Source organism: Pongo abelii, chromosome 12 (assembly GCF_028885655.2).
Source record: "Pongo abelii isolate AG06213 chromosome 12, NHGRI_mPonAbe1-v2.0_pri, whole genome shotgun sequence".
Lineage (NCBI taxonomy): Eukaryota > Metazoa > Chordata > Mammalia > Primates > Hominidae > Pongo > Pongo abelii.
The window spans coordinates 102516185-102588273 of NC_071997.2; the positions used below are offsets into that span (position 1 = coordinate 102516185).

Consider the following 72089-nt stretch of genomic DNA (forward strand, 5'->3'; position numbering starts at 1 on the left):
TGAACTTTATTCTAAGAGCAAGGGGAGGGATGCAATGAGATTTGCCTTATGAAAAAGACCCCTCTGGCTGTCGCATGGAAAATGGAGTGGAGCGAGAATGGGTGTGTTGAGGCCGATTAGAGCAGTGATTCGTAATCTAAGCAGCAAATTAGAATTACCTGGGGAGCTGGTAATAAGGGTGATTGGAGCCCGCTCCCAGAGACTCTGCTTTACTTGGTTTGGGATAAACCTTGGGTATTGGTAACTTTTTAAAGTTCTGCAGGCATTTTTTTTTTTTTTTTTTTTTTTTTTTTGAGACGGCGTCTTACTCTGTCGCCCAGGTTGGAGTGCAGTGGCGCGATCTCGACTCACAGCAAGCTCCGCCTCCCAGGTTCACGCCATTCTCCTGCCTCAGCCTCCTGAGTAGCTGGGACTACAGGCACCCGCCACCACGCCCGGCTAATTTTTTTTTTTTTGTATTTTTAGTAGAGATGGGGGTTTCACCGTGTTAGCCAGGATGGTCTCGATCTCCTGACCTCGTGATCCACTTGCCTCGGCCTCCCAAAGTACTGGGATTACAGGTGTGAGCCACCTCGCCCGGCCATCTGCAGGCATCTTAAATGTATACCCAGGGTTGAAAAGCCTTCAGTTAGAAGGACATTGCTTTAAAGAAAAAGAAGGAAAAAAAGGAGAAGGGGTAGGAGAAAAAGGAGGAGGAGAAGAAAAAGAAGAAAAAAGGAGGAGAAAGAGAAAGAGGAGAAGAAGAAGAATAATGGTGATGTTGCTCTACTACAGGTCATAGAGGATGGTAGCTTGGCCTAGAGAAGTGGTGTTGCAGAAGAAAGCAAATGCTGGATACTTTTAGAAGCAGAATGGATAGTAGTAACCATGAACTGCCAGATTTTGGTTTTGGGCAATTCTCTGAGAAATAAAACAATGGAGAAATACCAGTTGTGAGGTGCATGACATAAATTCAAGTTTGGACATATTGGATCTAAGGTACTTATGAGTCGTCTAAGTGGATAGCAGGCAGTTGAATATATAGATCTGGAACTCAAGCCTGGCACAGTGGCTCTCACTCCTGTAATCCCAGCATTTTGGGAGGCTGAGGCGGGTGGATCACCTGAGGTCAGGAGTTCGAGACCAGCCTGACCAACATGGTGAAACCTTGTCTCTACTAAAAATAGAAAAATGTGCTGGGCATGGTGGCATGCACCTGTAATCCCAGTAATACGGAGGCTGAGGCAGGAGAATCGCTTGAACCCAGGAGGAGGAGGTTGCAGTGAGCTGAGATTGCGCCACTACCCTCCAGCCTAGGTGACACAGCGAGACTCTGTCTCAAAAAAAGAAAAAAAAATCTAGAGCTCAAAGATGTCTGGATCAGGGGCATAAATTTGAGAGTTAAAGATGCAGATGCAGAGATATTATTTGAGGTGTGAATGGGAATGCCTAGCAAAAGGAAACTCTACATAGGATTGGATGGAAGGGGTGGGAGGGTAGAAGAGGGCCTAGGACCTAGTCTGAGATACCCTAGCATTGGAGGTTGGGTAGAGGAGAGGAGTTGGCAACAGGGTCTATAAAGGAGAGGCCGGGAGAGTCTTGAAGCCCAGAGCAGTTAACGTTTCAAATGGTCCTGAACGTCAAACGACCTGAGGTGTGAAACATGTTTATTTGATTAGCAGCCTCTAGGACATTGATGACTTTGGAGACAGGTGTTTTGGTGGAGTGGTTAGGGCAAAAGCCAGACTGGAGTGGATGCAAAGGGAGGAAATGCAGAGGACACAGCAAGAGTTTGGTTACAGAGGAAGTCAGAGTGGGTAGCAGTTGCAGGAGGGGATTCTGGGATCAAGGAAATGTTTGTTAAGATGGGAGAGAACTGAGTAACTTGAAAGGTTGTTGGAAAGGAGAGGAAGGGGTTGAAGATACAGAAGAAAGGAGGGATCCTTGAAAATGTAAAGAGATGGAATAGGATCCAGTTGCTGGAGGAGGAACTGGGATCAGCTTTAAGGACTAGTCCTCCACTGCAACAGGAGGGAGAGATGAGTGGTTGAACGTAAACATGGATAACTTTGTCCCTTTCGAGCTGAGAGGTTAAGGGACTTCCCATCTGATAACTTTCATAGTCTTGGTGATGTCGTCTCCTGGGATTGAGGGGAGAGTGCTGGGGAGGAGTCTCTGAGGGTGGGTAGTCAGAGGGCTGGAAATTTGAAGAGAGTTGGTGTGATCTGCTGTATTTGTTGGGAAGAGATGAAGAGTTGGGTGGCCAGAGAAGCACAATAGAATGTGAAGCTGGATGACAGCCCTGGAGGAAATGCTGGTCAAGAATTTAGAGTGGTGCTGAACTCTGGAGTGGTTTTCTGGCACTTAGTGAGGTTGTATTGTATTAATTATTTATTGCTGTAGAGTAGGTTATCCCAAAACTTGTTAAAATTACAAATGTTTATTATCTCAGTTTTGGGTCAGGAATTTGGGCACAGCTTAGCTGGGTGCCTTTGCTTCTAAATCTGTCACAAGGTTGCAGTCAGAGTGCCAGCCAGGGCTGGGGTCTCATCTGAAGGCTCAGCCAGGGGAAGGTCCACTTCCAAGCTCACCCATGTTGTTGTTGGTAGGATTCAGTTTCCCACAGGCTTTTGGGCTGAGGTCTCAGCTCCTCTCCAACTTTTGACCTGAGGTCCCCTTGGGTTCCTTGCCTCATTGGCCTCTCTATAGAGCAGCTCACAACATGGGAGCTGGCTTTTCTCAGAGCAAAGAAGGATGAGGGAGGGTGTGCAAGATGGAAGCCATGATTTCTTTTCAATCTAATCTCAGAATTGATATCCCATGGTTTTCGCCTTACTTACGTGGCAGAAGCAAATCACCAGGAACAGTGACTCTCCAGTGGAGGGGATTATACAAGTACATGAATACCAAGAGGTGGTAATCACCAGGGGCTGTCTCAGATTGCCTGCCACCCTGTGTGGAAAGTGAGCTGAGGTTGTGGTCAGGTTGTGAAGAACCATGTGTGCCAAACGGAGAGATCTGAGTTTCATCCCATCGACTCTTTGGAGTCATGTGTGATTTTTAAGGCATGAGGTGGGTAGAAACTTCACTCTGTGAGACTGTTTGGTGCTGTAAGAGGAAGCAACCCACAGGAACACAGCAATGATGTACCCTGGCCAGGCATGTGGAATGCACGTCCCAAACATCCACAGAGCTTATTCTCTCACACCCTTCAGGTCTTTGCTAAAATACAATCTTCTCCATGGGACCTCCTCTGACCACCTGATCCAAAATTGCACTTCCCAGCCCCACCCAGCATTCCCTATCCTCTGCTTTATTTCTCTATTACCTATCCTTATCAGGCCCATTATAAATTTTGTCACTTATTTCTTTATTTTTTATTATTGCTCTCTCCCTCCTAGAATGTAAGCTCCACGAAGGCAGGGATTTTGGATTGCTCTGTGCACGTCTGTATCCCAGCGCCTGAGCATTTAGTAGGTACTCTATGAAGATTTGCTGAATGAATTATTTAATAAGTAAAGTATATCTTGTTTCTCCAAATGCCATCTCCTTGCGGGAGTGAATATAAAAGGACTGCACCCCATGAAGTCTGTGGGTGCAGAGAAGCATGAGGAGGTGGTGAGCAGGGTGCTCTGAAGGGATGAAAATACAAGAAAGATTCTGAATCTAGAGGGAGACCTTTAGAAAGGAAATCTTTCCTCATCTGATCCTGATGGGTTGCAGAATTAGCTAATGCTTTGGGAATGACTACAAATAGGACTTTCTAATAAAATAAGGAAAACTACAGATGTGGCAAACTCGATGAGACAGCATGAGTGGTGTAAGTGTTACTACTGCAGGCTGATCGGGGAGGGGTTCACCGAGGCCTCTCCAGGGCACCCCAATGGGCAGACACCTAGCTTTTTTACGACTAAACTGAACTTCCCCCAGCCTCCTTCTCTTAGACATACACAGCATGCTGTCAAGGGAGGAATCTGTGGCCCCAGATGATTTTGCCCACTGTGCCAGGAGTAGCAGTCCAGCCTGATAAGGATGCAGGTGGGGCTGGGCCTAGGGTAAGGCAAGCCAGGCACCTGGCTCATAGCATTTAAGGAGGCATTCACTCTGGGGATCATGACAGTGCAGGCTCAGTACTTGCAGGAACCTAAAAATGAAAGCCTCCTTAAATCTGTGCCCTGGGCACCTCATTCTTCATAGGATGCTCATTTTCAGGGCAGAAACCATTATGACTTTTGGGGGCCCTAGGCGCTTTTGCCTTTGTAGATTCCTTCCTCTATCTAAAATATACCTATACGTACACACACAAAATTATATTTTAGAACTGCATTGATATAGAGACAAATAATTCAAGCTGGATTTGATTTCTTTTTTCTGATTATAAAATACATTAAAACATTTTCACGGGCTCTAAAACTATCATGAGTCCTGGCATTGCTACTGCAGCTGGTAGACAAATTCACCATGGCAAGGGGTCACCCAAACCTGAGGGGAGTCCTCCTGTCGTTTGCACCCTAAGGTGTTTCACTTGCCTCACCCTAGTCCCAACCCTGGGCACAGGAATCTCTAAGTTAGCAAACTTCATTGAGGGAATTCATTTCCTGCACTTTTCTGAGCTTCAATGTCTTTATGTTTAAAACAGTTATAATAAAGTAGGAGTTGTTTATCACACTATAAATAAGAAAATATAATAAAATTGGGCCAGGCATGGTGGCTCATGCCTGTAATCCCAGCACTTTGGGAGGCCAAGGCGGGCGGATCACAAGTCAGGAGATCGAGACCATCCTGGCTAACACGGTGAAACCCCATCTCTACTAAATATACAAAAAATTAGCCGGGCATGGTGGCGGGTGCCTGTAGTCCCAGCTACTCAGGAGGCTGAGGCTGGAGAATGGCATGAACCGGGAGGCGGAGCTTGCAGTGAGCCAAGATCGCACCACTGCACTCCAGCCTGGGCGACAGAGCGAGACTCCGTCTCAAAAAAATTAAAAATAATAATAATAATAATAAAATTACCACAAGATCCAGCAATTCCACTCGTAGATATCTACTCAAAAGAATGAAAAGTAGAAACTCAGACAGATACCAGACACCAATGTGCACAGCAGCACTATTCACCACAGCCAAAAGGTGGAAATGACCCATATGTCCATTGACAGATGAATAGACAAACACAATGTAGTCTCTGCATACAATGGAATATTATTCAGCCATAGGGAGGAATGAAATTCTGGTATGTGCCACAACATGAATAAGCCCAAACACTTTACGCTAAATGAAATGAACCGTACTCGAAAGTCCAAATATTGTATGATTTCACATATGTGAGTTACCTACGTTAGGCAAATTCAGAGAGACAGAAAGTAATTGAGCTTCTGTTTGGAACGATGCAAAAGTTCTGAAAATGGATAGGGATGACGGTTGCACAAGTTGTGAATGTACTTAATGTCACCAAATTTTACACTTAAAAATAGTTAAAATGGTAAATTGTATGTATATTTTCCACAATAAAAAAAGAGAATGCCTTATCAGCATAAGTACTTTACATAGGGTAAAAAGGCACACAGATGTAAGAAATCTTTATTGTCCCCATTGACAATTACCATATTGCTGTGGTGAACGAGTCTTCCAAAGTTCACAGACAGATTGGCAGGCATAAAACTGCTGTGTAAACACAGCCTTCTCCAGCCCAGACCTGTTGCTCACCACCCACTATGGCCCGCAGATTTGATGACCAAGTTGATGAATGGACGATAGCCAAGATTCTTGAAGCTCTGGGTGGCACAGGGCGTACACTTCCTGGAAACCTGTCATTCCTTGCTGTCTGACGGCATTCCCTTTGGGGGCCCAGAGATTATGGTTTTGGCCACGACATCTAAGATAGTCCTGGTGTTGGTAGCTATAGGAGTGACCCACGAGAGGCCAAGTTACCCACCAGGCCCTGACAGTGTGCTTTGTACTGATGTTGGCCTGATCCAATTTCCTGGTTTGGAAAGAATGTTCTGATCACTGAATAAACTGAAAGGGGAGCTTCATTTTGACCTGGGACAGGGACCTGTAGGTCTGTGTCTGAGCTACTTCTTTTTCCTCTGAGCAAATCCTACTTTCAAAGACGAAGTCTTAAAAAACACACAGAAGAGGTCACGTGGTAGGGGGATCCCTGGGACCAAAGGACCCTTTACAAACAAGTTCACTCCAGGGTTTCCTCAGTAACAAGTCTGTCTAGTGCTAGCTGGGTTTTGGGGATGCCCTGCCTCTCACGGGAGCCTGTGGACTCCTTGGAATTTGTAAGCCTATGTTGATATTTGCGGAGAGAAAATCCATAGTTTCCATCAGATTCTCAAAGGGATGTGAGACCCCCAAACTGCTTTAAAATCACTGTTCCTGTGAATTTAAGATGTGATCGTTCCCAGTTTTCAGGGGACATATAGATTGGCCAAACCAGATACTGGACTGCACACATCTGGTGGCAGACAAGGTGCAGTGTTTCCGTGGGGCAGGGGTCGGGGGTTACCGCTGAACCCTCCTACCTCTTCTCCTAAATGAAGTGATTCATTTTTGAACAAACTATGACCATGAAGCTGTTATTTCACATCTGTGCAAAAATGGTGGCCCCAAGTGACAGCAAAATCTCCTTGTTGACCATGACTCCTCCTCACTCAGCCAGACTTTGGTATGTGTGTGTAAATGACACACCCAAGTCAACAATTCAGAACAGAGTCTGAAACAATTGCTTCTAAAAGAAAGACCCTTGAGGCCTTGCTGATCCCTTTAACAGCTCCTTGTGGTCTACTGTAAGCCCCCAAACAGAGTCTTGGTTGATCTGCAGAGTCTTTTGGCCAGGCTGGCAAGCAACAGGCAGATGGCAGCTAGCCGGTCCCTGCAAGGGAGGGTACGTGATGAGGAGAAGGGTCATAATGAGTGGGTAATTTAAAGGCTCTGAAGAATGACTCAGACATTCCAATGGGGCTTTATTTTTTCCTTTTGTTGATGTGTGAAATGTAATTGTAGTCATTTTTTCCAGTGAGTTGATAAACAGTGATTATCCATGCAGCTTGTGAGCTGGGGTCATCGTGAACCAGTTCACATTTCAACATTTTTCTCTTCCTCACCCCCAACACCTGGGTTAACTGCTCCAAGCCTGAGGTTGGAGGTTTCTTGATCCCAGGAATTCTAGCAAAGGTGCAGGATGCAAAAGGTCAGAGAAGGCTGTCTGGGAAGGGTGGCCATAGGGAGAACTGGAAACCTGTGAGCTCTGGCTTGACCCTTTGCCTTACCCGACAGTCCTTTGTTACCTAGGATGAAGGTTAGGGCAGAGAAGTGATTTGTTTGGCATCAGAAAGATGGTCATCCAGAAAGGGAGAGAAGGCAGTATCTGGTGAGCACCTTCTCACCACATATTGGGCCAGGTGCTGTGCTAATGAATGCTTTCCACAAGCATCATTTCATGTCATGCTCAAAACAGCAGAGAAGGGGTAAACCTGAATACATACTCATACCTGATCTTTGCAATAATTCTCCTAATGAGTTATTGCCTCCTCCCCATTTACAGATGAGGAAACTGAAGCACAAAGAATTAAGTCACATGGTCAGATAGTGGGTGGTGGGTGAATTGGGATTTCAACCCAGGTCTGTCTATTTCCAAAATCTGTTCTCTCACTACCACACAAGGCTGCCTCTCATCAGAGAGCTGACCTCGCTGGTCCTACTGGCCCTGTAAGGACAGCGATCTTGTATGCCTGGCTGTGCCAATGTAGTAGAGCCACAGGTAGTTCCTCGGCACCAGCTGCAGTGATGCAGGCTGCCACAAAGAACCTGCTCTACCCATCACCTGGACACTGGTTAACAGACCTGCAAGGGAATGACGACAGGCAAAACCGGCTTGGGAGCTGTGTGTCATTGATGTCTCTGTCCTCCTCTAGGTGAGGGGACAGGAGTGCAGCTCTTTAGATTGGCATCACAATTGTATTCGAGTTCTCCAGAGAAACAGAACGAATGAGGCAATTTTATACACACACACACACACACACACACACACACACATACACACACAAGCAGATTACTATAAAAATTGGCTCATGTGGTTATGGAAGCCCAAAAGTCCCACAGTCTGCCATCTACAAGCTAGGGAAACAGGCGTAATTCAGTGGTGTATTTCAGCTCAAGCCTGAAGGCCTAAAACCCAGGAGGCTGAAGGTGTAGAGTCCAGGTCTGAGTCTGAAAGCCTGAGAACCAGGAGTACCAGTATCCAAGGGCTGGGGAAGCTTGATGTCTCAGCTCAGGCAGAGAGAGAGAATTCATCCTTCCTCCACCTTTTTGTTCCGTTTGGGCCCTCAGTGGATAGGATGATGTGATCTCCACTGGGGAAGGCATCAGTCCACCAATTCACCAATCCAAATGCTGATCTCTTCCAGAAATACCCGTGCAAACACACCCAGAAATAGCATTTTATTAACTACCTGGGCATTCCTTAGCCCAGTCGAGTTGACGCACAAAACTAACCATCACAGCAATGCCAGAGCACAGCCTTCACTCTGCAGGGAAATTCTCTGTGGTGGCATTCAGCAATAGCAACCCAAAGACTACTGTGGGGACTCCCAGGACAGGATCCTATAGTCCAAATCTCACTGCTGGCATTGGATAAAGGACAAAGAAGTAAGCCAGGACTGGGGTGGTTCCATTGAGGCCGTTTAAGGGTGTCCTAGCTGCACTGCTCTCTCAAATCCACTTAGTGAGAGCCGCTGACACAGTCTGGGTGTATGGCGATGAGGCCAGCCGAGGGTGGGACAGTAACAGTGGTGAGAGATAGAAGGGCTTTGGGGAAGGAAGTCTTGGTGAAGATTGGACTGGGCGGGGCAAGGAATTAGGGAAAGCAGAAATGAAAAAGAGACCTGAGGTAGAGATTAGAAAAATGGAAGGATCTTTTTCAGTGTATACTAAAAACTAGGTGAGGTTTGGACCTCCAAGCTAAAATATGAATCAGATTCACAAGCTTAATAATCACAAATTTAAAGAGAGAGTCAGGTGAAGAGGAGCAGGTAACTTAGAAGAGCCTTGGAGCCTTGCAGCAAGAACTGCCACTAACACCAGGGGCCCTGAGCTACTGTTTCTCATCATTGAACAGGGGCTGTAACTCCTCAAAGCAGTTGATGACAACATTTCGCATGTAGAAGGCACATGATACATCATCATACCCTTTCTGGTAAGGGTGGGTAAATCTATAATTATTCAGGTGATGTGGAAACTGTACATTTAAAAGACAAACTGAAAAATAAATCATTGCAAAGTCTATTTATATGAAGAAGAATTGGGGTGCAGGAAGAAAGGGACAGGAGGCCTCTGTAGCTTTGCTCTCAAAGTGTGGTTTGTGAAGCAGAGGCATTGGCGTCCCAGCACCTTTTTAGGAGTGCAGACTCTCAGGCTCCACCCAGAATCAGAATCTGCATTTTTTTTTTTTTTTTTTTGAGACGGAGTCTCGCTCTGTCGCCCAGGCTGGAGTGCAGTGGTGCAATCTCGGCTCACTGCAAGCTCCACCTCCTGGGTTCACGCCATTCTCCTGCCTCAGTCTCCTGAGTAGCTGGGACTACAGGCGCCTGCCACCATGCCCAGCTAATTTTTTTGTTGTTGTTGTTGGAATTTTAGTAGAGACAGGGTTTCATCATGTTAGCCAGGATGGTCTCGTTCTCCTGACCTGGTGATCTGCCCGCCTCGGCCTCCCAAAGTGCTGGGATTACAGGCATGAGCCACCGCACCCGGCCAGAATCTGCATTTTAACCAGAGCCCTGTAAAAGTCACATGCATTGCAGTTTGAGAAGGGTTTCTGCTTTACAAACTTGGTAGAGAAGAGCAAAATCACCCAAAGAGTTTTAAAAATATGGATGCCTGTGTCTCACTCCCAGGGATTACACTGGTCTGGGCTGAGGCTTGGGCACTGAGATTTTTCTAAAGTTCCCCAGTGATTTGAATGCACAGTGAGGATTGGGAACCACTCCTGTGTAGCTGTCTCAGGCCTAAGGGGCATCTGGCAGGGGGAGAAGCAGAAGAAATGGAGAATGGCAAAAACCTCCCAGCCAGGGCAAGTCAGCCCTGGTTTTTGTTCCAAGGGCACCTTGAAGATAAAAGGAAGGAGGTTGTCCTGGGATTCTGAGTTCTAATCTCAAATTTGCCTCCCCCAACTTGCTGTGTGTCCCTGAGCCCAGTTAATGCTAGTCAAATAAGGAACAAGTCAACGAACTGTCCTCTGAACCCTCAGTGTCCTCACTTAAACGTGAGGCTATTTATTTCCTCCAGCCCAAACATCCTGTTTCCCCTGCCTTTTCTGCCCCAATTCTGCTTCGTGATCCTGCTGAAGTGGAATCATTCGCAGCTTCCGTGGGATGCGCTCGTAAGAGACATGGGGGCCTGCTTTCATTCACATGAAATTCAGACTCAGCTATGTGATGAGGACAGAACAGTGGTCACCCTTTGGAGGAGTGGCTGACAGTGAGGGATACTAGGGAGCCTTCTAGGGTGTGATAGCCTTCTGTATCTTGACCTGGGTAGCGGTTTTATGGGTGTACAAATGTAAGCTGAGCTAGTCCCCTACAATTGAGCACTTTGTGTAATTTATACTTCAATTATCAACAAAGAATGAGTAGTGCTCAACAGGCCCCCAGGAGAAAGCCAGGTCCTCAGAGTGTTACCGGGGGTCCTTGCTCCCAGAGCTCCTAAGATGGTGGCGAGCCGCTTCCAAGATGGTGGCGAGCCTCATGTTCTCTGACCTGGGGTTCTTGGCCTCATGGATTCCAAGGAATGGAATCTTGAGCCATGTGGTGAGTGTTGTAGCTCTATTAGAAGCCGTGGGTCACGGAAGAAAACCATGGGACCCAGTGACTAGTGTTCAGCTCGATTAGGACAAACCTGGGCACTTAGCCGTGCGGGGACACTGGCAAGCCTTTAGCCCTATCGGGAGCGGCAGTGGGCGCCTCGCTGGATCAGGAGCATAGTGGACACCCTGCTAGATCCAGAGGGATGGAAGTCAGCGGCAGGTCTGCAATGGCGGCAAACAGTAGTGGTGGATGACGTTCAGCTCGAGCTGTTAACAAACACGGACCAGAAGAGTGTGCAGTTGCAAGATTTAATAGAATGAAAACAGAGCTCCCATACAAGGGGAGGAGACCCAAAGAGGGTAGCCATTGCCAGCTCGAATGCCTGTGTTTACATCACGATCATTGTCCTTCCTGCTGTGCTCTCAGGCGATAGATGATTGGCTATTTCTTTACCTCCTGTTTTTGCCTAATTAGCATTTTAATGAGCTCTCTTTACTACCTGATTGGTCGGATGTGAGCTAAGTTGCAAGCCCTGTGTTTAAAGGTGGATGTGGTCACATTCCCAGCTAGGCTTAGGGATTCTAAGTCAGCCTAGGAAATCCAGCTAGTCCTGTCTCTCAAGAGTACTGGGAGACAGGAGCTGGGGACATTGGTAAGCTTGGGAGCTAAAGCAGAAATTGGGTAGAAGGTAAGACAGTGACAGCCAGAGAGAGACAGATGGGAACAGAAATAGAAACTCAGATAGAGAAGGTGCTATGGGACTAACTTGACCCAAATTCCAGGCAGTTGAATTAGTCCTAGGTGAAAAGGGTGGGGTTTGGACCAACTGTACTGGTTTGCCCTGGGACTTTCCCCCTTCTTAGCACTCAAATTTCTGTGTCCGGTGAAACCTCTAGGCCAAGGTAAATGGGGACAGTTCATCCCCCTGCTCACAGGCCTGGGGCTGTGGGTGGCATTTGGATTGCTGGGGAGGGAATGGAGCAGGCCCAGGGGGAAGCCACTCCCACCCAGGGCCGCCAAGCTGTTCCGGGGCAGCCCATGTCGGTGTAGGTGGATGGGCTCTCTCCTTTCTGGCCAGGGGTGGGCTGTGAATCCACCAAGGGTCTGAAACCAGGCAGTGGCCCCTTGTTTCTCCACCCTCCAGATCCTACTCAGCCCTCCCAGGCTTTCCCCGCCATGCCATCTGCCCATACAGTCTCTGCCTTCACAGCACCCGTTAGGCTAGTGTGCAATGTTTCTTTGCTTCTGGTTATTTCTATCTGGCTTTGAGCCCTTTAGGGGTAAGAGTGAATTTTCCTTGGGTTTGCACACTACTGTAGTTCTACTCAGGGCTGGAGCACCATCTCCTCGGGCAATTTAATCTTAATCTTTTTTGGGCTGAGGATCTTTTTGGCAGCTTGAAGAAGTTTTAATTCCCTTCTCAGAATAATGCTTTAAATGCGTAACATAAAATACAGAGAGTTGCAAAGAAAATAAAGTATGCTGAGTTACAGCCATCAAAAAAAATTTTAGAAACACATTTGTAAAAAAAAAAAAGAAAAAGTCAGAAATATCCTTCTTTATTAAAGCTTTACCTAAAGAGATCCAGCAGCAGCTATAATTTTGAGGTAGCCATGACTACAAATGATATTTCATGATACCTGCAACAAGTGTACTGTGAAAATGAAAATACTTGTGATTTTTTATTTGTGACAAATTGCAGGTGCTGCTGACACCACTGCGGTTTGTTGCCTGCATTCCTACAAACAGGAAATGCTGAATTTCACTTAGTAATTAACTAAAATATAGATGTATTTTTTTGTCCCATCCAATGTCACATGCACCCCTACATTCTAGGAACCTCAGGTTAAGAAATGCTGTGTAGGTGAATGGAAGATAAGAACTGTGCTTTGTAAACTGTCGAGTGGAAAGTCCTTGTGAATATTGTTCGTCCTTGAGGGACGTGGGTGCTCTTAGGATAGGTAAGGGAGGTTGAGAACCAAGCTGAAACTAGATGATTAAGCAGCAAACTGTGAGGTCAGAAGCAAACAGGGGACCCTAGTTCCTATGTGTCAGAGCTGGCTGCTAATCCTCAACACGCTTTGTTGTAGTCAAGTAAATGATAGAGTTGGATATTTGTCCCCGCCCAAATCCCATGTTGAAATGTAATCGCCAGTGTTGGAGGCGGGGCCTAATGGGAGGTCACAGGGGTGGATCCCTAATGGCTTGGTGCTGTCCTCGCCATAGTGACTGAGTTCCTGCAAGATCAGGTTGTTTAAGTGTGTGGCACCTCTCCCATTCCCTTGCTTTCTCTTGCTTCTCTTTCACCACGTGACGTGCAAGCTTCTGCTTTGCCTTCTGCCATGAGTGAAAGCTCCCTGAGGCCTCCACAGAAGCCAAGCAGATGCCAGCACCATGCCTGTACAGCCTGCAGAACTGTGAGCCAATTAAAATTTCGTTGCTTTATAAATTATCCAGTCTCAGGTATTTCTTTACAGCAATGCAAGAACGGCCTAATATGGTAACATCTGATGTAGCTCTGCCTTCCACACCATTCACTGGTGTGTGGGAGCATGTACCAGCTGGCAGTGCTGGGGAAACATGGGAAGCCTGTCTCTGGTCTGGAGAGAAAGATTTGGAGAACAGCGGGAAGTGCTTTTGGGTCAGCACAGGGCCTGGTGTCATAGCCTACCGTAGCCAAAGGAGAGGCTTGTAAGGCTGCTAGGGCTTTCTGCACAGCCCCTGCCTGGGACAATCCTTTGGGTAAGAACTGCTGGGGCCTTCTTTTAAGATGAGAGTCCCCCTGGGAGGGTGGTGCATTCAGACCTGAAGGTCTTGGCATGAGTGATTTTCTAAATACCACCTTGTGCGAGAGATCGGGGAGGAAAAACTCTGCAGGCAAGTGGCCCATTGCTGGCGCCAGCCCAATTGACCTTGGGCAGGAAAAGTGCCCTCTAATTAGCAATCAGGAAATCAAGGCACAGCAGGGCGCCAGGCAGCATGACCCCAGCTGTAGCCTGGTGACACTGCAGCCCTCTAGACGGCACGCCCTTGCCCCTGCACAGCAGGGCTGGGACCCTGTGGGTTATTTTTTACCTGATGTCACTATTGTTGGTTGTCTGCTAGCTGCTGCAGTGGGTGCCAGCAGTAACAAACATACAGTGAGGGTTTCCTGTGTAGCTTCCGCCTCCTTCCCCATGCACAGTTCCCTCCCTCCTCCAGGGCTCGGCAGCGATTTGAAGGCTACCCAGAGCCTAATCCTGGCCTTGGAGGAGACCAAGGACATAGTGGCCTTCCCAGGCTTGTCCCCTACACACTGACCACACAGTCTCCACCCTTGGGTGTGCCAGCCCCATTTCCTCTGCAGAGAGGTGTATTAAGCTACTTTTTCTAGTTGCCTCTCTCCCACTGCCACGACTCTACTAAGTAAAAGTACTGCTTTCTAGAAAGCCAGATTCCCCAGATCAGTGGCTCTCAAACTGTTTTGACTGTGACCCACAGAAAGAAAAATATTTTTTTTCATGACCAAGTACACACATTCATCCACATGTAGGGATGAAACAAAAAAATTCAGGGAATAACATTTATTCTTCCTATATCTGCTGTACTCTGATTTTTCCTTTTCTATTGTCATCTTTTCTATTTGTTTTCTTTCTTTTTTAAAAAATTCTGGTTGCAGCCCACAAATAGATTACTTTCACAACCCCATAATGAGTCATGATTTAGCTTGAAAAATACTGTGCCAGATAACTTTCCAGAATGATTTCTCTTTTCCAAATGGAAGAAGGGCACTAGAGTTTATTGAGTCCCTGTGAATTAGGCACTGTCCTGGTTTTGAGTGATATCCATCTTATTGAAAAGGAGACTGAGGCTCAGGCAGGCTGAGCCCATGTTCTTCTAGCATAGAAGTGGAGGATCAGGGATTCTAGAGCTGTGCTGCTACAGGCTTGCATTGGCTCCCATCTCATCCCAGTCCCACAAAATCAGCCATGGTGGGAGCATTTACACCATGGAAATTGGCAAACACTACGAATCAGGGCCTTTTTTTTTTTTTTTTAAATCTCAGAGGGCTGGTTGTTACACATTTACCAGCACACCATTTGTTCTAATTCTACTATTTTCCAAAGTCAGTATATTTTGAAGTCCTCTGACCTCAGCTTCCTCATCTGTAAAGTAAGATTAAAAATGTCCACTTTGTAGTAAAAAGTTATACTCATTGGGCCCATTCTGGTAAGTATGGGGGAACAGTGACTGGAAGGAAACCGAAATGCAAATAACTGATATGTTACCATGATGGGATTTGAAAGATGAAGTCCCTAAATTTCATCATCTTTTATAATTTCCATCATTGCTAAATGTACTTTGTGCTAAATATACTTTTCATTATATACATGAAAACCCACACTTTGCAAGAAGTGTGATGAGAATTAGAAGAAATGGAGGTAAACCAGTGCTCTGTAATTGGCAGCCGCCAATAATAGAAAAGTGTGAATTCACAGTTTTCTGACTGAAAACGGCAAAGGAAATATGGCAAATGAATTGCATGTCAAAGTAGGACCTTCTATCCGGGTAAACAGAGAGAAGGGAGTAGTCTAATGAATATTCTGATTCCAAGACTATACTGATGATCATATCACACACAAATCACTAATTTTTGAAATTCTAGAATAAGGGATCTATAGCCTCAAATTTATCTAGTCCTAGGTCAGTCATGGCTCCCTCCATCTGAGAGATACCTCTAGCTAGTGGCACCAAGAGAAGACTGATCCTTAGGAGGCTGTGGGCTCCAACTGCTGGATGGTGGCCTCAGCCTGACTGCAACCCCTTCCATTCATTCCCTCATCCCTGTTCTCTGAGGCCATGTGGGAAAAGTCTATCATCATCATTATCACAGTTATGATGATAAAGGCTGCATTCGCTTCCTATTGTAGCTGTTAGCAAATTACCACAAACCTAGTGGTTTACAACAAATTTATTATCTTACAGTTCTGGAGGTCAGAAGTCCAAAATAGCTGTCACTAGGATAAAATCAAAGTGTTGGCAGGGCTCCATTCCTCTGGAGGCTCTAGGGAGAATCATGGCCTTGCCTTTTGCCATTTCTAGAGGTGCCTGCATTCCTTGACTGGCAGCCTCTTTCTCTGTCTTCAAAGCCAACAGCATTTCATCTTCACATCTCTCTGACTCACTCTCCTGCCCCCCTCTTTCATTACGGGGACCTTTGTGATTAGATTGGGCTCAAATATAATCCAGGATCTCCCCAAGCCAAGGTCAGCTGATTGGCAACCTTCATTCCCCTTTGCCATGTAACATTACATATTCACAGTTCCTCAGATGAGGACATGGACATCTGTGGGGGTGGAAGACATTATTCTGTCTACCACAATGGCTAACATTTCTTTTTTTTTTTTTTTTTTGAGACGGAGTCTTGCTCTGTTGCCCAGGCTGGAGTGCAGTGTCATGATATTGGCTCACTGCAAGCTCCGCCTCCTGGTTTCACGCCATTCTCCTGCCTCAGCCTCCCGAGTAGCTGGGACTACAGGCACCCGCCACTGCGCCTGGCTAGTTTTTTGTATTTTTAGTAGAGATGGGGTTTCACCATGTTAGCCAGGATGGTCTCGATCTTCTGACCTCGTGATCTGCCCACCTCCGCCTCCCAAAGTGCTGGGATTACAGGTATGAGCCACCACGCCCGGCTAACATTTCTTTTTCTTTTCTTTTTCCTTTTTTTTTTTTTGAGATGGAGTTTTATTCTTATTGCCCAGGCTGGAGTGCAATGACACGATCTTGGCTCACCGCAACCTCCGCCTCCTGGGTTCAAGTGATTCTCCTGCCTCAGCCTCCCGAGTAGCTGGGATTACAGGCATGCACCACCACACCTGGCTAATTTTGTATTTTTAGTAGAGATGGGGTTTCTCCATGTTGGTCAGGCTGGTCTGAAACTCCTGACCTCAGGTGATCCGCCCGGCTGGGCCTCTCAAAGTGCTGGGATTAAAAACTTGAGTCATCGCAGCCAGCCTCACAATGGTTAATATTTCTTGAGCACTTATTATGTGTCTAGCAAAGTTCCAAGCATATTATTTGTAATATGCATTTAGGTGTTGCCACAACCCTATGAGTTAGGTACTCCGTTTACAAATGAGGAGAGTGAGGCATAGAGAAGAAAAGTAACTTGCTCAAGGTCACACAACTAGTAAGAGGAAGGGCTGAGCTACAGATCCAGGGGTCTGATCTCGGAGCCAATGCTCTTAGCGACAATCACCCTTCAGTAATTTAAGGACAGATGTACAGTCTGAATTCTACCTGATCTAATCCTCCTCTGATGATCCAGAAGCCCTTTCCGGATGTGACAGTGCCTCAGGTCCCTCAACATCGATTGCCATAGGCCACCAGTTGGGCAACTTTAAATGGGCTGACCAATGGATTTCAGGGGCTGGGATGCCTGGTGAGCCTGTGTCCTTCCCTGAAGGCTTCTCACAATGGGCACCAGTGATTCTGAAACTCACCTTCATGAGGACCCATGAGGCACTGCTCTGTGGTGTTTGCTCTCAGCTTTCTCTTTTTCTCTACTCCAGACATACTAGCTTCATAGACATTCCTCAAAAAGATGGAGACAATCTCTACCCCAGGGCCTTTGCACTTGCTGTCTCCTCACCTAGAATCTCTTCCCAGTCTAGTCAAAACTCAACTGTCATTCAAAGAGATTTCTGCCCAAGGATCCTCTCTTTAAAGAGGAGTCAGGCAGAGCTATAGACCCTCCCTGATGAGAGACCTCCCTCTCTTCCCTCTCCAATCTTTGGTGGGCAGAGGCATTACAGTTCCCTTCTCCTTGCCTTTCCCCTCTCAAGGTGATGAAGAAAAGGAGGCAGACAGAAGGAGTTGAATTTTGTCTTCACTTTGAAGCTACCTTTGTATCTGGTGTCCACAAAGGACCCAAAGCAAAAAGCAGGAGAGAGAAGGCAGAGTTAGTTCCTTAGCAACTAGGCCCTCAAAAGAGAGACAGAAAATATCCTGACTTGTGGAACACCTACTGGGTGCTCAATCTGCACACTCCTATGCAGGAGTTATTAGTCTTATCTCCATTTTACAGACAAGAACACTGGGGATCCTAGACATTAAGAAAATGGCCCCACAGCACCTATGGAGGGGCTGCACAGGACTTGAATGCAAGTCAGCCCGAATAACACAGCAAAGTCAGCCAGGTACCACCCAATCCTTCTCCTTCAGGGAAGAGGAGGCAACTTGGGGTGAAGCAGGAGGGTATTGAAGCAACTGGCTAACCATGAAAAAGAATGACGAAACTTTTTCCAAACAAATAATTATTTTGTTTAAAAGTCACATGGAGACAGTGGGAGACAGAAGTGAAGACTCATCTTTCATCACCAGGGGCTATTTTCCCTGTGCATATCCAATTGTTCCAGTACCACTTGTTGACAAGACTTCCCTTCCTCCACTGAGCTGCCTTGGCGCCTTTGTCAAAAATCTGTCAACCACACATCTGTGAGTCTATTTCTGGACTCTATTCTGTTCCACTGATCTATTTGTCAATCTTGATGCCAACACCACACTGTTTTGATGACTGTAGCTTTGTATTAAGTTTTTGAAACTGAGAACTGAGAGTCCTCCAACTTTATTTTCCTTTTTCAAAGTTGTTTTGGCTAGTCTGGGTTCTTTCCATTTCCATATGAGTTTCAAAATTAGATCATCAATGTCTACAAAACAGCTAGCTGAGGTTTTGATTGTGTTGAGTCTATAGATCAATTTGGAGAGAACTGACATTTTAACATTGAGTCTTCAGATCCATGAACATGGTAGAGCTTTCATTTACGTAGGGATTCTTTGATTTCTCTCAGCAGTGTTTTGCAGTTTTCATTGTTTTGGAAGTTTTGCATATCTTGCATCAGAGTTACTCCTAAATAGTTTATATTTTTTGATGCTAATGTAAATTACATTTTAAATGTCAATGTTCTGTTATTTATTATTTTTTTTTGAGTTCTGGGATACATGTGCAGAATGTGCAGGTCTGTTACATAGGTATACATGTGCCATGGTGGTTTGCTGCACCTGTCAACCCGCCATCTAGGTTTTAAGCCCTGCATGCATTAGGTATTTGTCCTAATGCTCTCCTTCCCCTTGCCTCCCACCCCCCGACAGGCCCCAGTGTGTGATGTTCCCCTCCCTGTGTCCATATGTTCTTTGTTAAACTTCCACTTACAAGTGAGAACATGCAGTGTTTTTTTTTTTTTGTCGTTATTTGTTACCAACACATAGAAATGCAGTCAATTTTTGAATATTGAGCTTTGATCTGCAACCATGTTAAACTCATTTATTAGTTCTAGTAGCTTTTTTGTGTAGATTTCATAGGATTTCCTATACAGATGATGTCATCTGCAAATAAAGACAGTTTTCTGCAGGGATGTGTTCAAGGAGGCTGCATTCTAATAAATTCCATCTTCAGGCTGCTGGAGAAAAATAAAGGGGCAATCCATATGAAGAGGGTAAAGTCCTGCCAGTTATCCTTGGGGGAGCAGATCCATAGATCTAGTTGTTTCACTAAGGCTAGTGTTAAAATGGGTCATTATTCTGTAAATCCTGGCAGACACCTTCAGCACAAACCACTGGATTCTCTACACTTACCAAGGTTAAGGAACCCGGAAGAGGGCTGGGTGAAGGCAAAAATGGCCTTGGGTTAGAAAAATGCCCCCAAATCCCTTCTACAAACCACTATTCTCTCACTCTGACCTCCACAAAGCCTCCTTCCTGGTCTCTAGGCTTTTCATCTTGCCCCCTTCAATCCCATCTCCATTGAGCCAGGTTGTATTAAAATGTGAAGCAGACTGTGCTAGGTCCTGCCCTTAGAATAAAATCCAAACTCCTAGCCAGGACTGAGAAGCCCTCTTGCATGCTTTCCTCTTCCACCACCCCACCCCACCTGCCAAGCCCTTGCCAAGCTGTTCTCCCTGTTGGAATCATTTTCCAATGCCCCCAAATCCCCTCTGCTCCCTGCCACCTAGTACCTGGCTAACTTCTCCTTGTCACTGCTTCCAAAGACCTTCCTGACCCTCCCAACTGATGTTCACTCTCAGGGCATCCCAGTTTGATCCTGCCTTGCACTCACCATATTCGTCATTTAATTTTTCACTACGGCAGTTCCATGAGAACCAGGGCCATTGCCATTTGTGACCTTGACCTCTTACCAATGCCTGCCAAGCAGTAGGTGCTCAGTAAATGCTTTGCATGATAGCCTGAGCTTGCCACATGCCCACCCACTCACCCTCCAGCCTCCGTGAATGACCTTCCGATATGTCTTGGGTTTTTCTTCCTTTAGAAGGGTAGTTCACACCTTGGCTGTGGGTTAAATCTCCCCAGTGAATTCTCCCTGGACAAGCCATCAGGTGAGCTACATAAGTAGCCTCTCTTGGGACTCCCCCAACTCAGCGTCCTGCAGGACTTCATCTTGCTCCTGAGCTCACTCCATTCCAATGGAACAGGAAGGGAAAAAGGAAACCAGACCAGAGTGGAAAGCATTTTCAAACTTTATTTACAACTGTCACAGTGACAAAAAGTAGTTTGGAAAAAAAAAAATGCTAGTTTCTCCCTGAGCCTCAAAAAAGAACAGATAGAAGTTACAGGAGGTTCATCTCACAACAGGCATTTTTACTGAAATACTAGGAATTTTTTCAATACAATCAGTTAGAAATACACACAAATTACTTGGAAAAAAAAAAAAAAAAAAGAGGAGGCCAGATAGGAGCTCAGCCACTTGTCCAAGAGCAGCTGGGTCCCCCCAGTAGGCTCCACCGCTGAAGGTCCTGACATTAGCTGTCAGCCCCTGGCCTGCTCAGACTGCAAACGGTCATACAAAGTGGTCTAGGGACCAGCAAAAATAATAAACCACCCCCATAAAAAGACACATACACAAAGTAGATTTGTTACGCAGTTTACAAGCACGTTCCCATCACACAGCAAGACCGGGACAGGTGATTCAGGGTAGCAGATAAGGGAAAACACCAAAACACAGGAATTGAAAAGGCAAGACCCCCGTCCACAAGGGGAGGCGAGGGAATGAGAGTATGGATGAACCACTCTCTGCAGCCGAAACAGAACGAAGCGGGGAGCAAGAGAGAGGAAAGCCCCTCTCGGTGCAGGCTGCCGGCCTCTCCCACTTCTGCGAGGAGTTGGAAGAAGTTATTGCCATTGATGTGTGTCACACAGGCAGACAACAGAGGGAGGAAGCAAGGGGTGCCGGCGACCATCGGCTTCCCAGAACGGAATCCCGCGGACTGCTGTGTCCACAGCGCACCCTCGTCCTCCTGCCCCGGCATCCCCAGAGCCACAATGACCTTGAGGTATTAAATACAGCTATATACACACGTCCAGAACCGAGGGTCAACCTGGACTGACTGGAGACCTGAGGGGACATGCTGTGTGCCTTGGTTGGCCGAGTTTAGCTCAAGGAAGGCTCTGAGTCCACCTCTTGGCCACACGGTACTGCTCTTGGGTGGACTGAAGCATTTGTCCTGCAACCTGCTGCTTCAGATGGCTCTTAGCTACAATAAGAAATGCTAAGTCCAAAGGCCAACTTTCTCATACAACTGGTGCCCTTGCAGGAAGCAGCGGGAGGTGGGGAGGGATGAGGACCACTGTTGAGTAAGGACAGCGGAGGTCCCTTGCCATGCCTCCCTTCTGCCCTTGTCCGGGAACAACATGGGGAGAAGCCAGGGATCTCATGGCTTCCTTTAGTCTCAAACTCGATCCCAAGGTTGCCACGACAGCCTTGTCCCCACCATGCAAGTCACCTCTCCAACAAGACACAGAAAAAGCCACGTTTGCTCTCCACTCGGCTCCCACAAGAAAAATAGACCAAGAGCCTCCATGGGCTTGAGTACTGCGGCTGGGCAGACTGGCGGGAATCCACAGCTGAGCTGAGGACCCATGTACCCATGGCTGCTGTGGCTGGGGCAGGGAAGGTGGTGGTGAGGAGGAGGAAGGGCCAGCCTGGAAGACCACGCCCACTCCATCTCGGGAGCAAGTCTTGGAAGGGCAGCAGTTAAGGGAGAGACCTTCATGCCAAGTGTCCACCCTGGGGCTTCCAACAAGGGCAGGAAGTGCTCTCACTACTCCTAAAAAGTGCTGGGAAGCAAAATGGATATATCAGGGAGAAAAGCTGAAAAGCACTGCCTCTTAAAAACCGATCATGTTGGCTATGTGAGCTTAGCACAGCTGAGAGCAGAGAGGCCATGGAGAAGAATGGGGTGACCTTTCCTTTCCTGCACATCACCTCCAGCTGGCTTTGCAGGCAGCCAGTTGCTCCTGCTCTCCTTTACTCTCCTCCCTGTCATAGACCAACACGCCTGAAATGAAAGCAAAGGGTGGGGTGGGTGAAACTGAAGAGAGATGAAGACTTTGTTTTCTGATGTCCCAGCAGCCAGAGTGAATGTCTGCTGAGTGCATCCTGGCTGCAGTTCTCTGCTCAATGTTTTCTTAAAAACATGTATTTTTTCTTTTGCCTCATGTTTGTTTTCTTACCCCAAATGTTCCTTGCTTGCTTTGCACATCCCCCACCTCCCACCCACCAAGACCCATTGGAATCCCACCACTGCCTCTGCTAGGCTGCCTGAGTTCAGATAATGATCTCAGAAACAGCACTCGCTCCCCCCACCCCCTAACCCCCTGGTTCTAAGCAGCTTCCTTCCTCAGAGGGCCTTGCAAATTGTCAGAGGGCTTCACTGCTCGGCAAATTTCAAAAAAAAAAAAAAAAAGACAAGAAAAGAAAACCAACTCGGTGATCTGCAGGTGCAAAACAGAAGCCTCGTTTGACATTTTCAGAACAATTGCGGCTCACTCTCTTCTTCCGTCATGATGGGAAAAACACAGTTCAGGAACAGATGCTGGCTGGTATGACCCATGGGAGTCCACAGGGACTCTACTGCTCTTTATTTTCTTTCGCTGTCTCTTCGCAGTTATCTTGCTCATCCTCCTGGACCAGGAACTCCTCAGGGGGCCACCGGAGCTCCCCGCTCTCCACCTCTCCTTCTGTGGGTTCCACCACTATGGAGGGCAGACGGTCCTTCAGTTTGCAGCAGCGGTCAAAATCTGACGGGTCTGGGAAGATCTGAAAGAAAAGCAGAGCAGGTGCCTGGTCACGTAGATATTTGAAAAGAGAAATTCCATTCCTTCTTTGCACATCCGTGTGGCACACTGGGTGCATGCCATAGGCCAGGGACTGTGCTTTGCACTCGGGAGGCTGTGGAGTATATAAGGTATGAGCCACGGGAGAATATTCTGGGGGCAACATAGGAAACTGTCCCTCAGTCAGACTTCCATTCTAATCCTGAAGCTGAAAGTTTGGGGGCAGTGCCACTGAGTTTAAAGGTTGATATGACTCTGTTTGGACTCTGTATTTTATTTTCAGACAAAATAATCCCAAATCATGTTATCCACAGTAAGTCTGGTCTCTCTCTGCAGGAAGTATTTTACACCAGCAGTACAAAGAATACAACAGGTGCCACAGCATTAAGTACCTCCCAGAATAATTATTGGCACTAAGTGAGCAGGTTACCAGGTGCTATACATATATCACTTCCAACCCACACAGTCATGCTGAAAAATAGGTGTTGCTAATGCTAGCTTAAAGAATCTCAGGCTTGGGAGAGTAGGTGGTCCAAGACCAGACAGCCTAGAAATGAGTGAGGGAGGGGATGAGATTGAAAACTGGGCCTGGGCTGGGCATGGTGGCTCACACCTGTAATCCCAGCACTTTGGGAGGCTGAGGCGGGTGGATCACAAGGTCAGGAGATGGAGACCATCCTGGCTAACATGGTGAAACCCCTCATACGGTGAACTACTAAAAATACAAAAAAAAAAATTAGCCGGGCGTGGTGGTGGGTGCCTGTATACCCAGCTACTCGGGAGGCTGAGGCAGGAAAATGGTGTGAACCCGGGAGGCGGAGCTTGCAGTGAGCCGAGATTGCGCCACTGGACTCCAGTCTGGGCGACAGAGCGAGACTCCATCTCGAAAACAAAAAAAAAACAAAAACTGGGTCTGTTCGATTCCCCTGCCCCAACACCAGCCTGTCCCTCAAGCAGATGGGTCCTGATCCCATTGCAACTGTAAAGTCAAAGCCAAATCCTGATGAACGGCATGGTCCCCAGTCACAGGCGGGCTGGGAACAAAATCCAAGGATCCTTTCTTTTTCACCTGTGAACAATTCCTGGCTTCTTGCCAGCTCTACACCTGAAGGAGTCTACTTCTTTTTCCAGAGTCCCGTCAACCAGGCTTTGTTTTTTAATGCCTACTCTCTGTCCTGCCCAGAGCTGGCAGAAACTCCAAACCCAGCTATAAAATCAGGGCCAAATCTGGCTCTGCGGATTCCCTTGCACACACTGCCCTGTGACTACAGCTGACCCAATTCTTGGCCCAGCAGTTTAAATACTTAATCCGCTGGGCTGCTGGTCCCTGCCATTCACAGCCCTCAGTGACACACTCCAGAGCTAGAGAGAGGAGGCTCTGTCTGGGATGCTGGGCTCCCAGAATCAGGCACTTGGCACCTTCACGGCCATCTCTTCCCACCTCTCCATTTGGTAGATGAGCAAACCAAGGCCCCAGAGGGATCAGGAGACCTGCCTAAGGTCACACAGCTTGTTCATGGCACAAGAAAGGAAAGCAAAACTTTGAGTGGGTGGGGACACATTTGAAGAGATCTGGGGGGCTGCCTCCTCCTGTCTGCACCTCCATCCAGATGGGGACAGGCCCATGGCAGCAGACAGGAGTCATCCATTACCAGGACATAGAATAAAGGCCCTTTTACAAACTCAGGCCTTCCCAACTTCTGTGGTGCTCTGAGGATACCCGGTCTTACTGCAACCCAACCCCATGCAGTGCTGCCCCAGCCAAGTCACACTCTCACCACATCACAGGCCACGTGGGGCTTCCAGGAATCACAGGCCTCAGTGAAGCTTTCCCAATCCCTGCAAACGAGTGATTATTAACCATTTATCCAATAAGACCTATTGCTGGGGATTAAGCCTTAAGCCAGCTGCACAAGCAGGCATCATTAAAGACTTAACGAGGCTCACAAAAGGTATCATAATGGCAGCCAGGAGGAAAACAAGTCCAGGGAGGGGATGGGCCAGTGTGGGTCACGGAGGAAGGGGGACACGGACCCCGACTCTGGGGCTTTGTCTTCCTGACCAGGCCGGCCCAGAAGTTCTGCCCTCGGACGGTGCTGTGCCCGGACGTGCATGTGCCGATCGAGGAGCTGCCACGCGGGCTTTTTGGGTGCTTCCTCATTTCTTGGGTGGAGCCAGAGCCCCCCATGGGCTGTGAGGACACAAGGCGCCCTCCAAGCATGAGCTCTGAGAGTGGGTGAGAGGGACCCTGATGGAGGGAAGCCCACTACAGGTCACGAAGCTCTTTCAGACATCACCTCATTCAGGGCTCACTGCCACTCTAGGAATAGTAAGACCCGGGACTCTGCGGGTCACATGGCAGAGCCAGGATTCAAACCTACATCTGCTGTTTTCAGTGCCTGAGCCTTCTGGAAAATGGATTAGGCTGCTGTTGGGTTTCCACCCCATTTCACAGATGGAAAACTGAGCAGGGAGGGAGAGTAAGACTCCGGGCCTTCACTGCCCAGGCAGCTGTGAGGGCCCCAGCCCAGGAGGTGAGCTTCCCAGTACTGATGCTTGTTCTAAACCTTCAGGATCCAAGACAGCACCACAAGCTGTCAAGAGGAGAGGGGGACCTGCCCTGTGAAGAGCCTGGCCCTGCCTCCACCCTCTGACCTCACTGCCAGGATTGTGCCTACCTGTGCCAGGGCCACATTGCCAGAGCTGGGAGAGTGAAAACCCAATTCTAACTATGACGGCCTAAGCCAAGGAAAAGCAAAAGGCATGACAAGCAGGGCAGGGCCAGCAAAAGGAGGTGGGGGGAGGGGGAGGAGGAGGAGGAAGAGAGGAGGAAGATGAAGAGGAGGAGGAGGAGAGGGGTGGGAAGCATTGGATTTCATTTCAAGCTGGAAACAGGTCTTTCATTAAAATAAGGAAAAAAATCTAATGATGATGATGATGGATGAAATTTTTACTGAGCAGAATCTCAAACCTCACAATAATTCTAGTTACCACCCCCCAACTTAGCCACGGTTTTGCTTTTCTTGGTTTCAGTTACCCAGAGTCAACTGCAATCCCAAGATAGGTAGGTACAGTACAATAAGATATTGTGAGAGAGAGACAGACAGAGACCACATTCACAAGGCTTTTGTTGCAGTATGGTGTTATAATTGTTCTATTTTATTGTTAGCTGTCATTGTTAATCTCACATTGAGTCTAATTTATAAATTAACCTTTATCACAGGTATGGATGAATAGGATAAAACATAGCATATGTGGGTTTGGTATTATCTGTGGTTTCAGGCAACCACTGTGTGTCCTGGAACGTATCCCCCAGAGATAACGGGGACTACTGTAACCCTATTTTGTGGATAAGAAACCTGAAGCACAGAGATGGTATGTGACTTGCTCAAAGCCACGCACCTGGGAAGCAGCCGAACTGGGATCCAAACTCAGACCTGTAGGACTTCAAATGAAGCGTTCACTTGATAACATGGGTTAAGTCACACAACCCAGGCGCTCACTATGTCCTTGACCACCATTGTATAACTCTGGTCAAGTCCTCTCAACCCCAAACACCTCCTTTTGGGGTTGTTTTTCTCCTTTTGAGTTTCTCCTTTTGAGACATGAGGTGACCTTGTCTCACTAGATGGGTACAAGTTCTTGGCAAATATAAAGATGATAAAATACTTTGAGGACATAAGCGAAATTGAAACTATAATGTCCTCTTTGGAGCAGTTTCAAAAGAACTACAGTAAGCATCCAATCTCCAAGCAAGAGGCAGTCATATGAACACAGTAATTAAAATAATTCCAAACAGCACCATTCATACCGAGAGCTCCACAATTAAGTCTTTTAAGACCTTGGAAGAGGTCTGAGAATTGAACTTCTGATACTGCTTAGCTGCCAGAGGACTTTGCTCCCTGAATTGCTCGAAGCAAGCACTGTTTAAAAAAATTTTTTTTTTTTTACAAAGCCTATTAATTGTATTTTTAAAAATTACTATAATAATCTAACCCTTCCATCAGAGATCTTATTTTATTATCAGATTATACCTATTTGGGCCTCAAAATTGTAGCTCTCTCCAAACACAAAAAGTACCCAGAACCAACAGCTTCTGGTTTCCTTACAGACAGACAGAAAGCCTTGCAAAGTGCTGATGAGTAATTTGCCAGCACAATCTTATCTCTGACAGCTGCTTCAGAGGCTGACCCCAAGGAGGTCAACATTTTTCCACTAAGTCATGCTTTTTAATCATCTAGGCAGCAGAAAAATGAGAGGTTGCAACTGCAATTTGACGGGTGGGGAAGGCAGTGGAAAAAAGGACTTCAGTCAGACTTGCCAAGCACATGACAGGTAGGGGTTGAGGCGGCAGGCCAGCCCGCCATGCTGCCTGCCTGCAAGGAACTGGCAGGGAGTAAAGAACTGCCCCTGTTCCCAAAAGAAACTGCTTCTGGTTAAACCTCTTACCCCAAAGTGCTCCTTCTCTCTGTACTACAGAAAGGCAAAAACAAACACAAATCATTTTCCCTTCTCTCTGCGGCTCTCAGAGGCATTTCTCACCCTCAGCCCAGGGTAGGGCAGGTCTAGAAGCATCCACCCCCAGCTGTGATTCTCCCAGCCCTACACCTTCCTCCCTCTGCCAGCCCTGGACTCCACATCCAGCAGCCACATTGGGCTGCCAAAGCTGATGGCTGAAATGAATCGAATGGACACCCAGTGTATTATAGTCCATTCTCATGCTGCTATGAAGAAATCCCCGAGACTGGGTAATTTATGAAGGAAAGAGGTTTTTTTTTTTTTTTTTTTTTTTTTTTGAGACAGAGTCTCGCTCTGTCACCCAGGCTGGAGTGCAGTGGCACAATCTCCGCTCACTGCAAGCTCCGCCTCTTGGGTTCACGCCATTCTCCTGCCTCACCCTCCCGAGTAGCTTCGACTACAGGCGCCCACCACCACGCCTGGCTAATTTTTTGTATTTTTAGTAGAGACGAGGTTTCACCATGTTAGCCAGGATGGTCTCAATCTCCTGACCTCATGATCCGCCCGCCTTGGCCTCCCAAAGTGCTGGGATTACAGGGGTGAGCTACCGCGCCTGGCCTAAAGGAAAGAGGTTTAATTGCCTCACAGTTCCACATGGCTAGGAAGGCCTCAGGAAACTTACAATCATGGTGGAAGGGGAAGCAAACACATCCTTCTTCACAAGGTGGCAGGAGAGAGAAGTGTCGAGCAAAGGGAGAAAAGCCCCTTATAAAACCATCAGATCTCATGAGATGTCACTTACTATCATGATGAGAACGGCATGAGGGTAACTGCCCCCATGATTCAATTACCTCCTACCAGGTCTCTCCCATGAGACAAGGGGATTATGGGAACTACAATTCAAGATGAGATCTGGGTGGGGACACGGCCAAGCCATATCACCAAGTTCCATCCTCTGCAAATGGAATGAAGCCTTGATGTTCACACACACCATGAACCTCCCAGGTCTTGCATGCTCCACTGTGTAGAAAAGTAAGCACCATTGTTCATCTCAGAAGCTCACCCTCAGGCCCAGGATTCTCTGCTCCAACAGCCTCTGCTGTTGGTCGGCCAAACAAACGCCCTGGGCTTCCCTGGAACATCTTGCTGCCTTCATCATCCTCATACTAAATCATCTATTCAACAAAGCAGCCACTCACCACACAGGGCCATTTAAAGTTACATTAAATTGATGTTTATATTATATCACATATAAATTTCTGTTAATAAAAATAAAATAAAAATGTTAGCCACCTTTCTTATCTTTTATTAGTTTTTTTTTTTTTTTTTTCTTGAGATAGGGTCTTGTTTTGTCACCCAGACTGGAGCGCAATGGCACAATCTCGGCTCACTGTAGCCTCAACCTTTCAGAATCAAGCGATCCTCCCACCTCAGCCTCCCAAAGTGCTGGGATTAGAGGCATGAGCCACCATGCCTGGCCATGGTGACAGTGAATATTACAGAGGACACCTTCAGAGGCATCTTTGCCTGGTGGCCTCCAGTCCCAACAGGCCCTGGCATTTTGGGAACTCAAATGAATTCACTTGAAAGGTCAAGGGAGCTTCAAGACTTTGTAGCAGGAAGAGATGGTCTGTAAGATACTGGAATTTCTGGCTGTATAGATCAGTGCTGTCCAAAAGAATGTTCTGTGTATGGAAATGTTCTCTATCTGCACTGTCCAATACAGTAGCCACTTGCCAAGTGTGACTATGGAGCACTTGAAAGGTGGCTAAAATTGGCCAGGCACGGGTGGCTCATGCCTCTAATCCTAGCACTTTGTGGGGCCGAGGTGGGAGGATCGCCTGAGCCTGGAAGGTTAAGGCTGCAATGAGCAGAGATTGTGCCACTGCACTCCAGCCTGTGTGACAAAACAAGACCCTATCTCAAAAAAAAAAAAAAAAAAAAAAAAATTCTACTGACAATAAAAAATAAGAATGGTGGCTAAAATGTTATTTTTTATTTAATTTTTATTAATAGAAATGTATATGTGATATAATATAAATATCAATTTAATGTAACCTTAAATGGCCCCGTGTGGCGAGTGGCTGCCTTGTTGGATTGATGATTTAGTACGCGGATGATGAAGGCAGCAGGATGCTCCCGGGAATCCCAGGGCGTTTGTTTGACCGACCAACAGTGGAGGCTGTTGGATCAGAGAACCCTGGGCCTGAGGGTGAGCTTCTGGAGACCAGGAATTCCTCAGCAGGCTTCTTGCTTAGGCATAAAAGTTGCCGGTGAGCCAGTTCCCATTTCACCCGTGGAGGGGAACTGAAAGGCAACACCAGGGCTTCAAAGGCCCCAAATTTGGGGACCGGGCTATCAACTGTCTGCCTCCATGCCAGGTGACCTAAACCTGGCTGCCCCTGGGGTGGGAGAGGAGAGAGATGCCTGGCACCTGGCATGGAAAATGTGAGCGCTCCTGGTCAGAGCCACCCTCCCCTAAGTATGCATCTCTCAGCCATCATCTGACAAACAACCCGAGCTGGCCACAAAGAGGCCGAGGGCTCTGCAAAGAGCTGAGAGATGTTAATAGGGAAAGCGGACACCAGCAGGTTGAGGAGATGAAAGGTGGTTAACAGGACACAAAGGGCTAATTACCAGCTCTGCAAGCTGAGACCTCAGGAGCCTGGACATCTTGCTCTTTTTTTGCAAGGGCGGTAAGAGGAAAGAGGAAGGCCGGGGGTGGAGAGGGAGGGGAGAGAGCCTGAGATACATAACCAGGCTAGCTCCCTAAGGCACTGTGGACAAAACCACACAGTAAGCTTCTACCCTCTCTTGTTGCAGAGAAGTAAGAACAATCAGCCCAAACCCGCTCAGGAAAATTGCTCTTCCCACAGGCAGACCGCAGAGTCCGAAGGATCTGGCTTTTTCCTCGCCTCCATCTCTTATTATCATTATGACCCCAGTCACATCATTTTATCGCCTCTAAGCCTCAGCTGCCTCCCGAGTAAAATGAGAAAATCACTTCCACTTTACGGTATGGTTGGCATGGTCACGGTGCTGTGCCTTGAGAGCCAGCACAGTGCCTGACAGGCTTATCGAAGCGGTGGCCCATTCTCCTCCTCTACTCCTCTATAATTTGGGTCAGTGCTAATGCTGATCTTGCAGGGCTTTGGAGAGAATCAAATACAGGTATGTGTGAACATGCCCTGTAAACTCTACCTTCCTAATGATGGTTCTTACTAGGTAAAGCTGGGGTCCCCCAGGAGCACTTAGAGTGAGGAACCAAGGGGTCAACGGCTGTGGCTTGGGACAGGAGCAAATACGCAGCACTCCTGGGCTTGTGCCCACAAATCCTAGGCCGAGTTCTTTGGAGAAACGGCTGCAACTTCATTCATCACTTCCCTCCCCATGCCTCTGTTTCCCCAGGGCGTGGGTTAGGCCCGAGGGAATGAAAACCAAGCCCTTGTCACCACCCCACCCCCCACCAAGAGGCCTTCCTCTTCTTCTACCTCCTCCTTCTACTTACTCCAGGGGCCTGCCCCTCAGCTTCCCAAAGTCTGGATTTCTTACTTCTCCTGGAGAACAACAATGAATTGCCTTGTATGTTCCTTCCTTCCTACGATGGGCTGGCTTATAACAATGGGCAGATCTCTACCAGCATCCTGCTCTGCCAAGGGATGAATGAACAAGCAGCAGCTAATTCAAATAAAAAACCCACCTGTTCTTTGCCCCCTAACAACGTGTGAAGGCAAGAAATTCAGTCTTTGAAATACTTGCCTCCTGCTATTTTATTATCATCATTATTATTATTTGCATTTTACTGGCTTTTCCACGTGAAATGTGGCTAATAAGAACAGAAAGAATTGTAGCAAAGGGGCAGCAGGGCTACTAACTAGATGGAGGGAAGGAAGAATATTCTCGTCTCTACTCAGAGACTGTCCATCTTTAAGACTCTCATCTTCCTTAAATCTCCCCTGGACTGGGGTTACAGAACACCCACCTCACTCTGTTCTGCCTTGCCCTGGTGCCTCTAATCCTATAGAGGACTTAAGCAAAGATTTGGGGCTTATAACAACTGCTGGACCTCCTTCCTTTGGATCAAAGATGCTTAAGCCTCCAGCCTTGAAACTTGAAAGAAAAGGAAATCCTTTGGATAAACACCATCTTTCATAAACATCTCTCAAACACACACCCATCCTGCGAGTCAGGAGTTCCAAATTCTAATTAATTGCACTAATTTCTACTGCTAACTCTGGGCCCAGTGGAATGAGGAGGCTTTTGGAATGTTAGAGAATTTTTTTCTCTGGGGCAGTGAGAAAAGACTTATTATCAGGCACAGATAACAAAAGACAGTTTTCAGGCACAGATGACTTCAAATATCCACAACTTTTTGACCGTATCATCATTACCTTCTGGAAAGAAGGCCCCCTGTCACCTCCAGGCATCTGTGGGTGGCATATCCGTCTATCCTCCCTCCACTGGTACTACCCAATGTCCCATGGTCACACCTCTCTCAGCTGCTGTTTCTAACTATCCCTTCATTCTTTGTTTTGGAAACACAAATCTTGAATATTTAGCCTGTCCCATTGCCTTCCTTCCATTTCTTGTCTGGGTTCCCTTCCTAACCCCCACCATGTAGCTTCCAAAAACATCCCTGGGTGGAAACAAATCTCGAAGGCCTTCCTTGCAGTCCTACCCCACGGCCTTCACTCCACTTTCATTTCATCTCTACCCATTCTGCAGTGCACTACCAGGACAACTCACTTTGTCCCCCACAAAAAATTTTTTTGCCCCACACAAGAAGTCTTGCTTGATAGTAGCTCCCATAAAAGAAGCTTGGAGATTTTAGTTGATCACAACTGCAGCATTGAGGCTAACAACTGAAGCAAACAGGGCTATATTCCTAGAGGTATATGCCTTTCAATGAAACCATCCACATTAACAGAGAGCTGATGGCCCTGCTACCCTCTCATCAGGCATATTCTATTTAGTCTAGGGCAGCCACTCTCCAAGCTCAATTGCCAAGATCCTTTCAGGGAGGGAGCCTCCACGGAGGTAACATATTTTCATAGTAATACTAAGATGTCGTTTGCCTTTTCCACAGTGTTAACACTTGCACTAAGGGTATAGAAAGCAACAGTGGAAGAAACTGCTGGCACCTTGGCAAGAATTAACATAGTGGCAGCAAACCATACTTGGCATCATCAGTTGTTCGCCAGCTCACCCTCACGATTAAAACGAAAGCAAGCAAACAAAAAAAAATTAATGCTATTGATGAAGTGGTAAAAAGTAATTTATATTAAATATTGACTCAACCACATGTCACTTATGTATGTGGCACAGTGAAATGGACAGTTAGCCTACAACATTTCTGCTGCTGACAGAAGTACAACAGCTGTTATGAGGAAAGCAGTCATGTGACAGAGTTGCCAGCTGAACTAGCTGCTCATGCCATGGAGCACCATTCCTACTTGAAAGAATGACCAACAAATTGTAGTTATTCCAACTTGGGTATTTGGCAGGCATTTTCTCAAAAATGGACAAAGTGACAAAGTGAGCCTATCACTTCAAGGAAAATGACAGTATTTGTCACCAATGATAAAAATAGAGCTTTCAAGTGAAAATTAGAATTTTGGAAAAGTTGTATCAGCCACCATGAGCCTGACAGCTTCCTAATGCTTGCGATCAGTGGAGACATTAAGAAATGTGATTTTATGATATTGTATAATGAAATGAGTCAACATTTTGAAGACCTGCATAACTTGGTGAACCTATATTTTCCAAATGATCAGAGCATTACACTAAGCATGGGTAAAAGATGCACTCAAAGTGCAAAATAGACTAATGAATTTTAGTGTACAAAAAGGTCATTGATAAGATGTCAGATATCACATTGCCACTAACATTTAAGAAACTACCACTTGTTGGCTGGGCACAGTGTTTCACGTCTATAATCCTAGCACTTTGGGAGGCTGAGGTGGGAGGACTGCTGGAGGCCAGGATTTCAAGACAAGCCGGGGCAACATAGTGAGACCCCATCTCTACAATTAAAAAAAAATAGCCAGGCATGGTGGCACATATCTATAGTCATAGGTACTTGGGGAGGCTGAGGCAGGAGGATCACTGGAGTCCAGGAGTTGGAGGCTGCGGTGAGCTATGACCATGCCACTGCACTCTAGCCTGGGTGACAGAGCAAAATGCAGGCAGGCAGGCAGGCAGGCAGGAAGGAAGGAAGGAGGGAGGGAAGGAGGAAGGAAGGAAGGAAAGAAGGAAAGAAGGAAAGGAAAGAAGGAAAGAAAGAAAGGAAGGAAGGAGGGAGGGAGGGAAGAAAAGAAAGAAAGAAAGAAAGAAGGAGAGAGAAAGAGAGAAAGAAAGAAAGAGAGAGAGAGAAAGAAAGAGAGAGAGAAAGAGAAAGAAAGGAAAAAAACTACTACTTGTTGAGTTTTAGTGAAGTACCAAAGAAACAAATCTGCATAGGCTAGATATCCTTCATTGACTTCAACCAACACATACTGCAACAGATTGACTGGAGAAGCACATGAGAGTCCAGCCTAGTCTTCTATTAAACTAGACTTTAAACAGACATGCAAAAATGTAAAACAATGCCTCTCCTCTCAGTAAACATTTTCTGTTTTGGAAAATATATTTTTTATTAAAAACTGTTATTTATATTAACATGTAACGGTTTTGTTACTCTAAATAAATAAGTAAAAATTTTGAAAATTGTTTTAATTTCTGAAACAGTAAATATCAAAAGACATAACCAAAACAAAAGACATAATCATGAACAGAAGCTCTTTGGGTGGTCCTAAATAACTTTTAAGAGTGTGAAAGGGACCGAGACCAAAAGGTTTGAGAATAGTTGGCCTGGAGAAATAATCCTCAGTAAGACGACTATGGGCCAGGTGCAGTGGCTCACACCTGTAATTCCAGCACTTTAGGAGGTAAGGCGGGCAGATCACTTGAGGTCAAGAGTTTGAGACCAGCCTGGCCAACATGGCAAAACCTCATCCCTACTAAAAATACAAAAATTAGCCAGGTGTGGTGGTGCACGCCTGTGATTCCAGCTACTTGGGAGGCTGAGGCATGAGAATCCCTTGAACCCAGGAGGCGGAGGTTGCAGTGAGCTGGGATCGCACCACTGCACTCCAGCCTGAGTGACGGAGTGAGATTGTGTCTCAAGGAAAAAAAAAAGGCTATGTAAGTCAAGGTTGAAAAACAACATATTTTAAAACTGGTAAAGATTTGAGGGGAACATAAAAGGTGCCTTCTGATATCTGAAAGGCTGATAGGTAGGGAAAGAACAGGTTTTTGTTTTTGCTTTTGTTTTTTAAACTCCAACAGGCACATCTTAGGATCAGGATGGTGGATTTCATGTCATTATTCAACTTTAAAAAAACACAATAAGGATTAGCTCTCTCACTTATAGACATGGAAATCAGGCCCGAATAGGTGATGTGAGTTGCCTGAGATGACACAGGTAGCAGCAAAGCCAAGATTAGAAACCAGTTATCCGGATTCTTAGTCTGTAATCCCTCTGTGCTGAGAGGTTCTGGACTCTGTGTCACGGTGTTCAAAGAATACCTAGGTGACCCGATGTCAGGCTACTGTAGAAGACATTCCTTATCAAGGTGATAGGACCAAGCTCAAAGCTGCCCTCCCCTCTGAGGAGCTACAGTGCCATCGCTTTGATTCTAAAGAAAGTGTACGTATCCGTGCTTTCCGAACTTCTAGTGTAGTCCCCAACAGAATTCTGAACAACTCTGTCTCCTTTCACATGTTCTAAAACCCCTGATATATTATAAATATTAACATTTTAAAATAAAACACACATACCACTCTTTTAAATGTACTAAATGGATTACAAATAACATAAGAATTTGACAGCAACCACGAGCTATTAAAAAAACTCAAGAACAAGCTCTTAAGTCAAATCTTGTATTCTTACTTTCTCTATATAAAACTGTATTTCCATTTTACTTCTCCACAGACTTTTTTCTTGATGTAATATATTTTTGTTTGAAAGTTTTTAGTCATTAGCTTTTCATACTTCTCTACAATAAAAAGATGTATTTATGCATACAAATTGACATTTTAAAAAATGTCCTACTTTAACATTTTGTTAATTTACAAATTCTGGATTGGTTTATTGCAGCTATTAGTATATAACTGATCAACAAACATATCACAAATAATTATTAAACACAAAGGTAAATTTTTATTGAGGTTTCTTTTTTTTCTGTTTGTTTGAGACAGGGTCTCACTTTTACCCAGGCTGGAGTGCAGTGGTGCGATCTCAGCTCACTGCAGCCTCCACCTCCTGGGCTCAAGTGATCCTCCCACCCCAGCCCCTCAAGTAGCTGGGACTACAGGTGCACACCACCACGCCTGGCTAATTTTTTTTTTGTGTTTGTTGTAGAGATGGGGTTTCCGTACATTGCCCAGCCTGGTCTCAAACTCCTGAGCGCAAGCAATCCACCCACCTCAGCCTCTCAAAGTGCTGGGATTATAGGTGTGAGCCACACGTCTGGCCTTAATGAAGGTTTCTTACTGCGACAGTGAGTTGAATTGCGACAGGTTCTCCTCTTGTAAAGGGGGAGAAGGGCAGTTTTGAAAGAAAGGTAGGACAAGGAAGCAGGTGAAGCTAGTCTTCAGGAAATGCAATTTGCAAAAAGCAAGAGAAGAAGGCTTAAGATGTGGAAATTGATTTCCTGAAAACCCTCCCTGCCGTCATGTCCTTTGGAAAGTGTCTGTGAACCCCAGAGGCAGCTGTCCTCCCATTTTAACTTTTTGTTAAAATGTGAAGTAGTATAAGCATTATTAAGAAGTAATTTGGCATACAAATCTCTAACACTCAACTGCCAATGAAAACAGTCAGGAAGGTTCCTGATGCTTCAACTGCCATACCCGAGGGGCACATGACCAAAGAGGTACACATTTTAGAGGATCCTAAAAGGATTGTGCTGTGGAATTTCACACTCATGTAAGCTGGTATGTGTCAGCCTTGTGATATCACCTTCATCATTCCTGTTATGTCCACATACATGTCTTAGTTTTCCTTCACTCATTTATTTAAAACATACTTGTTTAAAAATCTACCACTATATAAATGGAAAACTAGTCTTACATTTTTCAAGCCATCTGTATAGCACCTAAATGAACTTTGTAAACCATCAGGAGTATGTGGACCCTGCTGGAGCACTGGTCTGGTCTGTCTATGTGTTGCAAAGCACCTAGACCTTTGGAGAGTTGTTGGGTACGCGGCCCTTCGACACTGGGTCCAGGACTTCCATTATGTTAAGATCTACTTTTAAGAGTCCAGCCCAGGCCAGGCGCGGTGGCTCATGTCTGTAATCCCAGCAATTTGGGAGGCCGAGGCAGGTGGATCGCCTAAGGTCAGGAGTTCGAGAACAGCCTGGCCAACATGGAGAAACCTGTCTCCGCTAAAAATGCAAAAACTAGCCAGGCACGTAGTGGGTGCCTATAATCCCAGCTACTCAGGGGACTGAGGCAGGAAAATCACTTGAACCAGGGAGGTGGAGGTTGCAGTGAGCCGAGATCGTGCCACTGCACTCAAGCCCAGGTGACAGAGCAAGATTCCATCTCAAAAAAAAAAAAAAAAAAAAAAAGAGTTCAGCCCATCCTTAATTCCAGGGAAGGAATATTTCTCAACAATGAGTTATCCATGAGCCAGATCTGGAACCCCAGGAAAGCCAAGTTGGTTCAGAGACAAAGCATGCATCTGGTGAACCTTCTTGGGTCTCCAGAACAATGTAATTTTACTGGTCTTCTTCAAGGTTTACACAATGCTCAATGTCATTAATAGAATAAAGGAGATAAGCTGAGCAATCGCTGACCTGCATAGATTTTTAATCCACAGAGGGTGTCAGTGTACCTACTATGGGACAAGAATATGATCACCAGCTATTTTGCAATGCTGGCTAAATGTTGCTTAAACATCATCAACTGTTATCATCACGCTTGAAATAAGTGATTAACGAACAATAGGAAGAGGTACAATATCTCCTAAACACTTTAAAATAGCCAAATATCTTTCTGACTCTACCCAAAAAGCTCTACCATTATCCCATCTTTATAGATGTTCTACCCTGGAGATTCTATTTGCTAGAGCTTTTGATGCTGGGCGCTTATATTTTGATAAACTCTTTGATCTTTTCTGTTTTTAAGGTAACATATAATCAGAAGGCTTAATGATGTCGAATCTCTTTGAATCAGTAATTCTACTTCCAGGAACTTATTCCAAAGAAACAAATCAGACCTGTGCAGAGATTTCTGTAAAATGATGTTCAGAATAGTGTTCTTTGTAAGAACATAATATGCCACAACCTAAATATTCAGCACTAAGAAATGTTACATAATAGAATTTTACAAAGAAAACCAAATGACAAGAACATAGTCACGATATTATATTAAGTGAAAAAGGGATTCACTACAGCATGTACAGTATGGTCTCAATTTTATTTTTTAACTATAAGTGCATAGAAAAATACTGAAAGTAAACATACCAAAATGTTTCAGTGATAGAAATATAGGTGTGGATTTTTTTTCTCTTCACATGTCTCTGTATTTTCCTAAATTTCTATAAAGAATAAATATTGGCCGGGCGTGGTGGCTCACGCCTGTAATCCCAGAACTTTGGAGGCTGAGATAGGCAGATCACTTGAGGTCAGGAGTTTGAGACCAGCCTGGCCAACATGGCAAAACCCCGTCTCTACTAAAAATACAAAAACCAGCCAGGCATGGTGGCACGTGCCTGTAATCTCAGCTACTTGGGAGGCTGAGGCAGGAGAATAGCTTGAACCCATGAGGCAGAGGTTGCAGTGAGCCGAGATTGCACCACTGTACTCCAGCCTGGGCCACAGAGTGAGACTCTATCTCCAAAAAAAAAAAAAGAATATTACCTTTATAATAATAACATATATGTAACAGTATATATACATACTCACACTTTTACCTTTTTTCAAGAAATCCTATTCCACAGTCTCTATTCTAAGGAAACAGTATAAAGTGTGCACAAACATTTATAAAAAACTATATAACTTTTTATATACATATTTACATATTTATAAGAGAAAATATACGTAACCTAAAAATTTCAACAATTGAATGACAAATTATGTTTTAACTTTATGATATAATATTATACAGTTACTAAAAATGATAGCTTGGAATATTTTTAAGATAAATTATCATGATATAGTGCTGATGACTTAGATGCTGTTAAGTAAAGCAGCAAAATACAACAACGTGTGATCTTGGCTACATAAAAACATAAGTGCACTGGAAAAGAAGGCAAAGATGCTAAATTGTTAACCGTTGTGATTTATGCGTGGTGAAATTGTGGTGACTGTAAAACAAAAAAGTTTAAGAAACAAAATAGGCCGGGCACGGAAGCTCCTGCCTATAATCCTGGCACTTTGGGAGGCTGAGGGGGGAGGATCACTTGAGGTCAGGAATTTGAGACCAGCCTAGCCAACATGGTGAAACCCCATCTCTACTCATAAAAATACAAAAATTAGCCTGGCATGGTGAAACGCGCTTGTAGTCCCAGCTACTCGAGAGGCTGAGGCAGGAGAATCCCCTGAACCTGGGAGGCGGAGGTTGCAGTGAGCTGAGATCGCACCATTGCACTTCAGCCTGGGCAACAAGAGCAAAATACCATCTCAAAAAAAAAAAGAAAGAAAATAAAAATAAAAATTCCATAATGAGCATATGTTTCTTTTAAAATTGGAAAAGTAAGCATAAAAATAATAAAATACATATTTTATCAATAAAAATATGAAATTGCCAACAAAGAGGGAAAGGGAAGGAAAAATTTCCTATAATTAAAACATTAATCTAAAACAACCACTTATTAACCCCATCTGCCCTTACAGTTGTGTGTGTGAATGTATGTGTGTTAGTGGATGTGCGCTGGCACCACTCCCTATGTCCATGGGGATAAGTGGCTGACCTTAAGGCCACCTACTAAATTAGGGCTTGTATGCAGGGCTACATCTAGTGAAAATGTTTAGGAATTTGGGAAAGCCAAGGATACCTCTTAAATCCAGTTTGAACAAGTGCTTTAAGCTCTCCTAAGAAAAGGTGGAAGATGAGTTCAAGGTATATTTTAAATTCTGTTTGGGAACCACCAAATCAAGTTAGGAAAAAGTCAGGCTTAGACACCAGCTGTATCTGTACTAAAATTTATGAGTACCCTCTTTGCTTAGACCAATTCCATTTTATGTGAGAAATCCAGAACTTTCCTTCCCATTGGTTCAAATAAAATTCCTGGCTGAGAGGCAAGGAGTGGATGAGTTTCAGCTAAACGCTTGGGGTCTCTTCTACACAGTTTACCTAAAATAAGCTACTGCCGGTGTGAGGCAATTAAGTCCACCGGACAGGGGGCTTGAGGGGGCTCCCAAAGTTTCCTTGAGGTTAAAATGCTAGCTTGACTATAGTTTGGAGAAACTTTGGGCAAATTGAAATTGTTTTTCAAGGTGGATCTGTGTAATAAGGGGCCCTCCCTCAGCCCAGGAAGGAAGAAGAGGATTTGATGTGCTGATAACGACGCCTTCCTGAGCTGCGCTTGAGGACAAGGGAAGGGCAGGTGGCGAGGTGAGAGGCAGGCAGAGGCAGCACAGAAGCTACTAGACTGGGAAGGAATGAAGCCCCAGCAAGTCTAAGCCCTGTGTGAATGAGGGCCTGTCTTCATATCCTCTGAGGATTACTTCAGGACTTAGGCCTGCAAGATCATTTCAGGACATTCACTAGACACCCAGGAATAGCTCTTGGCTACAGTCACAACATTCGCCACCCAAACTCATCCCTTTCCCTAACAGTACCATCCTTTCTATCCAACGTGGGAGACCGGGCCTACTTAGATAAAATGCTGATCCTATAAAAATTGGCTTCATGAGACTCTGCCAAGATAAAAGGATTATCAGTGCAGGACAGAGAGAGAGGAAGGGCGAATCCATCATTCAGGCTCATTAAGCAACTATTTGTAGGACACTGTGCCCAGCGTCTTAGAAACAAAGAGCAGTCTAAGACACAGCCGCTGGCTCAGCAGAGAGATTAACACATAACCTCTTGGAGAGAGAGGCGTCAGGCCCAACACAGGCCCCTTGAGAGGAGGCCCGGATGTATGGCCCTAGTATGCAACGTGTTGGCTGGGAAAGTGAAGAAAGCTTGTTCTCTCCCTGACCAGGCTACAGACTCACTGTTGTGACCAGGGGGCTTATGGGGCCCAGGAGGAAACCCCCATGGGAATAATTCCAGCCCTCTGCAGGGTAGTGTAGGAGGGAAGGTGCTGGATCCTCATACAAAGTAGATTTGCTCTGAACAAGGTGAACAATGACTCATATAGAGGCAGAATGTGCAGACACGGGCCCAGTGCCACTCAGAGAAACACATTATTTGTGCTTTTGAGACCCGTGGTCCTAATTGCCTGTTCTACATCCCATTCCTGTGATTTTTGTCAAGTAGAGAGGCGGGTGGGGGTAGTAGGGATAGGAGAAAAGAAAGTTGTTGCAATTCCAGGAACATGTGTCCGCGGCTGGATGCCTCTTGCCAAATGTTTTGGAATTTTAGCTCTATGTCTCTCCAGGGACTACGGAGGCCTTTTAAGTCTGACATTGTGAAAGATGTTTCCTGGTGACCATGGGACTTGCGTGCAGCTGCTCAGCAGCGCCTCCCAAACTCTTGAGGACATGTGGGGTACTACAGCTGGGAGTAACCAACGAGACAGGGGTAATGAGGAGGCAGATAGAGTGGATGCGTTATGCCCAGAATGGCCTGGTGAGCTGGTAGAGGACAGAGGCCACGGACCAGAAACCTTCCTAAGGGCTTAACCCGTCACCTGTTTCCACACACGCATTCTACCCAGGTGGAACCGGCAGACTGAAGCCAGGCTCAGGAGGTCTCCATCAAGAAAGGCTCAGCAGAGATGTGAGCAAAGAGAAGGGGTTTCCGAGCTACCGCCTAACTTTGGTGATGAAACAAACTGAGCCTGTTCTTTGAGAGATGAGTTGCTGCTTCTGACAAAGAGTGGGAAGGGCCAACGTGGAGAGACCCCGTCTCTACTAAAAATACAAAAAATTAGCTGGGCATGGTGGCACACTCCTGTAGTCCCAGCTACTCGGGAGGCTGAGGCAGGAGAATCGCTTGAACCCGGGAAATGGAGGTTGCAGTGAGCAGAGATCGCGCCACTGCACTCCAGCCTGGGTGACACAGCGAGACTCCATCTCAAAAAAAAAAAAAAAAAAAGAGTGGGGAGGGGTGAGAGAAAGAAGGTGACTATTTGGGACCTGAGAGATAAAGGGGCAAGAGATCTTGTGCCGGGAAAGGCTGGTCGTCCACCCCCAATGGTCCTTCAGACCACCCCTCAATGCAGGGCCATAGCTGAGGCTCTCCAACTGCACGAGGCAAATACTAAGGCTGAGGCAAGAGAAGTCAGCCCCCTAGCCTGCTCTTCCCTACCATAGAAAGCACTAGGACATCACTCCCTCCCACCTGGGGAATGAAGGGGAAGATGCAGGAAGCTCTCAGCTCTGTTTATCAAAGGGAATGTGTGGCGCACATGAGCACTGTGGTGTGTGAAGAAATCGCTCCTCCTGGCTTCCTCCCTCCCAGAGCATCCTCCCTCACTTGCCTGACTGACAGATGGATGTCAAATGGTGGGGATGTGACCAAGAATAAAAGCAGAAAGAATACAAAGGGCAGCCAGGAAGGGACGTGTGCTGACTAGAGAAATTTAAAGAGCCTGGGGAAGGATAATGTGTTCAGACCTTGGTCCAGGTGCTTTAGAAGGAAGTTTTAAATGAAAACCAAGGAGCCACATCTGTATCTAGACCTTAGCTGGGGTGATGAAACTGTAGAAGCCTCAGCTGCTGTGCTGAGGAAGTTAGAGTAGCAAGGCTAGGGTCCTAGTGCCCTTGGGTGGAGGCAGTGTCGGTGCCCACAGGCAAACTCCCAAGACCCTTCCCCAGACAGAGCCCAGGACAACTCGGGCACAGCATCGAAGGAGACCCAGTCGCAGAGGCATTCCCTAACACCATATTTTTAGAGTCCCTGGAGCCAAAGAAGCAGCCACTGACTTGCTTCCTTGAATTAGGGTAAGGAAGAAGGCACTGGGCAGCAGAAATTCCTGTTCCACAGGCTGGATGGAGGTGGGGAGGGAGCTGCTGCCATCAGGGACATCAACATCCTGCTGGAGACCCTCCCACTCAGCTGGCGAGCTGGCCGCCACCCACAGCCTGCCTGCCCAAAATGTACTCAGACTTTCTAGTAACCATTTACTCACCCATCCCACAGGGTGTCACAATTCATGTTAAGTGAATGTGCACACGTGGATTTCCCTTACTGAACTGCCTCTCCAAATGAATGTTACTACAAAACAAGGCACTGGCTCACAACACAGCCCTAACTGCCCCAGGACAGTAGCTAGGGCTTCCTTGAATCTTTCAGGGGATTAAAAGGGCATCTATCTGAAACCTTGGTAGGCATGAGCCTGAGCAGGCCCTTTCCAGAAGCTAAGGCAGAAGAGAAGGTGACCAGCTTTAGAATCAGGAGACTCAATTTCATGGAAACAACCACCGCCTACTTATAGCACTTAGGCACCTTGGGTGGGGGCAGGGTACAAAGATGAAGGTAAGTCCTCCCTTGCCTTCAAGGACCTGGGCAAAGAGAAGGTAAAACAGGACCCGTATCCTTGAAGCAGCGCGGCATCACTGGTAAGTACAAAATGCCACAGGCGTTAAAAGAAAGGTCACATCTGGTACAGAGAAATCAGGAAAGCTTCATTCTCGGTAGATCTGCATGGCGGTGAAGTGACTGACAAAGTCCAACGTGCCATTTATTTGATGACTTTGTTTCAAGGTCAAATCACAAGCCTGAGATCCTATTTCATCTGCCAAGTCTGGATTGATGTCTCCTTCCCACTCTCAGTTCCTTAGAAAAGCAGGTCTCAGTAAAAGCCACGTACTATTATTATCCTTAGGAGGAACGCCAAGAACAGAGCTCCGAGATCCCCTGCCCCCAGGCCTCAGCCGAGCCCGAGCATGCAAAGGGAAGGGGCTCCAGCCAAGTGCCAGTCCCAGCCAATCCCCAGAGCTCTGGTGGGAATGTGTCTAATTGGATGGCACTAGCTTCGAGTGGGCCCAGAGAATATGTGTCACACTGCAATTGTCAGACCAGCTCACTACACAGCCCTGCTCCTGGCATAAACAGGGGCAAGCCCAGGGGTATCTGAAGGTGCAAGAACATTACCTTAGAGATGGAGCTGCCCTCTCAAAGTCCTAATTTTCTTTCAGAGCCCAGCCCCAGTCTGCCCTCCCTCCGATTCTGTCAGCTGGATTTCATTGTTGCTGTCGATGCCTGGACTCACTGTAGCTTCTGTATGTCCCCCACCTGGACTGACTGCACCACCTGTGTTCCAGATGATTATGTAGATGCTGGGTTCTTACAAGGGCCCTGGAACCTGGGCACAGAGGCCAGCACAGCAGGTTGCACAGGGAAAGTGCCCCTAAATGTTGCTTGGTTAAATACTACAATCTCCCTTTCCTCTTCACCAGGCAACCAAGAGACCTTTCTGAAATCAGAAAAGCTGTGAAAAATTGTGACCAGAGTGCTCTGAAGTTCCAAGTAACATATTTTGGAAGTGGGGAGTGGTCCCCACCAAGGTAGCAGAAACAGATTTCCTGGGAGGGGGCTCTGAGAACTGGGCCCTCAGTCCAGCACCACAAGGGAAGATGTGCAGATCCTTTGCTCAGGCAGTGCTGAGATGTGTCAGGCACCCAGAGGTGATTTTAATTTCCTCCTGCCCTTGCAGCCCCAGGTTGGCCTTCCTCCCTCAGCTCCTTCCTCCCTCACCACCTGCCCTGAGTCTCAGGTCCAGCAGAATGGTCTGAAGGACTCGAAGCATTGAGAAAACGGCCCTATAGGACCTGGCCCTTTATCCTGGGATGTATTTAAAAGGAAAATATGAAAAGCACAAGATGAACAGATGACTGCATTTGGAAAGGTTCTGTGATGGAAATCTAGAACCGAAAGAGAACCTCACCTGTAACCACAAAGAGATTCATTCTGACTCAGGGGCTTGGAAACTGCTACCCAAAACCCCCTGGCTGGTGGGCCAGGAAACTTCTACCCCTCCCACCAGGTTGGGGGGCCCTCAATTGTCTTCCTCAGACCCACTCTGGGGGAGGAGGGTAGAAAAGTCAAACGTAGGAAAGAGAGTTCCCCCTTGCTCCACACACCCCCTTCAGGCTAATGGCTACTTATTCCAAGACAGGCCTGCCAGTATAGACAACACAAAAGGGCCTCCTTAGCCTCCCAAGCGTGTCTGAAGTTAAGTGACCCTGCCTGAGCTTTTAGCTTGGTTCTATCTGATTACTTTCCCTCCATGGGACCCACCCTGGCTCCCTGGCTTTCTATTTGTTTTTTTTTTGTTTGTTTTGTTTTTTAATTTACAAAATAAATGTCCCTGGAACAGTTCTAAGGAATTACCAGCCAGACTCAACCTAGACCCTAGAGGAACCAAGCCATGGTGTGGACACACAATACATCAGCAGAACAAGGCTCTGGGGTTAGACAGACCCAAGTCACTGACTCAGGCTGAGCCATTTCCTCATCTGTGAACAGGGTGAGGATCCCCGCCTGGGAGCTGTGGTAAGGTGTGAGCAAGGCAGCGTCTGTAGAGTGCTTGGCGCGCAGTGGGCATACCTTCATGTCTGTAGCACGGACCCATGGACCCATCCCTTTCGACTTCCCTGGGCTGGCCATCCTGCACAACTTCCCTAGCCCCAAGGTCTTCCTTAAGAACAGACTCCTCCCTCCCCCCAGTTTAACAACATAGGAACTCTCCTCCAAAACCCCAAACCAGCTCACAGCCCAGAGGGAACTGCAGGTGCTCCATTGCTCCCCCGCCCCCGCCCCCACCCAGGGGCAGCAGAGAGGCAGCAGGGCAAGCCAGAGAGAGGGCTGGGGTGAGAGTCCAGAGGGCTCACTCCGGTCCCTTTTTGTGATCCTTGTGCATTTTGGATCCACCAGACAGGATGATCTCCAAGCAAGATCCCAGCAATAGCATCCCTGAGCTAGCCTCCCTTTGGGGAAAATCTCTTCCTCTCTAAGTGGTTTGAATGTTAACTCTGAATCAACAGGTCAATAATCAACCCAAGGAAGAAAGCAGCATTGGACATGGCTATCCCCACCAGACCACCTTCTGCAGAAGCCCCCGACAGCAATGCTTCTACTACCACCCCAGGCATGGCTGGGAAGGAAAGTTCTGGTCTCAATCGACTACACAAATCACTTCCTCCTTTGTTGCAGTGAATGGGAAAGTTCACAGAGCCAGTAGGGTTAATTCATCACAATGGCTAACGCTTGCTGAGCCCTTATCTGTCCCAGACACTAGGAATGCTTTCTACACATCCACTCATCATGGTGAATCTTTACCGCAATCTTAGGAGATAAGGACGATTGTTGCCCCATTTTACAGATGAAGAAACTGAGGCTTACTGGCATTAGGGGACTCTGCCACAGTCCCACAGCTCTTACAAGTGGCACTGGGATGCAAAACCAAGTCTGTCCTCACCCCCAGCAAAAACCACTAGGCTCTAGAGAGTCAGAGGGGAGCCAAGACTTACTCACCTGGTAGGAAAGGCCATCCTTGCGGGGGCTGAGGCCGATCTCCTCCATGGGCTGGGTGTTCATCATCACCTCAGTCATCTCGGCCGATCTCAGATAGTCGGGGCTGCCAAGAAACCCAGACCAAAAGTCAACAAACACACGCGCTTTCACATTCCTAACTCTTCATGCATTCACTGCTGTGGGATCAGGGGACTGTCTGGAGACAGGAAGAGAGGTGTTCAAAACAGAACTTGCAGCAAAACAAGCTCACACCCTGAGGAAGCGCCTTGCAAGCCCACAGCCCCAGGGCTCAGCCGCAACAGACAAAGCCCATTGTCTGCAGACCTCTCTGGCAAACCTCTTCCCTCTTCTCCTGTACTCTAGTCCCCACTGGCACAGAGGGACCCTGAATGTTTCTTTAAATGACAGAACCAGAGAAACCAAAACAGTAGGTAGCTGAGTCCATCTGTCTATATTAAAACCAATTCAACCACATCTCCCTTCACTTCTCCATCTAAGAATAAAAATAATCCTCACATGAACTTTCCAAAGGGGAACTCTATATATTATTATTACATAATAACAATAACAGGTCAACTGGAGGGAAACAAAGTCCAATCATACAGCTTTCCTAAATTTCTGCCTCTCTGGTGCTCCTTTTGGCAAAATGTTCCACTTAAAGCCCCAAGGGGTCAGCTTTTCTGCAAGTTTCACATCTGCCATCCAACCCCTTTTTCTAGCCCCAGACACAGCAGCTGCATGCTTACAGCTTGAAAAACATCCTCTGGATTAAAAGCCTTAAGGATACCCGACTCTGATTGCAAAGGAAATTTCCAGAGGGGCCAAGCTGGCCCACCAATGGCTGACATGTGAAAGTGCCTTGTACTCTCTAAGCAGGATACGAATATTCTGTTATCCTTGCACAAGCTCTGGGCACATACAGGATCCCGTGCACATAATGCTGAACATAAGCACCAAATCCAGGTACCTGCTACACAGCACCCAATGCTTTCCACCATCGTGCCTGTGCACATGGTTTAAAACAAAAATACGGGGAAGGCTTTTGAGGGACGGTATCTAAGGAAACAGGGGTACCAGATTCCTCTTCAATTGTATGGTTACTACGTAGATAAGAAATGACACTGGATTTAGAAACAGAAGCAATAGGTTCTAGGCTCTGCCCCTCAAGAGCTGTGTGATCTTGAACAGGTCCTGTAACTTCTCTGAGCCACAAGTGTCCTGTTTGTCTGTTACTCTGATGCTAATAGTGCATACCTCACAGTTAGGTTAAGGGCTAATGTCTGCACAAAAGCATTGCAAGCTACAAAGTGCTAATCGATGGAAATAACCTTAAACCTTAATTTCTCATAACACTCCTAATGGGTCCAAACACCCACCTTGGCAAATTTTGAGAAGCCAAAGGCACAAAGCCTCCAACAGCCTTCAAAGCTTCACCTATAATAAGGCACCTAGCTGCTCACACACCACGGGAGAGGCAAGGGAGGGGCACCCACAAGAAGGGTACACAAGCCTCGGGGGTGGGGGAACTTGAACTGCTGAGAGAGGGAAGTTCAGTCCCCTCTCTAAACACTGCCAGGCTGGGATGGATGGGGGCAGGGAGACTAAGACAAGATGCGGGGCTTTGGGGGCAAGTTTAGTTTCGGGAGCTGGGCCCTGCAAAGGCAGTTTCCTCCCGGGTCCTGGAAAGGCTGCTGGCGACCTCCAAAGAAAGGAGCCAGAACAGCGCGCGCAGGGTGAAGAGTGACGTAGGGGCGGCTCTTCCTCGCTCGGGGCTGTGGCGCCGGCCCGAAAAGTTGAAGCGAGAAGCATGAACTTTCCGCTTCCTGGGCCAGGCCGGACCCCGCCGAGGCTTGCGCCGGTTTTCCCTTCGCTCAGCGCCTGCCTGAGACTCGGGGCCGAGCTCCCCACGTCCGCACCTGAGAGCGCGCTCCGGGGCTGCCAGCGCTCGCCCCCGGCCGCTTCTCCTCTAACCCAGCGCAGGAAGGAAGAAACCGCCAGCAAGGAAGTCCCAGCAGTCAGGGGCCTGCCTCTCTCTGCATCCCTCCAGGCTCCGATCCCCAGTCACCGGACTGCAAACCTCCGACGCCCCGCGCCCGGCCCGGGCTCCTTCCCCTTCAGCACGGCGAAGGCAGCTCCTCCCAGTCCCGGCCCCCACCAATGTGCGTCGGTTTTTAGGGGCGATGGAGAGGGCAGGGGTTGAGAGGCTGCAGCGTGTGCCCTGCTGCTTGTGGCTTTAGTGGGGTTACGTGTGGGGAGAGCGTTTCCCGCCCCCCACCCCCCCGGAGCTCTGCAAACCCTGCGGCCGCACCAGCTCAGCCCCGCTGCAGCCGGCCTCGACGTTGAGACTTGCATGCAAACAAAAAGAAAAAGAGGAGGGGCCTGGGAACAGCAGGAGCCCCCCTGCGCCAAGTGGGGCGCGGGCCTCCTGCAGCTCTCCGCATAGGGGGGTTTCATTGGGGGGGGATTCACACGTGACCCCTGGCTCCCCCGCCAACCAATACAAACCCTCCGGCCGTCACTTAGGTGAGGGCTCCGAGTTCACGTCCTTTGTCTGGATGTTCTCAGCACCCCCTCCCCCCACCCCCACCTTTGCAACCTTGACGTTGACTCCTGCACAGGCTCGGGCCGCGGGTTAGCGCTGAGCGCCCGCGCCGCCGGCTGCCCTCGCACCCGGAGCCGGCACGAAGCAGGCGACCCGGCCCGCAGCCACCGCCGCGAGACGGACGCCCGCCGCAGGCGCAAGGTACTCACCAGTGAATGGGGAAATATATAGACATGAAGTCCTAGGGCAGGCTGACACACGCCCCTGTGATTTAAAAACGGTCCCTGCGTCCCGAGTGAGGATGACACGGGCGCAGACGGGCACGGCAGGCGGCCGAGTGCGGACACCGGGCGCTCGCCGTCCGCCTTCCCAGGACAGCCCCACGGCTAGCGACGTCGGCAAGGTGGACACAACTCCCCGCTCTCCACTGAGCTCTCAGCCCCACAAAGAGCCCGGGAAGCCGTATTTATAGGGGCGGGGGCGGGGCTTGGCCCCGAGAGGCCCCGCCCTCCCTCGCTCACTCCTGGAATAACGTCACCAAAATCATGAATGGCTTCAGCGCTCGCAGCTCCGGCGGGTGGCGGCTCGGGGGCGCGCTTGGCTCTGCTCCCGGGGCCGTGGTTCGCTGCGGCTGCGAGACCGGCCCCCTCCCGCCGCTCTCCCACGCGCACCCGCGCTCACTCGCACCGGCCCGGACTCCGCGTCCGTGCCGCTTCCCGCTCACAGCCCCCTCCGCGCACACCCCGAACTCCAGCGCGGCGAAGGTGGGCGCAAGGAGGGCGCGGGGGCCGCTCCGGACGTGACCGCTCGGCGGCTACTCTGCGCAGGGGTAGGGCGCCCGCCACTCCTCCACCCCAGCCGCCCGGCGCCAGCGCCCTCCTTCCCATCCACTGGCTATCCCCAGCCCACCTCGGGACCCCTCTGAAGCGTTTGTTTCCCAGACTAGGCCTCTCTCTGGAATCCTCGCCCGCAGCCTTGCGATCAGCGAGGGGAAACAAGAGCATGGTTAAAGAAGCAGCAGTGGGAAGGTGGGAGAGACGCGGAGCCGGGGGACCGAGTGCCCACGGGGCGCGTTGGCTTGCGAAGGGCTGGTCTGCAGCCCTGAGTTCCGTGGAAGGTTTTATTTGTGGGAGCAAGGATGTGGTGTCGTCCTGGGTAGGATTTTTCCACTGGAGACACAGACACACATACGCACGGTCTGCAGCGGGGGCAGGGGGTGTGGGCGAGCGGTGTGCACGCCGCCCCCCATCCTTGACTCCCACGTCAGAAAAAAAGAGCTTTAGCCGAACGCCTCCCACACTGCCCAGGAATTGCAGCTCTGGGCGTCTGTCCAGGCAGTCAAAGCTGCGCAGCCCCCAAGAGCCACATGATGGGAGTCTCACTCGGGACCCAGCGCTGCCCCTCTGTGGCCTCCGCTTCAATTACGCCTGTAATTGAATGGCTTTAGAACCCTGACCTACCTGTGTATAGGGGCTGAGGAAAGGGGGCTCGGGGAGATAAAAAACTAAGCAAAATTAAATTGGCTTTGAAGTTAATCAGCTCTTTAAAAGAAAGGCAGTGAGTGTATTGAATCCGTATATATGTGCTTGAAAGTGGAAACGCATAGCTTATCTCAGGCAAAAGGATGACAGAATTAATGGTGAAGGTTCGACAGGGGTAGGACCCTGAAGGAAGCCGTGAGAGAAGACCCTCATACTTTTCATCAGCCCCCGCAAAACCAGCCCAAACAAAAATTATAAGAATTGATGAGAATGGTTTATTTAAAAATAACTGGGCTATTTTCAATCACTTATATGCTTATATGTACAACCCTAGTTAAAATAGTGTGCTTCCTATGAAAACACAGCTTCGTGACAAGCCCCTGGCTGCCCCCTCCAACCAGAGAAATTCACCCACCTCCCAAGCTAAACGCATTCTCTTCCTCAGGGGGTGTTGCCTGATGGAGGGGCTAAACGGGAGATGCTGCAGGGATGGGGTTATTGTTGATGTCCTGCACAGAGGGTGGGGAAGCTTCTCAGTGTCACTAGCCAGGTATGACACATTGTCATTTAGGCAGCCACAGGAGACGCCAATGCTTGGAGAGCTAGTTTCCAGGCTGAGACTTCCAGGCACTCAGAGGAAAATGTCTGGGCTAGACCCCGGGTGGGCAGGTTGAAGCCTTCTGCCATTTCTTCCCAGTAGCAATCTCTGGTGAGGCTGGGATCAAAGACTGTCGCACCACCTTTACACATAACAGACACACTTTATGTGTTTGTGATTATTGCCATGTGAAGCTTTCAAAACTCAGAAAGCTATTTCCCTCCCTCCCCATTTTCCCAAATATCTAAATGTCAAAATGGCCTCATTTTGGAGAAGAGGGTGGGGAGTAAGGCCTCCACCAGCTGTTATCTGGCCTCTGGAAAAATCCTCTACATTGGAGTGCATTGAGGGAATTACCTGAGGCCTACTCTTTGGGAAACTTTTTAATGCCCATTTTAGCTAAAGTTCATCTCTGTCAGCAAGTTAAAGTAGAAATAAGCCTGGGGTTGTGAACCCCAGTCTGCATTTTCTGTTTCTCCTCTGGAATCACAGTGACACATCCATTCATTTGAAAATATGGGAGGTGGCCGGGTGCAGTGGCTCACGCCTGGTAATCCCAGCACTTTGGGAGGCTGAGGCAGGTGGATCACCTGAGGTCAGGAGTTCGAGACCAATCTGGCCAACATGGCGAAACCCTGTCTCTACTAAAAATACAAAAATTAGCTGGGTGTGGTGGTAGGTGCCTATAATCCCAGCTACTTGGGAGTCTGAGGCAGGAGAATCGCTTGAACCTGGGAGGCAGAGGTTGCAGTAGGCCGAAATTGTGCACTCCAGCCTGGGCGACAAAAGTGAGACACCGTCTCAAAAAAATAAAATAAAATAAAATATGGGAGTCGTGGTGCTAAGCTTTGATGCAACCATAACTAGCATGCCGTTTCTCAATTATACTAGTCTATATGATGCCTTGCAGGTTTTTTTTTTTTTTTTTTTTTTTGAAGCATTTCATTGCCTTGGCTTTCAAAAGAATGTGATAAGGTTAACATAGCAGAACTTATGGTCCTCAGTTCACAGATATGTAAACTGAGGCCGAAATAAATTAGGAGGCTTGCCAAAGATCACACAGCCAGAAAGTGGTTGAGCTGGGCCTGGAACTCAGAGGTTGTAGGCATACTCAGCTTCCCCTTCTGTTAACATAGGTCTGGCTGACTGCCTTTCCTTCATATCTCTAAAGATACAGAGTATTTCAACATGCACACTGACCATTTCTTCCCAGTATCCTATGAGATAGGTTTCTGTCCCTACTGCCTTTGAATAAATGAAGAAACAGAAACACAAGCGAATGAAGTTACTTAGAGCCCCAGAACCTTAGAGCTGAACGAGACCTTCCAAATCACCTTGTCCCAGTCTCCTCGTTTTACAGGTGAGAAGACACCTAAGAGATTAAATGGCATGTCCAAGGTCGCCAGGCTATTAAGTGGTATAGATGGAACCTAATGCAGGTCTTCAGACTGCTGGTCAGATGTTCTTTCCACTTTAACACTGCATCTTGCACTGCATTTGCCAAGAAGTCAGCAGCAAAGGTCAAACACGTCTGGACTCTGTAAACCACCATAGTCCATCACCAACATTTATTGAACATCTACTAGATGCAGATCAGTGAACTAATTACCCAGTCAGAGCCTCTGCACTCCCTCTCTTCTCCCGTCTTTGTCTTTGGAGACTAAAGAGTTGAATTCCAATTCTGCTTTAATAGAAATCCAGGTGTAATCAGAATTGCCTTGCTTTCTGACATTACATACATCCATTTTGCCAGCACCTTCTCTTACCTACCTAAAATAAAAATTAAAAAAAAAATAAAGGTAATGAACTTAAGATCTTATTAGAGTTATCTCAGCTGCAAGGATGCTGTGTATGCAGGACAGGTAGCTAGTTCATTCATCTAGTTAAAAAAAAGTCTGCATATAAATTCATTTAGCAGCCACGTGCGGTGGGTCATACCTGTAATCCCAGCACTTCAGGGGGCTGAGGCAGAAGGATTGCTTGAGCTCAAGAGTTTGAGACCAGCCTGGGCAACGTGGTGAAACCCTGACTCTACAAAAACTAAAAAATTAGCCGGGCATGGCAGCGCACACTTGTAGTCCCAGCTTCTCAGGAGGCTGAGGTGGGAGGATCGCTTGAGCCCTGGGAGGCGGAGGTTGTAGTGAGCCATGATCACATCACTGCACTCCAGCCTGGGCAACAGAGCAAGACCCTGTCTCAAAGAAAAAGATCATTAAGCAACACATTCCCACTTCTTATCTCCCTCTGGCTTGCAAAAAGACAGTATTGCATTTATTTTGCCTAATGATGATGAAGCTGGTATTTTGGTTACTAATAAGGGACTTTACAAAGTAGCTATTTGACCCTGGGGAGGAAAATGGGAGAAGGGAAGGGGCAACACTTGCTGAGGTACCCTGGTATTTCTTATTACACTTATGCCTGACAACAATCTTAGACAGAGGCAGTATTGTCCCCACTTCATAGACAAAGAAACAGAAGCTCTGATAAGTTAACTACCTTGGCCATGGCCACATGGCTCTCAAATGGCTGAACCAAAATATGACTCTGGGCAGGGTGTGGTGGCTCATGCCTATAATCCCAGCAGTTTGGGAGGCCTAGGCGGGCAGATCACTTGAGGTCAGGAGTTCGAGACCAGCCTGGCCAACATGGTAAAACGCCACCTCTACTAAAAATACAGAAATTAGCCAGGCATTGTGGTGGGTGTCTGTAACCCGAACTACTTGGGAGGCTGAGAGGCAGGAGAATCGCTTGAACCCAGGAGACAGAGGTTGCAGTGAGCCGAGATCGCGCCACTGCATTCCAGCCTGGGGGACAGAGTGAGATTCCATCTAAAAAAAAAAAACCCAAAATGTGACTCTGAGGCTTGCTGTTTCCAGAGCTGATGTTTTCCCCACCGTACCACACTTACGATGCCTCTGTGGTTTTGTTTGTTTTCACAGCTACACTATGAACTGAATACAAAACCGCTGGTTCCAATAGCAAAGACCAGGACCACTGGGATCCATCCAGGAGGGCAGCGCTGGCAGGATAAACAACTTTCTCACCCTGGGAATCTGGGAGCTTCTTACAGATATCAGTCAAAGGCTTGGGGTTAAAAAAAAAAAAAGTGAGTAGGAGAAGGGAAGTTTCTAGCCAATTTTTCGGTGAAACTCATTTGCGTACATAAGAAATCTAAAAGGCAAGAATGTGTGTGGGTTGAAGTGAGAATGAAATGAGATAATGTTATGAAAACACTTGGTAAATTGGAAAGCACTCAGCAGACGTAGGGCTTGTTTTTAAGGTATTTGAGAAAAAGAGGGGGTTTAGCAGAGCTGATTTCATCTGCTTCAGTTTTTTACTCATTGCCATCACAAACTGCCCCATTTTTCTCCTGGAGTCCCTTGACTGACATGTCTAGCTTTTAGGGAGCAGACGTTAGAGGCAAGTAGTGACGCTCTGCCTGGTGGCCGCTCGTGCGGTCACAGAGTCCATCTTCTCTCACCGCCATGAGTTCCTCTGTCTTTGGTGCCTCCCAGGAAGTGCCCAGCTGGGTACTGGCCACGCAGAGAATGAATGAGGCCTGAGAGTGTGAACCTCCTATCTTGGTCATCAGTGAATTAGCAGTCAACAATACAAAGCAACCTGAACCCACCAGACAAAATCCTCCAGCCTTTGACTTACTTTGCTGTAAGTCCTCAGGCAAGTGGGTCGACCTCTCTGGGTCTCAGACATGGAAAGCAATAAAAGCAGGCAATAGAAGTCTCTCTTTTAGGCCTCAGGGTCTAGTAAGGCTGAGATAAGTTGCTTCTATAGTGCTTTACGTCCTTACTGTACCATCGGGGCTCTGCAGCCCACCCTAAAGCCAGCGGCCCCTCTTCCCATGTGGCGGCACAGGAGGCACCTTCATCTTTCAGTCCAGAATCCTCTCATTGCCCCCAAAAGAAGCCTGAGATCTGGCAGCTCATAAACTCTTGCCTTCCCACATATCAAAGAAATTCAGCCCTGGCTTTTTCTTTATTTCTATCAAGGGGCCTTTGAACCAAAGGGATTTTTCTGACACAGAAAACTGTATGAAATCTTTAGGGTCCAGGCCCTAAAAGAAAACACTCCAACTGGAATCAGTTCAAGGCTCTCATGTCCAATTAAGGAAATACTCACATTCCTGTCCTAGCCCTGGCTGTATCTTGCTTTCTCTCTTTCCACATCCGCACAGGAATGCACTTCAACAGCCAGAAAAGAGAGGTTACTATCACCAGGATGCAGATCGTATAGCAGAGTCCTCCTTGGGGTAGCCTGATACCTTCCCTGAATTAGACAAACAGCACGGACCACAGCCCAGCACAAACTCCCTTCATACCACTCTGTCCACGTCTCCCGCTATTTTACCGACAACTCTGGACCAGAGAAACTCCATCATACCTGGGGCGGCAGGGGAGGGAGGAGGATTTATGAAAAGAGGGAAACACAACAGTTTCTTGTGAAGAAAAGCACTTTCAGTTTTCTTTTCAAGTACAGAGGATGTCTGCTAGCTTCCTCCAGGGGCAGCTGTGTTGTTGCTCTTCCTTGGAGGAGCGAGCTGCGTGTTATGCACCAGACAGCAGCTCCTCCTGAACACTCTGCCAGCTGCCTAACTGTAACCCAAGCTAGCTCTTGCTGGCTGGAGCCCCTGGTGTACTTCACACCCACATGGCGCCCAGCCTCAGAATCAGATAGCCGGGTCCATGTTACACCCTCCTGCCCTCTCAACAACAATTCTAACAGGCATTAGCACCCACTGTGTGCCAGACAGGTGCTGGCATTTCCAAGGAATCGGTTTAGGAAAGGTTTAGTTTTCTCCTGTCTCCGTAACTCCCTGTAACCATCCCAGATAACCAGTCTGTATGATGGTAGTATGCCTGCAAGGTCACTGCAGCTGTAAGACAAATTCCCTAAACTGCATTAGTGATCCCCTCAAAGCATCACAAAACTAAGGCCGGGCGCGGTGGCTCACGCCTGTAATCCCAGCACTTTGGGAGGCGGAGGTGGGCGGATCACCTGAGGTCAGGAGTTCGAGATCAGCCTGGCCAACATGGTGAAACCCCATCTCTACTAAAAATACAAAACTTAGCCGGGCGTGGTGTTGGGTGCCTGTAATCCCAGCTACTCTGGGAGGCTGAGGCAGGGAGAATTGCTTGAACCCGGGAGGCAGAAGTTGCAGTGAGCTGAGATCGCACCATTGCACTCAGCCTGGGCAATGGAGTAAAACTCTGTCTCAAAAAAAAAATCACAAAACTAAGTAGAACTGTCACACATGCTAGCAAGTGCATTTTGCAGGTAAGTCTCCTAGCCTCTGCCCTTCCTATGCAAATTGCTACCCCTGAGTTTCTGTTTTAAAGAAATGAGAGTCTGCCTCTGGTGTTGGCAAGGTGTTGGGCACTGGGGTGCCTGGGAACCTAGATGCCACTCCCTCTGATATCATACAATAACTGCTGCAGTAGACTCATGTGAGCATGGGAGGGGATATGATTAGTTCAGTCCTGGGCAAAGGCACTGGGAGAGGGGTGCTGACTGGCAGAAGAGAAGTTCTCAAGGGCAAGGAGTGGGTCTGTTTTGTGTATTACTGTGTCACCACCACCAGAAGAGTGCCTGGAATCTAGCAGGCACTCAGGGAATATCTGTGGAAAGAATGGTAGCAGGAATAGCTAAAGGGAAGGGATAGTAACTGAGCTGGCGTCAAAGGATGGGGAGAAGCTAGAGAAGGGCGATCCTGCCAGCAGAACAACATCAGCAAAGGTGTAGGGGTCAGAAAGGGCCAGGTGTGTTCCAGGAACTAGGGGTGAGCAGCAGCAGTATCTATTCTAGACCCTGGGAGAGGCATTCCCGTGACTCCAAGTCTACATGCTGAAGGGAATAACTATTTGTGAGTAAAATGCCTCATGCTCTGTGGAAGGGACTGCGCACACAATTTCTAGCAGAAAGAAAAGTCTGTTACTTCCATTAGCCAAATCAATCCAGGTTCCTTCACCTCTATGTTATTCGAGCTAATATCAGTGTTTCTCTTCCAGCCAGGTGGGGCCTCAGCAGAAGTGTTAAGTAGGTCAAATTTCACGTATGTGAAATTTGTCTTTTGAGACTTCCCCTTTCTAACCCCTCTTGTTTCACACTTCTCTTCAATGCGCCCCAGGCACCCACTGAACTCAGGAAGCCCCACACTCCCTTCATAATAGCCTCTCAAACTCCAAAACCACTCTTTGCTTTTCCACTGAAACTTCCATCCTGCAGCTCTCTAAGCCAAGGCAGCTGCCAGGCAAGAGAACTTGATCTGACAAATGAATTCACACTATTGTGAGAATGACATGCAGGCAGCACCTCAAAGGCCTCAGTTTCACGGTGGCACTGCAGATGGGGTAAGTGGGTGACAGGAAAGTCTCTGGTCCTGGAGGCAAATTGATGGTTGATGGTAGAAGCCCGAGGGGAAACCACGTCATGATGAGAGAGAGAAAGGGGGAACCACCTGGAAGGGCTGGGGTGGGTGCATCCAGTGAGCACACTATGAGGTGACTTTCCTTGTCCATCACAGTCCTTCTGGACGGATCTGGTTGGAATTCTTGTCCCTAGATCTAATGTGATCATAGCACTTGAGCTATTTAACTCGGAAGAGGGAAAAAAGATCTGGGCATACCATTTCTTTCTTTCTTTCCTTCCTTCCTTCCTTCCTTCCTTCCTTCCTTCCTTCCAAGGGACAGATCTTTAGACTAAGGGGACCCCAGGCACTCAGCGCCCCTGCCCAGGGGTGTAAGTCCTCTGTGAGTCTGAGCAAAAGCCAGGACAAGTAATGACAGCAGAAAGTCATTTCCACATGCTTGGTGAGGCCTCAGGGTTAGCTTACATGCAGGGTTTCAGAGCCCAGTGAGCAGCCAGTGTGGCACATTTTGGCCTCAGGCAGAGCCAGTGGCCCTACTGCCCCCAGCTACTGAAGATGGCGGGGCAACTGGCCACCACACCTTCCACCCTCACCGAGGGCCCTGGGTGGGTGAATTCACAGGCACAGCCAGGTAGGAACCTTGCCTTGCACTCTCCTGAGTGAGTGCCTGGCTTTCTTGTTCATTCTCATCCAGGCCTCCTCTTAGAAAGGAACACCAGAAAGACAGAAGGTGATACACCTGAAGCTGTTTTCTGATCTTCTTCTTTAATGTCCATGATATTATTACTGCAAAAAGCTAGAATGTTCTGTGTGTTTGAGTCTTCCCCGGGGTAGGGGGGGCCTTCCCCACTCCTAGCCACCTGATTATTTTATCTGGGATGGTTGCAGGTTGTACCAATAAAAGCGCTGACCCACTTGGCTTCCGCTTCCACGCTAGAGAGGGCCTCTTCATACACACTCACCAGCGTTAGTTTCATTTTACTGCCTTCATCTCTAGGACCCTAAGCCTCCGCAATGCTTAGTAATTTCTCCATTTAAAAAGAAGAAAGTAAATGGATTACACACCAGATATGATGCTGCAGGCATTCTTAATAAGAGAACCACCAGTTCCTTTCACTTATTTGGGCTCGGTTTGCTTCTCTGTAAAATGGGCCTGCTATTTCCTGCCCTCCGCTTATGGTGCAGTAAGTATTGTGCAACCGTGACAAACACTCAGCTTCCTTGACACGGAAGTGCAGTAGTAAATTATCCTCTATTGGGCCTACTTGAAGAACAGTAAAAAGAAGGGATAGGGAAACCCAAACTGATGATTTCATTTTGTTGCTGGTTAACAGGAAAACATAGCAAAGGCAGCAAAGCCCTTTCTTGGTATCTGAAAAAGAGAGGCCAAGCCTGTTCTCTTAGCAGAGAATGATGCCAAATAGAATGGTTGAAATTCCATCCCTCCCTCTTTCTAGCACATTTTGGAGTATTTGTGTGGGGTCTCACCTTGCTGACACCTTGGCTACACGCACACAGCTGTGGCATTTGTGTGGCCTAATGGGGAGGTTATACTAGTCCTCTTTGGACTAAAATGTATGGTGCCCCACCTTCGCAGCCTGCCTTCTGTACATAGGGAAGTGGGCATTTCCTTCAGCATTTTACAGCTATTTGTTCAACAGGAACATTAAGAAACACCTGGGTATCAAGTGCCAGCAAGTTGCCCAGCTCTTCTTTTGTTCTTGAGACCTCCACATGTCCACACAAGCACATTCACTTACGTGCTAGGGGCATCTCCTCTGCTGAACAAGTGCTCTGTTTTCTGGGTCTACGCTAGGGAAATAACACTGACCTCAATCCAAACAGAAGCAGAAACTTCTCATCCAATTCACATTGTTTTACCACCTTTTGTTTGTGTTTGAGTATTTCTAACAAGCAGCAACGAACACCTCCCAATGACTTCCGGGAAACAGGTGTGACTCCAATATGACATTCCTTCCTTCCACAGAGCAGTGACCCATATGGTGGGGAGCGCCAGCGGGAATCACAGTGACAGGACCTGCACCAGGGGTGAGCATCTTATAGTAAGGAGGGAGGGGTCCTCATGGGGTTACTGCAGTAGCCCATGAGGGAGGTGGTGTATGCAAAGATAGAGCTTCAAAACTTAGTAACTGTTCGGATGTAGGAGCAGAAGGAAAAGGAACTTGGGAGAGGCTTGGAGAGCTTGAGCTTGGGTGGCTGGAAAACTGGCATCATCCGCTGGAAAAACAAATTCAAGAGGGGGCTGTTTGGGGAGAAGAGGGTCATGTCCCTTTTCCATGTGATGAATGGCCACTGAGTAGCAGCTGTGGCCAGCGGTGCTGTCAGACCATCCATGCTGGTCGTTTCTCTAGCTCTTGGGTCCACGGTGGCTCAGGTGTTTGTTCCAAAGGTCATAGGCCAGGCAAGTCTTTGTGCTTGGGTGCTTGGCCTCTGCTGCAGATTGGGTTCTTCAGAAGCAGATGCCAAGACAGGTTTTGGGACCAACACATGTGCAAAGAAGAAGGAAGAAGCGGCTCGGGTAGAAAAAGAAGTCTAACTGAAATGCAGGCTCAACAAATCTTGGCCAATTCTGTGAGGAGCTTTGGAGCTAATATCACCTGTCAGAGTGATCTGCACAGGGACAAAGTGCCTGGGCCTTTATTCCCCTGCTGCCCTCAATCCACAGCATGGGCTATCCTGGGAGGGCATGGTCTTGGGGGAGGTAGCTCTCTGCAGCCATGGCAGACTTTGAAGGAACAAACAGCTGGAGGCAGGATGCTGTTTCCACACCCACAGCTGGGCAGCAGGCCCTCCGTAGAAGGGGGATCCGGGTGGCACATTTCATGTTTTCCACAGACTCCAACGCTTCCAGCCCTGCTTCATTGCCTCTCTTCAGCTTGCCAAGCACTGAAGAGCTCTGCAGCCAGGGGAAGCCTCAGGAAAAGGACAGATCAGATGCTAGCTCGTCTGTTCCACTTCGCAGGCGACAGAAGTAAGGCCCACAGAGGGTAGTTGGCTTTCCCAAGTTCCCACAGTCAGCGACTGGTGAACCCAGGACCAGCACTTAGTCCCTCTTTCTCCCAGGCCTCTGCTTGACCAGAGGCTACTCTGTGGCCAGAGGTTGCAATGGGAAGACCATGGGCCTGGCCTGTGCGTGGGCTATGTGCTGTGCCTCTGTCTTCAATGACTGCAGCTTTGCTGGAAACCCTAGGGACTCCCCTCCCAAAGCAAAGAGCAAAGCTGGCACAAGACCTGGGGAGAAGCCCGAATTCAGATTCCCAGAGAGGCAGGGCCCCTCAGATTCCCAAAGCAGTTTCTTTCCTCCGATTTTTGTCCTAGGAGTAAGCCAGCTCAGCAGAGGTCATTCTGGAGTCTCCCATAATTGTTCTCGCTGGACCAGGCATTGGCATGGCCAGTAGCCTGCACTGGGATGTCATAGGAACCATCCCAGGAAACTCCATCCCAGGAAACTCTCTATGGTGTACGGTAGGGCTGTTGTTGGGGATGCTTTTGGTGGCTTTCCACTGTGTCTTCCAATTCTTTCTCATGAGGCCCCATGGGTAGCCTCAGCATCGGGAATAGATGTGCTTCTCTGCAGCAGCTGCCTGGTTTTTCTTATCATGGGTGCAGTGCCATATGTGCATTTCTTAAACTTTTGCTTTGTGGGTTGGGAAGTCAGAGCTTGATTTGAAAGTGTACCGGACCGTACAGCAATAAGGTAGCAGCCACACTGGGCTTTGTCCTCTGTTATCTATTATTTTTCCTTTCCCTCTATATTCTATTTTTTAAACTTTGTTCTATTTTATGTGGTTTTTGTAAACTCGAATACTTTCTGTAAAGATGTAAAATGTTAAGAACAAAATTACATATGTCTTCTTTGGAGGCCTTCAGTTTGTCTTGGGATGTGGCGCTGTATTTTCTTCTGTGCAACAACTTTCCAGGGATGGAGTTGCTGTGGACTTCCAGGAGGGCCCAAATCTGGCCTCCCCACACTGCAGTACAAATCATGGCTGCATCCTGGCACAACTAGGAATGAGGTTGCAATGTTAATGGGGCCCTGGAGCAGCCTGACTTGTTGAGTGGTCACCAAAATTCAGGTCTTCCAAGTCTTCAGACTCTCCAAGGGAGAGTCTCACACTGTCCTCACTTTTTCCTGATTATAATGAGTGGCTAGGGACAGCCAGTCGGGCCGCCTCACTCTTTGTGATCCAGACATGACTCAAGTTTCTACCTGAAAGCTGCCTGGGTTTTGCAAGGACACACCACAATTCTTCAAGGTATTTAAATACCTCCAGGTGGGTCAGTCTGGTTATATTTGCCTTCACTTTGATGTTTCCACGAGCTGGGGCTTTTTTGTTTTTGTTGCTCTCCTGGAGTCCTGAATGGCCTTTACGAGGCATTCTTTCCAAGCTGACACATCAAAGCAACTCCTCCTGGTATTAAGAACTTTCTCCAACTGCCTGTCCTAGGGGCGAACACATCAGCAACAGAGGGATCTGAAAACCAGTCTTGTCCACCTTTTGGAGCTACTCTCTCTCTTTTGAAGAGAGGACCTCCTAGGCCAAATGTAGATAACCAGGATTTCTGAATTCCTGAGCTTGGCCCTGACAATGTACGGACGAAATTACTCATTTCCAGGTGCCAAGAGGGCCGATCACCACAAGCAGACAACGCCCGTCTCTACCACAGGCGTTTATTATCTTTTGTCTTTGGGTTATTTCAGATCACTGTGAAAGGAGGGAAGGTAGCAATGAAATCTTTTGGAAATTACACATATAATGCATGAATTAACCTCTCTTAGCTTCAATTTCCTTGCCAGCCAAGGAGGGGGCGGGGATAATAACACCCACCTTGCAGAGCTGGTGTGAAGAGTTACAAGAGATGATAGCAAACATCTGGTACAGCACCTGCAGCCTGCATCAGTGCTCCTTAATCAGTAACTATTTTGACTGTGTAAAATGCATACAGTCATCTGAGCATTAAGACTTTGCAAATTCAGAGAGTGGTCCACAGACCAGTACCCTCGGCATCACCAGCCGCTTGTTAGAAAGGCAATTTTCTCAGCCATCCCAATCTGCTGAATCAGAACCTGCATTTTAATGGCATTCCCCAGGTGACCTAGTAATGCATTACAGTTTGAGAACACTTGATTTAAGGGACAGGAATTTTACCTTTGAATTTGGCGGTGATGGCATTTCTCTTGGCAACAAACAGACAGTTAGTGAGTCCATCAATCAAGTTAAGGCAATATTTACCTAACACAGCGTGCTCCTGGGCCTGAGGCTCACCTTGCTCACCTGTTCTGCTCACCTGCCTCCCGCGGTCACCTGCTCAGTGGCCAAGACTCCGGGGAGATTGCAGGCTCCTTGTTTACCAGGCAAGCACAGATAAGGTTTCTCACAGCCCCACCTGAGCTCCTGTGCCAAGGTAAACTTGCTGTCCAGAATGGCTCCCTGACTGGAAAATGTGTCAGTCTATTTAATTCTCACTCCCACTGGAAAAAAGATGGGGTGGGGGAGTGACTGGTCATGATGTCATTCTTTCCACGGAACTTCTCAAAGGCATTGCATTTCTCGGTGACTTCCAGGCGCTGCCTGTGTGTCTGCACAGTACGGAGCACAACTGGCCAAGAACGGAGTTTCTCTTCCTTCTCTCACCATGCTGCCCCTCCTCCACCTCCTGCTGGGCTTTTATTCCCTGTGGGCCTTGCAGGCAGCCCTAAAAAGGAACCTGGAAGTCATGAGGTGTGGGAAAGTTTTCCTGACATTTCTCCCAGAGGTGAACTGCAGAGAAGTGGGAAAAAGGGTGAAGTGATCTTTCTAAAAGCCATATAAAGAATCAACGACAGTTGCATTCATCAAAATTCTTGCTTACATTTCTCTGGAGAAAAGCTAAGATTTTCTCATTGGGTTTCTGGCTCCCCAAATTGATGGGAAATGCTAGCCGACAGCACTGGAGGAAATCTGGGCTCACCCAGAAATCTGGGCTTAATCAATGATTTCCGCCATTCATCCTTTTTACCAGGAGGCTCCTACAGTTCCACATTTCTTCCATCCCAAGTCAGAGGCACTTTCTGAAAACACAAAAGTTAATAAATTAAGAGAGGGGCCTTGCGCAGGCCAGTACAGAGAATTTTCGTGAACGAAGAAATAGAAAGCCACTCCAATTTAAAAGTATTACAAATTTTTTTGATAATATTTCAAGATGTAGATAAAATCAGAGACTGATACAGTGAATAGGAGTGGACCCATTTTCCAGCTCTATTCTCCAGGGTAGACTTGTAGTAACAAACAACCCCCAAACCTCAGCGGCTGACAGCACTCATCTCCTTCCCATCCTCCCATCCTCCTAGGGTTGCCTGGGGTGTCATGCTTGCTCAGGGACTGGGGAGGACAGAAGCTTTGTCTCTGGGCTGCCATGTTGGCCAAAGTTTTTGTGCATTGGCTCAAGAGGCCAGAAACACAAGTCAATTCCAGTCACATTTCATTGGCCAAGGCAAATCTCTAGACTGCTCTTGATTCAAAGTGGGTGAAGACACAGAATCCTACTATGGGCCTGGCAGGCAGAGAGCCAGAAATATTTGGTGGGCAGCGCTAATGATGGCCACATCAGCTTTAGCAAATATTAACACTTTGCCTTATTTGCTTCATGTCTTTTTACTTCAAAGAAAGTAAATATCAGCGATACAATTGAGTTCCTCTCTGTACACCTCCCTCATCCCATTTTCTTCCCTCATTTCCCAGAGCTAAGCACTGTTTTGAGATCAGTGTAAATCATCTTCATGCGTGTTTTTATACTTTTACTATTTTTACTACATTTTTTATGTATCACAGACATTGCAAAGTGTTATTATGCCAGCTTTTAAACTTTATATAGTGTATAATCATATCTGTAGAATCATTATCTTCTGCAATGTTCATTTCTCCCTTAGCATTACAATTGTGAGATTTTTATCTATGCTGACACATACTGTGTTGTATTCCATTGTATAACTCTAATACAATTTAATTATCTATTCTCTTGTTGATGGACATTTAAGTTGTTTCCAGTACCGCAGTGAATATCTTAATACATGTCGTCTTGACTATATGCCTAGGAGTGGAATTTCTGTACATGATCATCTTCAACTTTATTAGTTGTTGCCAAATTGCTCTCTGGAGTACTTGCATCAACTTACAGTTCTACTAGCAGTGAATGAGACTCCATGATTTAACATCTTTCCCAACACTTGGCATTGACATACAATTTTGCTATCTGGTGGGTGTGAGTGGTATCTCATTGTTGTTTGGATTTGTATTTCTTTAATAGTGAGAGTAAGCATCTTTTTGTATTTTTACTGACCTTCTGGAGTTTTTCTGTGAATCGATAGTTTTGTCCATTTTCCCCCATATGTTGTCTTTTTCTTATTAATTTGAGATATCACTTTACATATTGTATTCATTGCAAATATTATCTTACAGCCTATGGCTTGGTTTTCACTTTGTTCTCATGGCCTTTGTTGTACAAAAGTGAGTTTTAATGTACTAGTCCACATTACCACTTTTAAAATTAAACTTACCACAAGTTTCTATTTTCAGTGTTTTTAAATGAACTCTTCATCTTAAAGTCACAAAGAATTTTTCTATCTCTTCATCTTCTGTTTTAAAGTTGTGCTTTTTTTTTAAGTTCTTTAATTCACCCAGGAATGATCTGATGTAGAAATCTACTTTTGTATTTTCCATATGGATAAAAGTTGCTCCTAGCACTCATTTATCAGATAGAACACCCTTTCCCCACTGGCGTGTAACATCATCTCTGCCCTGTCTTGTTTCCAAACATGGGCAGGCCAGTGACTGGGCCCTCTATTCTGCTCCCTTACTTATCCTTGTGCCCAGACTATATTGTCTTCTTTACTAAATATTTTGATAATAAATCTCGATATCTGGTAGGGCAAGTTCTTCCACCTAGTACTTTTTCAAAACTGTTTCTCAGTTATTCTTGGCCCTCTGTGCTTCCAAGGGAATTTTGAGATCAGATTGTCTAGTTCAAAACAAAACAGAACAAAACCAAACACGATCCAAACCCCAGAAAAAAAAAAAAAAAAAAAAAAAAGAAAAAGCTGTGTTGGACTTCAGCTGAAATTGTATAATCGATTTGGGAAGAATTGACATCTTTATGATTTTACATCTTCCTTTTTATTTGTTTCCTTTTATCTGGCGTGTTCTTATGATTTCCAAGCCCTCCATAAGATCCTGAATTTCCTCCTCTTCTTCCCTCTCTAACTCTTCTTACTTTGACCCAAACATGACTTACTTTCTATTTCTTGTTTTGGCTTAAGTATCTTTCCTTACAATACCATCCATCTCTTTCAAAAGCCTCCTAATTCTTTTAACTCTTTTCAGATGTGCAAAAGGTGAAGCCCAGACACATGTCATAATGATAGGAGGGGAAGGGAGTTCTGGCAGCCTCCTGTGAGGAGATAGGAAGGCATAATTCCACATGGGGGGGTGCACAATAATCTCTCTGAGCTTCAAGATGTAGTATGTGCATTGGTTAACAGCCCAGACTGCTCGGTTTGAATTCCAGCTCTATCGTTTACCAACTCTGATCTTGGGTAAATTATATAACCTCAGCATGCCTCAGTTTTCCCTTCTGTAATGCAGGGGTGAAAATGTTGATTCTCTCATTGTGTAACTGTGAAAAATAAATGAGCTAAAGTATGTAAAGTACTGGCCGGGCACGGTGGCTCACGCCTGTAATCCCAGCACTTTGGGAGGCCGAGGCAGGCGAATCACAAGGTCTGGAGTTCGAGACCAGCCTGGCCAACATGGTAAAACTCTGTCTGTACTAAAAATTCAAAAAATTAGTCAGGCATGGTGGGGAGTGCCTGTAATCCCAGCTACTTGGGAGGCTGAGGCAAGAGAATCGCTTGAACCTGAGAGGCACAGGTTGCAGTGAGCTGAGATCATGCCACTGTACTCCAGCCCAGGCGACAGTGTGAGACTGTGTCTCAAAAAAAAAAAAAAAAAAAAAAAAGTACGTAAAGTACTTGGGACAATGCCTGGCACATTGTAGGTGTCTCATATGTGTTAACTATGATTGTCATTACTAAGATACCTAAGACACACTGGAAATATGGTTAGTTTGAATGTTCAACTTAGATAATGTCAGAGTAGCTCACTAATCTCAACGCCACAAATAGAACTTGCTGGTATCTTCTCATTAAGCAGAAGGGCACCATGGTATGGTGGATGATTTAATCATTAGTGATCCCCAATGGTGCTAGTTTAGCTCAACTGTGTTGTAAATTTCGTAGAATCAATGAATTCAGGGTTGGATGGTGGCCAAGATAATCTAATCCAATTTCCTAACTCATGTGTAAAACTTCTTCCAATAAAGCGTCTACAGAAAAGGCAGATTTTTATGAGAGAAGATCAGAAAGGCAGGAATAGTGAAAGAACATCAGACCTATTGAAAAATGAAATTGAAGAGATGGTAGAAAATAGCATGAATCGATAATGGTTCAAAGGTTGCTGGGAGTAACCATTAAGAGAGACTGAAAGTGAGGGGGTGTTTCTGGAGAGCTGATAGCCTACATCCAGGAGAGAGAGACTTATCCAGGAAAAAGTCTGTGCCTGGGAAGCTAGGAAGTATTTCTTGAGATTCTACATGACTGCCTAAGTGGGCCATTTGAGGGGCTTGGAACATATCTCTCCCGCTTCCCTGCCACCAGGCTGCCAGGGAACAGTTCCCGCTTTGGATTAAGACTTCGGATGCCCCTATTGAAAGGAAATATATATATAACTTACAAGCAGTAAGACTCCCACAGGGAGGGGTCTGCTCAAGGGGCTGCAGCCCCAATAGAGGTCATGCGCCTGGGTGTGAGGCAGCACAGTCATGAAGCGGGGCTCCCGCCCTGGCTCCACAGCACCTCCTACTCCAGCCCTGTGGCCACCTCCACTTCTCCATTCTCTTAGTTCATTCATTCGTTTAGCACAAAGTGGGTACTGATGCCCCAGGAGTACAAAGACAAAACAGCACTCTATCCCTGCCTTTCACGGTGTGGTAGAAGGAGGCCATACCTAAACAGATAAGGGCAGCGAAGCTGACCTTCTCAGAGCAGGTGGATAGTGTACTGGTTAGGAGGGCTGAATTTGGAACCAGAAGGGGAAAGCAAATAGTGAAGGGAGGCTATATTTGGAGGGTAAAATGACTGAGAATTTTTTAGAAATAAAGAAAATACAAAACTTCAGATTGAAAAATAAGCCAAGTGTTAAACAAGACAAATATAAAAAGGAACTGTCGCCTAGATATATGGTAGTGAAATTTAAGAACATTAATGACAAAGAGAACATTCTCAAAATATGTGTAAAGAAAAACTAGATCAACTAAAACAGAAAAAGAATTAGAATGACAAAAAACCCCTTGATAACAAAACCAGATACAAGAAGACAATGACGTTGGCCGGGCATGATGGCTCATGCCTGTAATTCCAGCACTTTGGGAGACCAAGGTGGGAGGACTGCTTGAGTCTAGGACTTTGAGACCAGCCTAGGGAACATAGCATGACCTCATCTCTACTAAAAAAAAAAAAAAAAAAAAAAAAAGAAGAAGAAGAAGACAACAAAGTAATATTTTAAAGTGTTGATGGGAAAGAACTTCAACAAACTACCATTTAAATAAAAGTAAAATAAAAATAGTATCAGGTATATAAGGCTTCAGATGGCTTATTCCTAAATCACTTTTGAAACATTCTTGAAGCTAATTTTTCAATAGAGAAATCTGGAAAAAAGGAAAATATATACATAAGGTCAGAAATGTGAGAAATAGTGTATATCAACAACAAGACATTGACCAAGCTGGTTTTTTGAAAAGGTTAACAAAATATATAAATGTCTGATGAGACTGGTGGAGGAAAAAAAGATAAGATAAAACCATGCATTAAATACTGAAAGCCACAGGCTATGAAAAGTTTGAGACTAATACTATTATGAAGAATTATAATTTGGAGACCTACTAAAATTGATACAATTCTGAAAAAATATAAAATTCTAAGACTGGAACAAGAATAAATAACAAACTGTTTTGTCAAGTATTCAATTAAGAATTACAATATAATCAAAAACCTTTCTGAAAAGCCCTAGGCTCAGATGGTTTTACAGATAAGCTCTACCCACTTTTAAGGATGAGATAGGGCCGGGTGCAGTAGCTCACACCTGTAATCCCAGCACTTTGGTAGGCCAAGGCGGGTGGATCACAAGGTCAGGAATTCAAGACCAGCCTGGCCGACATAGTGAAACCCTGTCTCTACTAAAAATACAAACATTAACTGGGTGTAGTGGCCCGTGCCTGTAATCCCAGCTACTCGGGAGGCTGAGGCAGGAGAATCACTTGAACCCCGGAGGCGGAGGTTGCAATGAGCTGAGATTATGTCATTGCACTCCAGCCTGGGTGACAGAGTGAGACTCTTCCCAAAAACAAACAAACAAAAAAGATAGATAATCTCTTGACATACATGAATTACCCCAGCAAATAGAAATTAGTTCCTCCTTTGCTATAAGACTGCTCTAATCTTTATTACAAAGTCAGATAAGGATGGCAGAAACACACACACACAAAATTATAAGGCTATTTCATATTTGAAAATTCAGAATAAAATATAAGTTGATGGTATCCAATAGTGTATTTATTTATTTATAGCCTAATGTATTTTAATAACAAACATACAGGAATGGCACAGAAGACAGACAACATTAAAAATATGTATCTGTGGCCCAGTGTGGTGGCTCACGCCTGTAATCCCAGCTATTCGTGAGGCTGAGGCAGGAGAATCACTTGAACCTGGGAGTTAGAAGTTGCAGATTGCGCCATTGCACTCCAGCCTGGGCAACAAGAGCAAAACTCTGTCTCAAAAAAAAAAGTACTTGCATGTAGGGCTTAGAAAACTACAGTGAGTGGGTGGAATCTACTGTATGGTAAAAATGCTGCAAATACCATTTAGTCAATAAGACGTTTATTTGTTCTAAAAAATATTCAAGTGCTGACATTGTCCAGAAAAATTTAACAGGTTTATTCATAATTGTGATAAAGGTGAACTGCTAAAACTTATGCACTGAAACATTCTTTCTTGAATGCTTTATGTGCCCACATTTATATTAAAAATTCACATGAAAATGGAAAAGCTGCTGCTGTGGTTTGGATATGGCTTGTTTGTCCCCACCCAATGTTATGTTGAATTTTTTTTTTTTTTTTTTTGAGACGGAGTCTGGCTCTGTCGCCCAGTCTGGAGTGCAGTGGCGCGATCTCGGCTCACTGCAACCTCCGCCTCCCGGGTTCACGCCATTCTCCTGCCTCAGCCTCCCGAGTAACTGGGACTATAGGCGCCCGCCACCACGCCCGGCTAATTTTTTGTATTTTTAGTGGAGACGGAGTTTCACCGTGTTAGTCAGGATGGTCTGGATCTCCTGACCTCGTGATCCGCCCGCCTCGGTCTCCCAAAGTGCTGGGATTACAGGCGTGAGCCACCGCGCCCCAGCCATGTTTAAATTTAATTTCCAGTGTGGCCATGTTAGGAGGTGGCGCTTAGTGGGAGGTGTTTGGATCCTGGGGGCAGATGCCTCATGTATAGATTAATCCCCTCCCTGGGCATGGGGGTGCGGTGGGGATGAGTGAGTTCTCACCTTATTAGTTTCTGCAGAGCTGGTTGTTAGATCCAGGTCCCCACAAACTCTTGTTTCCTCTCACCTTGTCATCTCTGCACGTACTGGCCCCCCTTGCCTTCCACCATACACGGAAGCGGCAGGACGCCCTCACCGGATGCCCCGTCTTGAACTTTCCAGCCATCAGAATAGTGAGCCAATTAAACCTTTTTTCTTTATAAATTACCCAGCCCCAGGCATTCCTTTATAGCAGCCCAAAATGGACTAAGACAATTGCCAATACCACATGTTTCCCTCCTATTTTTCCACATGCAATCATATATTTAGGTACCTTTTGATCCCTTGGGGGAGAAAATCTAACGGTCAGAACTACCGATAACAGAAAGAAGATTTTTCTTTTTTTGAGAATGAAATGTTCCCCATCATAACAGATTCTTAAGCATGCCCTCCATATATCTGGAGTGCGGGCTGGATATATTTTGGCATAATTGTTACATGTTTGGCACCACTAGCGCACAGGTTGGTGTCTTCAAAAAGGCCAAGCAGATAGGCCTCACTTCCTGCAAAATACCAATAGCTGTGCTCTGGAAGCACGACCTGTTTTGAAGTGCTGAGCAATTTCTCGCACCAGACTCTGGAAGGAGAGTTTGCGAATCTGAAGCTCAGTGAACTTCTGAAAATGTCCAAGTTTGTGCATTGCCACAGTGGCAGGCCTGAAAGCATGAGGTTCTTCACCCCGCCGGGAGAGGGTGCCCTCCTGCCAGCGGCTTTTGTAGCAGTTGCTTCCTGGGTGCTTTGCAGGTTTGTGGGCCATCAACTCTGTAGAAGCCATGCATGGCATAAGGCTTCCTCACTTACCCCTCGTCCTTGGGCTGGAGCTAGTGAGCTGGAGGTGGCGCTGGCATTAGAGAGCCGCCACGGCGGGACAGCAGCGACTGTGGATACAGTTCTGCAATGGTGTAGTTAAAAAGTTATAACCAAGTAAAGCTTATTCCAAAATACAGAAAAGTTTAATGTGAGGAAAAAAATGAATGTAATTTTCACCATTAACGGACTAAAAGAGAAAAATTTTGATTTATCTCAGGAAATTTTAATAAAGCATTTGATAAATCTAAACAACTTCAGATTTTAAAGAAATTACTCACAAAACTAGAAGAAATATATATTTTCTCAACTCAGTGAAGGCTATTTATTAAATATTCAAGGCAAATACAGTACGTGGACAATTCATCCTTGCTATCAAAGGTGTCTGCTATCAGCATAGTCCTAGAGGTTTAGCCAAAGCAATAAAACTAGAAAAATAAAGAAGGACCATAAAGGTAGATGGATATTTCAGGGTTATGCTAAGAATCAGAGTAGGCCAGGTACAGTGGCTCACACCTGTAATCCCAGAACTTTGGAGGCCAAGGCAGGAGGATTGTTTGAGCTCAGGAGTTTGAGACCAGCCTGGGAAACATACTGAGACCCTGTCTCTACAAAAAAAAATTTAAAAATTAGCCAGGCATAGTGGCACATGCTTGTAGTCCCAGCTACTCAAGAGGCTGAAGTAGGAGGATTGCTTGAGCATGGGAGATCAAGGCTGCAGTGAGCTGTGACTGTGCCACTGCACTCTAAACTGACAGAGTGAGACTTCATCTCAAAAATAAATAAGATCCAGAAATAGCTAAGCCAATTTTAATAGAGAGAGAGAGAGGAAGAAGAAGAGAGGAGAGGAGAAGAGAGGAGAGGAGAGAAGAGGGGCGGGGTGGGGCAGAGTGGAGAGGAGAGGAGAGGAGAGGAGGAGAGAGAAGAGGAGAAGAGGAGAGAGGAGAGGAGAGAAGAGGGGCGGGGTGGGGCAGAGCGGAGAGGAGAGGAGAGGAGAGGAGGAGAGGAGAGGAGAAGAGGAGAGAGGAGAGGAGAGAAGAGGGGCGGGGTGGGGCAGAGTGGAGAGGAGAGGAGAGGAGAGGAGAGAGGAGAGGAGAAGAGAGAAGAGGAGAAGAGAGGAGAGGAGGAGAGAGGAGAGGAGAAGAGAGGAGAGAGAGAGGAGAGGAGAGAGAGAGGAGAGGAGAGAGAGAGGAGAGGAGAGGAGAGAAGAGGGGCGGGGTGGGGCAGAGCGGAGAGGAGAGGAGAGGAGGAGAGAGGAGAGGAGAAGAGAGGAGAGGAGAGGAGAGAAGAGGGGCGGGGTGGGGCAGAGCGGAGAGGAGAGGAGAGGAGAGGAGGAGAGAGGAGAGGAGAAGAGAGGAGAGGAGAAGAGAGGAGAGGAGAAGAGAGGAGAGGAGAGGAGAGGAGAGGAGAGAAGAGGGGCGGGGTGGGGCAGAGCGGAGAGGAGAGGAGAAGAGAGGAGAGGAGAAGAAAGGAGAGGAGAGGAGAGGAGGAGAGAGGAGAGGAGAAGAGGAGAGAGGAGAGGAGAAGAGCGGAGAGGAGAGGAGAGAAGAGGGGCGGGGTGGGGCAGAGCGGAGAGGAGAGGAGAGGAGGAGAGAGGAGAG

The 72089-nt window shown here is 46.9% G+C and overlaps 1 protein-coding gene across 1 annotated transcript; it reads right to left on the reverse strand.

Annotated features, from left to right (window-relative positions):
- Nucleotides 1–20275: 20275 nt before the first annotated feature.
- LBH (LBH regulator of WNT signaling pathway) lies at nt 20276–48811 on the reverse strand. The gene is given in 3 exon segments (NM_001131693.1): nt 20276–22875; nt 45984–46086; nt 48735–48811. Coding segments are annotated over 3 exon segments (318 nt in total). The 5' UTR covers nt 48761–48811; the 3' UTR covers nt 20276–22686.
- Nucleotides 48812–72089: the final 23278 nt, after the last annotated feature.